The sequence below is a fragment of the Colossoma macropomum genome, unplaced genomic scaffold (assembly GCF_904425465.1).
Source record: "Colossoma macropomum unplaced genomic scaffold, Colossoma_macropomum, whole genome shotgun sequence".
Lineage (NCBI taxonomy): Eukaryota > Metazoa > Chordata > Actinopteri > Characiformes > Serrasalmidae > Colossoma > Colossoma macropomum.
The window spans coordinates 6940645-7007015 of record NW_023494784.1 but is presented as its reverse complement, the minus strand read 5'-3'; the positions used below and the strand labels follow the sequence as shown (position 1 = coordinate 7007015).

Here is a 66371-nt window from a genome sequence, read left to right as displayed (position 1 = left end):
TCCATTTTTGTCGTTTTTCAGTTTTTGGCATAATTTAAAATGCCTGTTGCTCTTTACATTGTGTGTTTTTATAGTGAATGGACCAAAAGAAACGGCCCAAAATGACTTGGAAAAAACTCTGGTTCCATTGACTTACATTAAAAGTAAAGTAGGTTTTTTTCCTTCTGTAAAGTTACATATTTGAAGATATGGGCTTTTCTTCTGACAGCAGCGATATATATATCTGGGACAACTTGCTAAACTTTCGGTGCTGGATTGCAGTGCTAGAAAAGTAAAAATTCCTCATTTAGTGCCAGATTTCTCATTATGAGATCATATCTGGCTCTGTGCAACTAGTATATGACGTACTAGTATCTAGAGTCGTATGCAAAAGTTTGTGCACCCCGGTCAAGTTACGTTGTGTCGATTTTCCAAGTGAAAATAATGCATCCTCTGCAGATTACAGTGAGTGTGTTTACATGCACTTCATTATCCAATAACTGCAGAAAATCAGATTGTCAGTAATCCGATCAACACATTTACATGCACGTGAGTAATCAGATCACAGGGAAACTCTGGGTCTACATGACTCAGTAATCAGATTTATGCTTTGCAACCAGCCAATAAACTTACAGAAGAAGACGTGACTAAACGTCATGTAAAACTCAAACTATATGCTGCAAGTTTTTTTAAAAACATCACGGAAATATGAACGTCCATCATCTAGAAGACGAAGAATCCTTTAAATCCTTCATTTCGTCAAGCATGTATTTGGTTTCAGTGTCGCTCCAAAAGTGCTTTGCTGCTCACTTATTTCCGGTACCGCCATCTGTTTTCACACATGCTCAGACTGAGAATTCTGAAAGAAATCAGAGTAAGAGTTCACATGCACTGAGAAATCTGATTACTGAGCTAAAATCCAGCCTCTTTATCAGATTTCTTAATCAGATTTCTAGACCTTGCTCCAATCTAAGAAGTCAGAGTGTGCTGTTTACATGACTATTTGAATAATCAGATAACTGCAGAAATCTGATTATGATTGGATTATTAACTGCTTGCAAATGATTTTAAACACTATTTATTTGCTAAATTTAACATTCTGGAGAAAAGGTGAAACATAAAATGCAGCCAGTGCAAAAGAATTGGCACATTTGATAATTCATGTTTGATTTTCAGTAAGTTAAATTCTGCAAATAACTGGACACCTTGCAGTAAAATTTACAGAGGTTTATTGTAAACATTTACATACAAGTGTGCCAAAATGGTTAAAAGCATTTCTAATTTTTTTCCATAATTTGGTCCATGTTTATAGACAACAGTGTGACGAAACCACATAAGCAAGTCTATAAGAGATCATTAATGCTAATTGGTGGACATAAGCATCCATTACATGTTAGCTACATTAGCCTTATAACTCTAAAGAAGCAAACCTCAGACATCAGTCATGCCTACATTTGGGATAAAGAGGAAAACTGTACATTTGATTTTTTTAGGTCAAACTATCGCTTTAAGACTCTGCAGACAGGTCTAACATTCCACGTCAGTCTGAAAGTGGCCGGAGGGTCCGAGTTTGAAACCTAAGACCTCCGTGCTCTCTTTTTTCCCTTTTTTGAAGTCTGCCATAGATTTACTATTGCATTCCTGCACAGTGATGCAACTGATCAAGGTAGGGGCAGAAACATGCAGGTAGCATCTGCCCTGTGAGGGTGTGTGTGTGTGTGTGTGTGTGTGTGTGTGTGTTTCTGTTACAGATGCTTTTCCGTGCAATGTGTGTGTGTGTGTGTGTGTGTGTGTGTGTTATAGCTGGAGAGCAGATCAGATGGGGCCGTTTATCTGTTATCTTCAGGCCAGCGTCTCTTTGATTTGGCCCCTTTTGTTTTCCAACTGGCTTCAAAGGGGAGAAAAATATGGAACGGTTTTGACTGAGCCGCAGCTGCAGGTGTGTCGCGCTGGTAATTCTTCAATTTATCATTACATAAAAGGGCAGAGATAACTCTCCTGACCTCACAGGTACTCTAATTACGGAGAAAGCCCTAATCGAATGACCCCGCTCACCTGTGGGGCGAAGAGGAAGCACTTCTCGATCAGATTAGCTTCTGTATTTAAACAATGGTGAAATATTTTCTCTTCCTCCAGAATCAGAATTAGAATCAGAATCAGGCTTTATTGGCTGAGTCTGTTTGCAAATACAAAGAATTTAACTTTGGTTACTCAGTAGCTCGTAACACACAGCAGCTCACGATAGAAAGGTTTTCACATCTTCACAGATACAGTTTTTACTGCACTGCTGTTATTTTTACTAAAAAACTAAAGTACATATTTGTTTCTGTACAGTAAAAAAGAGTGATGCAGTAGACTGAGTGAAGACAGGACTGAGTATATGTGCTGCTGCTACAGTAATCATTTATAATCATTTTATATAGAGTTGTATGCAAAAGTTTGGGCGGCCCTGGACAAGTTATATTTTGTTGATTTTCTAAATGAAAATAAGTGATCACAACCTCTATAGAGCCATGCTTAAATATGGCTTTTCTTTGCAAATTTTAGTGCAGAATTTAAGTGAGTTTAACAAATTGGAAAAAATAAAACTTTTAAAATATTGCCATAAGTTTTTCACTGGCCGCGTTTTCTGCTTTATTTTTTCCAGGTATGTTAAATTTAGCAAATAAACAATAACTGTGCTTTAAAATGTGCAGAAGTATTTTATTTCTCTCTCTCTCTCTCTCTCTCTCTCTTTCTCTGTATATATATATATTTTATTTATTTATTAATTTTTTTTGTTTACATTTCTACATCATTTCAACACACCAAAATTTCATGACGAATGGACCAATAGAAATGCTCGAAAATCGCTTGGAATAAAATATCTTTACATTACCTTACATTGAAAGGTAAGAGGGGTTTTGCCTTCTTCTGTAAAGTCAATAATAAATGCATACACACACACACACACACAGTTGTATGCAAAGTTTGGGTGACCCTGGACAAATTATATTTTGTTGATTTTTTTTTAAATGAAAATAAGTGACCACAACCTCTACAGAGAACATGCATAAATATGGCTTTGCTTTGCAAATTTTAGTGCAGAATTTAAGTGAGTTTAACAAATTGGAAAAAATAAAACTTTAACAAAAAAAAAACATATATATAAGTGTGTGTGTGTGTGTGTGTGTGTATTACATTTCTACATCATTTCAATACACCAGCTGTCCTTTATGCTGTGTGAAAATTTCATGACGAATGGACCAATAGAAATGCTCTAAAATCGCTTGGAATACAATATCTTTACATTACTTTACATTGAAAGATAAGAGGGGTTTTGCCTTCTTCTGTAAAGTCATTATTTTGGAGATAGATCTTTATAAATGCACACACACACACACACACACACACACACACACACACACACACACTTGTATGCAAACGTTTGGGTGTCCTACGAATTTAACGTGGCCTGTGCTCAAGTTTTTTTTGTGTTAAATATGTGAAAATGCCCTATGTAAGCGTTTGTCTCTGAGGATGTGTAAATTTATTTACACTCAGAAAATCGATAAAGCATCTAATTTGACCAGGATGCTCAAACTTTAGCATTAAAATGTTTATCTCCATTTTAGTCATTCTATTTTTTCTAACATTTTAAAATGCTCATTGCCCTTTAAATATGATATATTTTTGTGGTTGACCAATAAAAATACTTCTGAATTACTTGAATTAAGTACCATTTAAGTTTAAGAATGTTTTTTCTTCTCCTGTGAAATCAGAATTCTGGAGACACAAGGTTTTTAGGTTCAGTATGTACTGAAGAGCAGAGAACCTCATACTTCACCACAGTGAACTCAGGATCAGTACAGCAGCTTTAGAGTACATTAGAGTAAATATAAAAATTCTAATTATAAACAGATAACTGGAAGTCCAGTGTTACAGTTACCTTCTAATACTGAGTTTATCTAATTAATCATTCATTAAATTAAATCAGGAGCAAGACGTCAGGAAACAAACGTGTTCTAACTGTGTTCTTCTCTATTCATAACTTTACTGTAAAACAAATTCTGACTATTTTTATTCACATTTATTTTTGTTTATTCTAATATTATAGAGTGTTTATGCTGGCTAAACACACAATATGGTGAATTTATTTCAATGATGTTTATGCACTATTAAAAAAACTGATTTCACACAATTGCATTTGCAATATTAAATCTTCTACAGTACTCAGGGCTCTTTACTCTCTAAAATCCGTTAAACAGATGTGTGTGTTTTGCCAGAAAGAAAAACACTACAAAACACAAAGTGAATTTAAAAAATCACAAATACAGAAAAATATACACACATTCTATAAAGAACACATTTAGGTGCAAAATTTCTATTAAGTTAAAATGTAATTTTAATATATGTGAATATAAAACGTGCCATATCTTTTGCACAGGCCATATCTTATGTTTATTTTTTTTTTGTTATGTTTGATTTTTGTTCAATTCAATTGAACAAACAACAGTAGTTGTGTATTAAAATGTTCAGACGTTTGTCTCTGTAGAGGCTGTGTAACTTACTTTCATTTTGAAAATCAACAAAACATGGAATTTGACCAGGGGGGCCCAAACTCTTTTATAAAATTATATATGTATATGTATGTATGTTTAATTGCTTATTATTTATCCAGTATGTACTGAAGAGTAGAGGAGTATGTATACTTTAGAGGACGTAATACACTCCCTGCTACCAGTTATAGGTAGCTCTGCTACTGCAATCATAAGAAATCAGATTGTTTATGATCTTAGAAGGCTATGAAAATGACTATCATATTCCAGCTAAATTCTGTATCTCTGAGGCTTAATTAGAAACATGAATTTGACAGCGTTGGCTCAGTCCTGCTCCCCCTTCCTCCTGCTCTCTTCATACATGTGAGAGATTGTGTGCGTATGTGTGTGTGTGTGTGTGTGTGTGTGTGTGTGTGAGAGTGAGAGTGTGTGTGAGAGTGTGCACGTGTGTGTTTTGTTTGGGCGGAGCGATTCTTCATACTTGGCTTTAAACTTTATGGACAATAAAGATCCCATTTCAAAGTACAGCAGGGTGTTAAGCCTGGGGTCTTGGCAGAGCCTCTCTGAGAACAGACCTCTAAAGACCAGCACAGACTCCACACACACTGCTCTGTTTTCATACTTTACTGAGCCTTCCAGCCATATGTATGTATATATATATATATATATATATGACAGCTGATGGAACAAAATCTCATATTTCCATTTTTGTCATTTTTCAGTTTTTGACATAATTTGAAAATACCTGTTGTCCTTTACACTGTGTGATTTCATGATGAATGGACCAAAATAAATGGCTCAACATGACTTGAAAAAAAAAATTCTGGTTCCATTGACTTACATTAAAAGTAAAATATGTTTTTTCCTTCTCCTGTAAAGTTACTTTTTCAGTACATACTGGATATGTATATATATATATATATATATATATATATATATATATATATATATATATATATATATATATATCGCTGCCGTCAGGACAAAAATTCATGTCTCCTTTTTTGACATAATTTGAAACAGCCAGTTGCCCATTATGATCAAAATTTCATAATGAATGGACCAACAGAAATGGTCCAAAATTACTTGAAAAAAAAAATTATCCATTTACTTCCATTAAAAGTTAAGATGATTTATCCTCGTCCTGTAAAGTTACCTTTGTGGACATACAAAGTTTTGTTCTGATAGCATATAGCCTTCAAACCATGCACACATATGTTTACACACACACACACACACACACACACACACACACACACACTCACACACATTTTCTAAGCTGCTTATCCTTCTGGGTTGTGGTGGGAGCTGGCACCTGGGCAAAAGGAAGGAAACATCCTGGACTGGTCGCCAGTTTACCGCAGGTCACTATAAATCACTGTATATATATATATATATATATATATATATATATATATATATATATATATATATATATATATATCACTGTTGGTAGAAGAAAATCTTATATCTCCAAAATGGTAACTTTACAGGAGAAGGAAAAAACATTTTACTTTCAATGTAAGTCAATGGAACCAGAACTCCAAGTAATTTTGAGCCATTTCTGTTGGTCAAAAACTGAAAAATGACAAACATGGAGATACAAGGTGCATATTTAAATTAGATTTAAAAACCTTAGCAGTGAGTGGTTATTTGCTTAATATTATAATATTTGCTTAATAAAATTATATTACTAAAAAAATAAATAACATTAATATGATAAATAGTGATTTTATGTGTGTCAGTGTGTTTACTAAAACATTTCCAAGCCTCTCCTCGAGGAAGCCCAATATTTTTGTAGCTATCATTAAATCCTCAGTTTGGCTAATCAATACTTCATTAAGTTCATTCAGGTGTGCTGGTGATGGAATTAAGACGTCCATGTGATGTCCAGAGACGTCCAGGAGAAATCTGGAACCAAGCTTTGTTTTTCAAACTAGCTATATATTTCATTTGTTAACATAATTTGAAAACGGCTGCTGCCAACCAGCAGGCCAACAGAAATGGCCCAAAATGGCATATAATACAATCCTGTTACATCAACTTACAATGAAAGGTAATAATGTTTTTTATGAAAGTTGCTTAATTTCAGAGGTTTTGTTCAGACAGCCATGTGACCAGCTTTCATTTATTTTATTTCTTTGAAGTTATTAATTTTCAGGAGATATTTCTAAGAAGATTAGATATAAGATGATCAATAAATATTGAATAAGTGGACAAAAACAACTTCATCAAGCTGCTTCAGATCTGAAAACATCCACAGGTGTTTCTGTCCATCCTTCCACTGTGAGAAGACGACTCAGCGCTATGGGTCTGAAAGGATGTGTAGCTGTCAAGAAGAACCTCACTGAGAAAAGGAGACGGACACATCAAACAAAGAAGCTGAACGATGGACTGACCACCCCAGAGTCCAGACCTCAACACCACTGAATGTGTTTGATTACTTCAGAAAACGATCAACCAACTTCTAAGACTGAACTCTGGAGGTGAGTCTGCAGATTTCTTTGTGCTTAATGGCTCTTTTGGATGGAAATATAGAGATATAAGTGGTCTCTGACTCTTTGCACAGTACTGTATATTTAATAATAATGATATATCCTTTATGTCCTTCAGTTAAAAAATGAAACATGTTAATAAAGTTAGTCCCACATGCAGAAACTCATTGTTAGGAAATTAATTTAATTTCCAGTCAACACGTACAAACATACCTCCAGATTAAAGTCAGACAATTTGTTCATTTGTTCTGAAAATGTATGAAAACAAGCACCATCTCACACACACAGCTGAACGCTCCGTCCATCCTGCACACTGCGTGTTTCTCTGCGGGGTCCGCGGCGAGCCCACTTCTGCAATGCTCTTTCGTTTTATTCAGTAGAAGTGCAGTCAGTCTAGGAGGGAAAACTGGGACGTCTTTCTCGCCACTTAAAAAATCAAATTCCTCTGTCACTCTGCACTATAAATCAAATTCTCCCTCCATTTTTGTTCCATTGTTAGAGCTCCGAAGGCCGAACGGGGGCGGGGGGAAAAGGGAGGGGAGTGCCCCCACTCCCCCTGCATTATCATCTGATAGGATTAGAAACCCCTGCTGCACATAATGTTTTATATCTCTGGCTTAAAAAATTACGACCAAATCAAAACCACATGGCCGCTTATGTGCCATAACCTTGTTATTTTTTTTTTAAGCGAGCCACAGTCATCTCTGGAATCCCTGCGAGTAGCCGACTTCATGAAATTCCTTCACCACTGGCGATGGAGTTTGAGTTATAAAACATCAATATTGCCACACGCCTCTGGAAGTGGGGTAAACAAGCGTGCTCGTGGCGCAGGGAAGATAGCAGGAGTCAACAGGCGTGAACTTTCTTGGAAAACTCGCAGCAGATGATCAGGATTGGATCCGTACGGAAACATGAGGGATGAGTTAAAACACAGGGTGAATCACCACCGCCAGCAAACTGCATTTCACTCTGAAATCCACAAATTTGACACTGTTTGACGCTATTTATTAGTGTCAAATTCAAAAAAAGAATGTGCTTATTTAGTTTATTCAAATATACACACAATTTCCATATAACTTGTCATAACATAACAGCTTTGTTTTTCAGATTACTGAAGTGGCCAAGCTGTTAGCTTGGGGCTAACATATCCCTGCTGTTGGAACAAAACCTTGTTTCTCCATTTTTGTCATTTTTCATTTTTTTTGCATGATTTGAAAGTGGCTGTTGCTCTTTACATTGTGTGTAAATTTCATGATGAATGGATCAGAAGAAACGACCCAAAATGACCTGGAAAAATTTCTGGTTCCATTGACTTACATTATAAGTAAAGTAAGTCTTTTCCTTCTCCTGTAAAAATACCATTGTCAAGGTTTTGTTCCGACAGCAGCGATTATAGCCCATTGGCTAAGACTTCAGGAGCTGGACTGTAGGCCTTACAGGTTTGATTACCTACCAGCTTAATTGGAAATGACAGATGAATCAGAAGTTAGCATTATTGTGGATAAGTTTAATTCTCTTCTTAATAACAAACTCAGGACCACACTTCACATATACTTAATTTAACGATGCCACACATTTCCATTCAATTAAATTTTCAAATTTGGTCTGATTGGCCTCCCTGTATTGTGCCTCATTCAAAATGCAGTCCTGGCTGAAACACTCTTTATAAGTGAGTCTGCAGAGCTGAGCAGCTGATGGTGGAATATGTAAATGTGTTGGTCACAAAAGCAAAGAATTCAAAACAGAATTGTTTCTAAATATGCACTGTAGGGTCTGCGGGAGTTTTTTTTTCACTTACTACAAGTGGGGAACCCTCAAGGCCTTTTTTATGCCTTCAGAGATAAGGAAGTAACAGAGGAATCAACAAATCAGGCCTTGATTTACATTGAGACCAACGTGATCAGAAAGAAAGGTCATACTAGGCTTTCTGGAATACGAGTCGTGGTCTAAGCAGGTTCCGGTTAGTTGTTAGGAATGGAAAACAGCAGCAGCAGTTCTCTTTACTGAAGGAGTCTCGGTACAACTGATACATACAAGCTCAAATGTGTGTTTGTTAGTTTCAAATAAGCCTTTGATTGTCTTTTGTGAGTTTCAAATGTCTGTGTTTAATCGAGATTATTTATGTGAATTGTTGTTAGCTTAGCGCTAACGTAATGTTAGAATCCCTTAGGGGCTCTAGCAGATCTTAGCTTTATTGTGAAGAAGTTTATTTCTCAGTTTGACATTTGTGGCCTGAACTGAAGGCCAAGCTCTAATATTCTGCACATAATTTTAACATGAATAAAATAACACAATTTTGTCTTTCAGATTACTTACGAGCTTTGGGCTAACATCTTAGCATGTGGCTGAAGCGTTAGACTGGAACACTATAAAGCATGACTTTTGTTTAAAATATCATACTATTATAATGTTAAATGCTTTAATGTGCTGAAAATGAAAACATTAACACAGTTAAAATAAGGCACATTATCAGCCACTCCTTATTTCTGCTTTACTAAAATTTATGTCCAACTGAGACATCACTGTGTCATATTGGATCAAATTATGAATATTGAGAATCATCACATGCCTTTTCATTTATTTAGCGTCTATTACTGCCACTAAGTTATTCATTTTTGGGGGGAGATATTTCTGAGATTAGATTTGAAAAAAAGATAAATAAGTGAAAAACAGGAGTTTCCATCAACCAACTTTTAATCAACCAACTTCTGAGACTGAACTTTGTAGGTGTGGAAAATGTCCCTGCAGATTTTTTGTACTTAATGGTTGTTTTAAATTGAAATTCAATAAATGAAGAAGGGCTCTGACTTTTGTACGGTACAGTATATGTAATAATATAATGTACATCATATACTTAATTACCTGGATGTAATGTTGTGTCTCATATTTATAAATCTACATGTAATAAGAATTTTTAAGCTCAACCTAAAACCTCGCCTCAAAAACCAAAATGAAAACCAAAAACCATTTCCGTTCAATCAAATTTTCAAATTTGGTCTGATTGGCCTCCCTGTATTTTGCCTCATTCGAAAAGCACTCTTATAACTTTAGAGTAAACATTCTGAGCTGAACAGCTGTTGGCCAAATATATAAATGTGTTGGTCACAAAAACAATGAATTCAAAACAGCTAAGTTTCTAGAGATGGACTTTTTTCACATAGAATAAATAGGGAAACCTCAAGGTCTTCTAGGCTTTCAGAGAGGACTTTATGTTTGTGGGAGCAAAAAAAAACTTTTATTTTGCTCAGAAGGATCATGTTGTTCCATCAATAAGTTAGGAACACAGCCTCTGATTGGTCAAGAAGTCAAGAATGAAGCCTCTGATTGGTTGAGAAGTCATGAACACAGCCTCAGATTGGTTGAGAAGTCAGGAACACAGCTTCTGAATGGTCAAGAAGCCAGGAACACAGCCTCTGATTGGTTGAGAAGTCAGGGACACAGCCTCTGATTGGTTGAGAAGTCAGGAACACAGCCTCTGATTGGTTGAGAAGTCAGAAACACAACCTCTGATTGGTTGAGAAGTCATGGACACAGCCTCTGATTGGTTGAGAAGTCATGAACACGGCCTCAGATTGGTTGAGAAGTCAGGAACACAGCTTCTGAATGGTCAAGAAGTCAGGAACACAGCCTCTGATTGGTTGAGAAGTCAGGAACACAACTTCTGATTGGTCAAGAAGCCAGGAACACAGCCTCTGATTGGTTGAGAAGTCAGGAACACAGCCTCTGATTGGTTGAGAAGTCAGGAACACGGCCTCTGATTGGTTGAGAAGTCAAGAACACGGCCTCTGATTGGTTGAGAAGTCAGGAACACGGCCTCTGATTGGTTGAGAAGTCAGGAACACAGCCTCTGATTGGTTGAGAAGTCAGGAACACAGCCTCTGATTGGTTGAGAAGTCAGGAACACGGCCTCTGATTGGTTGAGAAGTCAGGAACACAGCTTCTGATTGGTCAAGAAGCCAGTAACACAGCCTCTGATTGGTTGAGAAGTCAGGAACACAGCCTCTGATTGGTTGAGAAGTCATGGACACAGCCTCTGATTGGTTGAGAAGTCAGGAACACAGCCTCTGATTGGTCAAGAAGTCAAGAACACAGCCTCTGATTGGTCAAGAAGTCAAGAACACAGCCTCTGACTGGTCAAGAAGTCAAGAACACGGCCTCTGACTGGTCTACAAGTCAAGAACACAGCCTCTGATTGGTCTACAAGTCAGGAACACGGCCTCTGATTGGTCTACAAGTCAGGAACACGGCCTCTGATTGGTCACAAAGTCAGGAATGCAGCCTCTAACTAGTCAAGAAGTGACAGAAGAATCAACCGATCACATTGTGATTTACAATGGGACAAATTTCATGAGTAAAACGTCACTCTAGACTTTCTGGAAGTTCTAAATTTGTCACTGACTGTGAATACGGGCTGTGGACTAAGCAGGTTTGGGTTAGTTGTTAGGAATGTTAAACAGCGGCAGCAGCTCTGTGTCAGAACTCTTTACTGAAAGAGTCACTGTAACGCAGATACATACAAGCTCAGATATATGATAATGTCTGTTACAAGCTTCAAATAAAGCATGGAATGACTTTTACAAGCTTCAAATTTCTGTGTTTAATCTGGAAAGGCCAAAATTGTTGATGTGAATCATTGCTAGCTCAGTGCTAAGATACCACTATAATCCTGAGGTGCTAGCAGAAGTTAGCATTATTGTGGAGATATTTATTTCTCTTGATGTGGTCTGAACTGTCTGAGCTCCTTTATGTATCATACCACACTCAAAAAGTGTTGCTTCACAAAAAAGATGGTTCTTTAAGGGCTCTTTATTAAAGGCAATGGTTCTATATTGAACCATGAACATTTTGTATGCTTAAATGGTTCTTTGCATAGTGAAATTGTTCTTCAGATTGACGGAGAACGTGTTGGGTTCTTCTATTGTTACAAGCTTAACATCGTAGCAATACAATGCATTCTCCATCAATCCGAAGAACCAGTTCACCATGCAAAGAACAATTTAAGCATGAAATGGTTCTGTATAGAACCATTCCCTGGAAGAGCCATCATTTTTAAGGCATGTAGAAAGTGAAGTGCCTCATATTACAGAGCAGATTCACTCAAGGTCCCTGATTCAGAGCGCACTCACACTCAGTCCGGCTGCTGAAAGCCACAAGTCAACATCTCCTCCACAGACGTAAACTCAGTGCTCATCTGCTCTCGTACACGCAGCCCAGGATGAAACTCAGAGTGTGAAGTGTTTACTGATTCATTCAGGCAGAATTCAGTCCAGCAGTGTGACTGTAAATACTCCATAAAAACATCAGTCTGAACCTCCCTGCATTAGAGCGTCTTCAGCAGCTTCAGCACTCCACAGCCTTCAGCTCCACGCAGCAGCACCGCAGAGTGAAGACTCAGTACAGCTCACTGTGTCAGAGACCAATAACAGAGTGAACACGAAGGAAAACAACAACAACAAACAAACAATAACTCACATCACTGAGTGTGACTGTGTGGATTTCAGGTTTTGTGTTCTACCTGTCCAGGGTGCTTCGCCAAATGACCGCTGGGATAGGCTCGGGCACCCCCTGAGTGTGTGTGTGTGTGTGTGTTTGATAATATGTACAAAATATACATTTATCCAACAATATGAATTTTCTTAAAGCTTCATTCTGAATGTTAATTTAATCAGAACTTCATTCTGGAAAACATTCCAGAATTAATATCCAGAATGAAAACCTTCATTCTGGATGTTTATTTTATTAGAACTTCATTCTGGATATTAATTTTATTAGAACTTCATTCTGGATGTTAATTTTATTAGAACTTCATTCTGGATATTAATTTTATTAGAACTTCATTCTGGATGTTAATTTGATTAGAACTTCATTCTGGATATTAATTTTATTAGAACTTCATTCTGGATATTAATTTTTATTAGAACTTCATTCTGGATGTTAATTTGATTAGAACTTCATTCTGGATGTTAATTTGATTAGGACTTCATTCTGGATGTGCTACAGCTTCTTAGCTCTGTTCATCATTGTAAATATTCAGGAAATCTGTCAAGTTATATATTGTTTAGACATTTTTATGTGTGTGTGCATGGGTGGGTGTGTGTGTGTGTGTGCATGTTTGTGTGTGTGTGTGTGTGTGTGTGTGTGTGTGTGTGCGTGTGTGTGCACTGTGTGTGTTTTCCTGTTAAATGTACACTCAGAGTCTAGAGTGTTCTGCTGGCCAGCTCACAGTCTGACACCAACACTAGGAACTTCTCAGCTGAGCTGATTCACTCAGGAGAGACAGTGAGGAGCCGTAACACTGTCATCATTAGAATCCCAGCTCTGCTGTCCAGTGTGGGTCAGTCCTCTCTGTGTGATCCTCTCTCTCTCCTCTGCTTCATCTTCCTGTAAGCTCATCCTATCCTCACTGGAACTGCTCATTTATATGTAATGTAACTGCCCTGTCTGCCACCCAGAGGAGGATGGGTTCTCTTCCTGAGTCTCGGAGAGATTTTCTCCTCTGATGTTACTCATTAGTGGTCTGTACCTGCATTTCCAGACACACTGAAGAAGGGACAATATGTATTTAAGGCATTATCAGATATATCTGATAAAAAGTATTTTTTTTAAGTAGATCAGACGAGACAATTTTTACAGTGTACATATATATATATATATATATATATATATATATATATATATATATATATATATATTATGCATATTGTCCCTTCTTCAGTGTGTCTCAACACCTCTGCCTTCGACGCTGTAGACTGGAGTTCAATGCCTGACCTGGATAAGCACCCTACACTATACCAATGATATGAATGAATATATATATACTCATTTTTGGTCACTACTAATAACTATTTAGTGACTACTATGAATTATCCAGTAACTTTTATTAATTATTCAGCTACACTTTGTTTGGATGGTCCACTGTGGATGGTTTGTAGATGCTCAGTATATATTTAAGTAACATTCATCTAAATATTTATTGCTACCTTGAAGTTTAATGAGAAAGACCGAATGAAGTCTATCCCTAACCCTAAACCGAACCCTAACCCTAAACTCAAGGCATAATCTACACCTGCTCCTAAAGCTAACCCTAACCTTAATGTTGTTTGTAATCAACTGAGTATCAGAAAAGTACCAGAAAGTTTTTTCAGAAAGTTTGTTAATAATATACATATCTGTGAATCTATAGAGGACCATCCAAATAAAATAGGAACCTATTATGAATTATTCAGTAACCACTATGAATTACTGAGTATCTGCTGTGATCCATTCATCAAGCCCTTTGAATTATTCAGTAACCCCATGAGTTGTTTAGTAACCACTATGAATCATTCTGTGACTGCCACAAACTATTTCATACCTAATATGAATTATTCAGTAATTGAACAAAAAACTAACTGGTTTCGTTGTGAGAGTGCGGACCAGAGCCCACGTACGGACCCTTACAGTTTAAAAGGTTTAGGTTTAAATAGTGTTTTTATTGTACATGCCAAAAACACATCCACATTTTATCTACTTGAATGGACAATAAAGTGTTCTAAATCTAGAACCTCACTTATATAACTCTCACAGATCAGTTAAAACACACAGAAGGAATGTAAGTACAGTATTTATAGCTGTATCTTCTTTCTGATGGGCAGTAATGCAGCGTTTGCTAGTTGATGGAAAAAAGCATATGACATAAATTAAGATATCTTTATACTAAGATGGGCTGTGATGGAAAAATGATGGAAAAATGATGGAAAAATGTAGCCCCTGACAGTCAGAGGCCGTGCCTTTCCATGAAGCTCTCTCAGAAGCGCACATCACAGGCAGATGAGTGGAGGAGATAAACTTTATACACTCAGGTCACGCTTTACCCATTACAGCCTGACAAACCTCATACGTCCAACACAGGACCACAAGGCTTCATCTTTACATTTATAAACACCACCCTCCTTATTTATACCTCAACTCCGCTGAGCTGGGGCAAATACTCACTCTGAGGGGATTAAACTAAACCAAATAATTATGATAATTAGGTGTTTCCCTTCAGAGATATTCAGGTCTGCTGTAAGTAATGAGGTTATAAGTGCTATGGCTTCGTGTGATGGGACCTGGCTTCCATCAAGCGGTTAAAAAAATCTAAATAAAAATGTCAGAAATCAGAGTTTGTGAGTATTTGGCGCCACCTTGTGGTCAACTGCAAACGTCTCAGTATTTTGTCACACAGGCAAACCACAAAAGGGGATACTACTACCACTAATAATAATAATAATAATAATAATAATAATAATAATAATGAATATTAATATTATTATCATTGTACAAAAGTTAGAGATGCTGTTTTATGATATTTCTGACGTAGGATTTTGGTTTTAAACATATTTTAAAATGCATGCAGGGTAGAGAGGTACACAATATACAGAAGAATAGTTTATAAACTATTTTCATGATGGTTTTTGGTACATAAATCTTTATTGGACCTTAATAAGTAAATAAAATAAAATAAAGTGAAAATGTTAGGATATGGATCTTTTATGGCGTATTATTCAATAAGCAAAAAATTCTACAACAAACATAAATTATTCATAGAAGAGATAAAAAAATAAAAATAAATAAAAATGAGAGAGAGAGAGAGAGAGAGAGAGAGAGAGAGAGAGAGAGAGAGTCTTTAAGTAAGGAGTGAGGTACTTATTTTATCTTCTTTTCCAGTGTAGCAAAAAATTAGGAAACAAAAATTCATTATAAAATTACACAGAAGACTCCAACAGTAAGTATTTAATTTGTCCACTCTTCCAGTTGTGCACCCACTGCCACTTTAGCTCTTCCATCCTTCCAATTTTAAAGGGGAATTTCACGGGTGTGAAATGGTTCAGCTTTCTTTACAGTGGTGGTGATGGGAACCAGGGGTCACCATGATTACAGCACAAATATAGACATTTTATGGCTGTTCATAACGTGTGTTTAGGTTCTGTTCTGCTGTATGAGTCGTACCTCTCCATCCTGTATGCATTTAAAAATAATATTTCCAATAATCAAATATCTTATCTCAAAACTCTCATACAACAATCGCTCAGGCACCAGGACATTTGATGTATTAGCTTTCTGTGACGAAGTTTGCATGTCTGGTTCCTGGACCTGTGTGCACAAATCCAACTCTTAACAAGTGAATTTGAAAATTTGGTGGAATTCTCCTTTAAAGAGCCAGTGTCATGGAAAACTGATTTTTTTCTTTCCTCTTTGAAATAAAAGACTTTGATGTAGTATGTAAACACTAAACTAAACTAAGCTGCAAAAACAACTCATTTTCAATGTGTGATGTCACGAAAACCAACCATACACACACACACACACACACAGATATATATATATATATATATATATATATATATATATATATATATATATATATATGCATGTATGTATGTATGTATCTCAGCCACTAGGCTGTGTGCACCCCCAGTCCTCTCTCAGGGGCCGTGTCCCCTCCCTTGGGACACTGCAGCAGAGAGGCCTAGTGTAGCGTCCTCCTTCTCAAAGCACAGTGGAACTCCTTGGAGGTTGTGGCGTCAATTCTCCCACTACTGGGAGTGGCGACAACAGCAGGTGAAGGTGCTCCTTCGGCCACCCACTGTGCCGTAGACACCAACAAGGGTGCTGCTCCTGTTTACTGAAGCCCCAAATATCAGCCTTGCTCATCCACACTGCTGCCGGCTGCTCAAAGCGTCGCTGGGGCTGCCACGCTACACACGACTCACAGCTTGCAGCCGCCTTGCAGCGCTGTCTCCACTTTCGTGGTCTTTTGCTGTGCTTTGTTTGTAGTGCATTTCCACTCCAGGCTGCAGGGGGCTGCTATCCCACCTCTGACACCACTGTGGCATTGGTATGATTGTGCTGCGAGAAACGCTCTTTTAATAAACACCAGACAGAAGGGCACATACAAAGCACTGAACTTAGAGGGTGAGGTCACCACCACCTGTGGGCTTCCACCCCCCGTTGTGACCAACCCTCGACACAAAAAACCCCACATTAAACCAGGTGTTTGCATTTTATATATATATATATATATATATATATATATATATATATATATATATATATAGTCCTATGCTGCACAATACAGAGCGACAAATCAGAACAGAGATCATTTACATATATCAGTCTTAAAAGCACAGTAACAAAAGTAACAGATGTTGAAAAATGTAAAACTAGTCATGTAAAATGAATCACTGCTGATTAATATTGTATAAAACCACACAAAAGTTACATGAAGTTGTCTTCAGGGAAATAAAAAGATCAGACACAATGGAAATGCAGGATATGGGCCCTTTAATGTGAGAATGCGGCGCCACAGCGCCCTCTGGCGAAACCACAACAATCCACATATAATAGGCTTTACAGTAAGCGATGCAGAAAAGAAGCAGATGGAATGCAGATGGAAACAAAGCGGCACTCTGACAGAGTCCGGGCGATCAGCGGGGTTCAGAGGGGATCCTGAGCGCTGGTATCAGAGCAGAGCTCCTCTTCTCCTGCCCGCCTGCCTGCGTGGTAATGTGGGCGGGCCGTCGGAGCGCCGACGCTGAGAAAGAGGATCCACAGACTGGAGAGCCAGAAGCTCCAGCTGCGCTCCGAAGCTGCGGGACGTCTCTTCATGTTTGCTGCTCGTTTGGGTCGATCTTTCTCTCGCGAGGTGCGGATTAGCCCCGCTCCTGGTTCGCCATGAGGGTCGGGAGATGTCTGGGTCTGGTCAGGCCCGTTGGTCCGGTGGTGGTGGGGATCTCTCTGGGGTTCACTCTGAGCCTGCTGAGCGTGAGCTGGGTAGAAGAACCGTGTGACCTCGACCCAGTGGTCACCCTGCTCCACGATGGCGGTGTGGCTGCTAGAAAACCCAGCTCAATTTCCACTGGACACGAAGAAGAAAACGAGGACTTTCAGCCGCGGATCTTAACGTACGAGCCCGTCCAGCAGGCTCAGCCCAGGAAGATCTTCAGGTTGGTGCTTTTGTTGATGTTCTGGCCATTTTTTGGCCTTCATATGAGAGATGCAGTGGAAAAAGCGAAGCATTGAGTTCAGTTGACTTCAGATACAGTCTGTTTAATTCTAAGAGTTGGTGGGGTTGGTGTGTGTGATGGGGTGGAAAATGATCGTGTACAAATCAATTACTACTCATTTTCCTACATGAAACCACACAAACGTCATCGCTGGACCTCAAGGAAAAATAAAATACCATAATAATTGGGAAATGGACTGTTTTTCAATATCTATCATGAATTATTAAGTAACTGCTGTGAATCATTCAGTAATTATTTGACTCATTCACTAATTCATTAGACAATATTCAGTAAATGATAAATCCAGTAACCACTATAAATCGTTTAAATAAGTCTTAATTAATTCATAGTAGTTATGGAATAATTTATACTGAATACTTCACAGTACATACTAAATAATTTATAGTAGATACTGAATATTTCACAGTACATACTAAATAATTTATAGTAGATACTGAATAATTCACAGTACATACTGAATAATTTATAGTAGATACTAAATAATTCACAGTACATGCTAAAAAATTTACAGTAGATACTAAATACATCACAGTAGATACTAGATAATTCATAGTACATATTAAATAATTCATAGTAGATATTAGTGGTGAACAACATGGTGATATTTTAGTGTTATCCTAAAGAATTATGTCACAATATGCCTTTCTATGCCATATATTTTTGATAGAAACAGTATTTAAAGAACACTGACTAACTATGTTTCATTGGAAAATAAGAATAATTAGGCCTGTTTAACTGGATTTAGTACAGCACAATTTGTAAAACATAGAATAAAAATCATTGTAGTTGCAAGTTTATAATTCTTATTTTAGCATTTTTAGATGTGGCACTAAAGTTTCTGAATAATTCATAGTTGATGCTGAATAATTCAGAGGTGAATTCATAGACAAATACACTGAAGAAGTGATGCATTGGGTTTAGTTCAGACGTTTACATAATTAATTGTCACATGTATTATGTAATATATTATTTTTATGTAATGAATTTTAAACATACTTTGTTGTACAAAGATGAATTAATTGAAGTCAACAGTTTTTTTTCAGTGCAGACAGAAAGACAGATTCAGATATTTCCACACGAATATATTATTGATTATCACAAAAAACAGGTACAAAGACAGAACTGTAATAATGTAATATATTTTATTCATGTAAAAGTGATGTGAACATACAAAATAAAAAAAGTTTCAGTGCATTATTCAGATAGATACAGGAGGTTTAACGACATGCAGAATTCATTGTTTGATTTGATACTGTTCTGTCTCGATTCAGAACGTGTTTCAATACAGCAAAAATAAGAGTGACTGAAAGTGTGCAATACATTAATATGCTGATATTCCAATTCCAAAATATTAGAAAGAAAAGTTGTGCTTCATGGGGTCCCGATCTAATCCTGCAGCTACCTGCTAATATGGTGGCCCCAAGCTAACACACTGGCCACAAGCTAACACACTGGCCACAAGCTAACACACTAGCTGCAAGCTAGCACACTGGCCACAAGCTAACACACTGGCCACAAGCTAACACACTGGCCACAAGCTAAACACTGGCCACAAGCTAACACACTAGCTGCAAGCTAGCACACTGGCCACAAGCTAACACACTAGCTGCAAGCTAGCACACTGGCCACAAGCTAACACACTGGCCACAAGCTAACACACTAGCCGCAAGCTAGCACACTGGCCACAAGCTAACACACTGGCCACAAGCTAACACACTGGCCACAAGCTACCACACTGGCCACAAGCTACCACACTAGCTGCAAGCTAACACACTAGCCACAAGCTAACACACTGGCCACAAGCTAACACACTAGCTGCAAGCTAACACACTGGCCAAAAGCTAACACACTAGCCACAAGCTAACACACTGGCCACAAGCTAACACACTGGCCACAAGCTAACACACTGGCCACAAGCTAACACACTAGCTGCAAGCTAGCACACTGGCCACAAGCTAACACACTAGCCACAAGCTAACACACTGGCCACAAGCTAACACACTGGCCACAAGCTAACACACTGGCCACAAGCTAACACACTAGCTGCAAGCTAGCACACTGGCCACAAGCTAACACACTAGCCACAAGCTAACACACTGGCCACAAGCTAACACACTAGCTGCAAGCTAACACACTGGCCAAAAGCTAACACACTAGCCACAAGCTAACACACTGGCCACAAGCTAACACACTGGCCACAAGCTACCACACTAGCCGCAAGCTAGCACACTGGCCACAAGCTAACACACTAGCCACAAGCTAACACACTGGCCACAAGCTAACACACTAGCCACAAGCTAACACACTGGCCAAAAGCTAACACACTGGCCACAAGCTAACACACTGGCCACAAGCTAACACACTAGCCGCAAGCTAGCACACTGGCCACAAGCTAACACACTGGCCACAAGCTAACACACTGGCCGCAATCTAACACACTGGCCGCAAGCTAACACACTGGCCGCAAGCTAACACAGTAGCCACAGGCTAACATGCTAGCCACAGGCTAACATGCTAGCCACAAGCTAACATGCTAGCCACAAGCTAACACACTGTGCTGGTCTGAGTGGATCAGACACAGCAGTGCTGCTGGAGTTTTTAAACACCTCAGTGTCACGGCTGGACTGAGAATAGTCCACCAACCAAAAATATCCAGCCAGCAGCGTCCTGTGGGCAGCGTCCTGTGACCACTGATGAAGGACTAGAGGATGACCAACACAAACTGTGCAGCAGCAGATGAGCTATCGTCTCTGACTTTACATCTACAAGGTGGACTGACAAGGTAGGAGTGTCTAATAGAGTGGACAGTGAGTGGACACAGTGTTTAAAAACTCCAGCAGCACTGCTGTGTCTGATCCACTCAGACCAGCACAACACACACTAACACACCACCACCACGTCAGTGCTGAGAATGATCCATCACCCAAATAGTACCTGCTCTTTGAGGGTCCATGGGGGTCCTGACCACTGAAGAACAGGGTAAAAGGGGGCTAACAAAGTATCAGAGAAACAGATGGACTACAGTCTGTAACTGTTGAACTACAAAGTGCACCTATATAGTAAGTGGAGCTGATAAAATGGACAATGAGCATAGAAACAAAGTATTGTGTATTGTGATGTTATTTATCACAGTAATGATACAGATTGTCATATTGCTCAGCTCTACAAAGGTCAGTTATCATTTTCATAAAACATCTTAAATGCGTAAGTAATAAATGTAAAGCATTTAGATCTTGCAGCTGTCAAAAAAGTGCTGAAACCTACGGAGCCCTGCTGGTGACATCCTGTATAAATAAAAATAACGTGTGGCCATGCATTAGGATCTTGTTCCCACACATAAATATGGTGTGGCCATGCAAAATTTTATTATACAGGATGTCACCAGCAGGGATCTGTACATTTCAGCACTTCTTTGACTTGGTAAGACTTAGTAAGGCGTGGGAATGAGATCATGCCTTGTTAAGCTTTGGCCAAGTCTTAATTATCTTTTTCCCACACCTTACTGAGTTGTGGCCATGACTTAATTATCTCATTCCCATGCTTTACTATGTTGTGGCCACACATTATTATTATTATTCATATGGTGTGTTACCAGCAGGGCTCCATAGAAACGTAAAGTTTGGGTCTAAAACTCCACACAAGATTTTTCACCGCTCACTTAAGTTAGAAGTCAAAACTTAAGGCCGAAATTCACTTAAGATGTTCTATGCATGTGACCGCAGGCTGTGTCAGTGCACTGCTGTTGTTAGTAGCTAATGTATCTGATGGTTTGGTGCTCAGCAGCGAGTCTCCTGTGGCTTTTCTCTTGCTTTCTTTCCCACCGTCGCCTTGTGGGACATCCCAGTGGAAATTCCCCAAGGGGTCTGAGTCTTGTGCCTGTTAATCTCTCCAAACCTGCTGCAGAAGAGCTGCCCGCTCCTTTCTGTGGAGCGTCTTAGCATAATCCATGTGCAAATTAAATTATTTTTCATTATCATCATTTGAGATGTGAGTATCTGAGTAGCTACATGTCCAGGCAAACGAAATTAAACAGGCTTCATGCTGAACAACACAAGATTTATTTATCAAAATTCGAACCAGAAATTCAGAGGGATGTAGATTTTATAACCGATTTCTCAAAGCGTCACAAATGTAATATCTTCAGATACTGGTGGTCGTCCAGACCCCTTTGCGCTGCACAGACAGCCTTCCTCTTTGAATTTTTTGTGCTGCGTCCAAATCTGCTTTCCAGTTGGTGCATTTTTATTGATTTTTCTCGAAAATGCACACTGCACACTCTTGTTTGACTGTGTTCGAGCATATTCTAACACACATTGGCTATGTTATTAGACGACGAAATGATGTCAGTTTTTTTGGGACACCCTGTATAATCAGAGAAATTGTGGTTATCTAATAATATTTCCGTAATTACGACACTGAAGAACGAAATGCATTGTATTTATTTCGAATTTTTCAGTCAAATCAGTCTTTAAGTACAAGAGATTCATTTTCAGCATAAAGAAAAAAAGCAGAAACACATATTTAACAGAAAACGACACAGAAGCCTCAACAGCTAATTCCAATTTCAGCTGTTTGAGTGTTCAATGAGTCACTCTTTCCCTTTATTCCAGCTTCCATTCTTTTCAGGAGACTCACTTTCAGTTCCTCAAAGAATCTGCAGACACACCTCCAAAGTTCAGTCTCAGAAGCTGGTTGATCATTTTCTGAAGTAATCAAACACATTCAGTGGTGTTGAGGTCTGGACTCTGGGGTGGTCAGTCCATCGTTCAGCTTCTTTGTTTGATGTGTCCGTCTCCTTTTGTCAGTGAGGTTCTTCTTGACAGCTACACATCCTTTCAGACCCACAGCGCTGAGTCGTCTTCTCACAGTGGAAGGATGGACAGAAACACCTGTGGATGTTTTCAGATCTGAAGCAGCTTGATTTTCTCCTCTCTCTCAGAGATGAAAGCTTTCAGTGCTGATGGGGGCAGTTTTGGGGTCGACCAGCTCTTCCAGGTGGTTGTTAGGAACCCCATTTACTCTGTAGCTTGTAGCCATTTTTTGAAGTTTAGTTTTGGAAAGTCACTTATTTTTCTTTGATTTTTCCCTTTATTATTCAGAATGGATTATCTTATATTTAACCTCCTCAGAAACATCACCTGAACAATGACCTTAAATGCCGTTTTGACTGGAAATTAAATCGATGACTGACTTTTCCACAGCATTGAATATATCAATAATTTTGTCTTTACAGTTTACGTGTAGGAATCAAGTGAAATCAGGGCTGCAGTAGTTACTGTGTTACAGTAGTGAAGGTTATTGTTGTCGTGTAATTAATTGTACAGTCATGATATAAACTCTTGCCTTTCTTTGAACCAGTGAAAACACAGTGCGAGTTGGATTTCCAGACTGTATGTGTCACTGATTATCCAGAGAAACCCGAACCTGTTAATCTCATTTGGGGTGAAATGTCACACTTGTGTCTGAGCCAGAGTGTGGTATGTCTGTGAAGTGGAGCATTCAGATAATACCAGTCTGTCCTCATTCAGGCTGACTGCTGGGATGAGTGCAGAGAGCAACATCCCAACATTACTGCTATTCACAAATCTGTGTAGTTACTGTACTCAGAAAGAAGCACGTCACTCTAAGGCTGACCTGAATAGTTTGAATAGTATTCATTTATTATGCTGGTGTTCATTTCTCTCTGTAGGATTCAAAAGCTTCATCTTTTGTTAAGCCACAAAATTCTTCTATTCATTTATTATTACAGTAAATTAGAAAAGCAAAAGCCATTACAGAGAACAGTTATTGTTCCTGTTTAAAATGTTATGAATAAATAAATAAATGATAGCTGGTTTAGTTTATAATACATCATAAATTCATGCCAGTCATCAGGGTCACCTCACCTCAGAGCGCAGCAAACTGCACCACTTTATGCATGACTGCTGAAAGTAGGGCTGCGTTCACCTTGCGGCTGAAAGTGGCCCCAATCTGATAATTTTTATTCATGCGTGACTCAGATTTTTTGGTGATACTGTGAACAGCACTATTGAATGTGATGGTTTCGATTCAAATTTAGGCCCTTTCATATGTGATCCTGAAATTCGGCTACGGTCACTCACAGCAGGTAAAAGTGGCCCAAATCTGATTTTCTCACCAAATATGCTTTTCGTGTTTGGCTGTTTACAGTATCTTTTAAATGTGATCTGTATGTGACATCAGTCTGAACAGATCAGCTCCTAAACTGACCCGTATGCACAAAGGAACATAGCGCGTTTATCCAGAGGTAAACAATCACGACACAAACGCCAGTCGCTCCCGGAGGTTCAGTTTCATCTTCACCAGCATCACAGGAGCCATCGTGAAGCTTCACTGACTGAATAAATAACAAAACGTTCTAGAAATTTGTAAAAGACGTAAAGAAAGAAAAGTTATAAAGAGTAAAATGAAGAAGAAATATTCAGGATTCTGCACTGTTTTTCTCGATTAGGGACGTAATGGTACAGTGGGCCTGTGGTTCAGTATGTGTCATGGTTTTTGGGCCACGGTAATGGTGTGGTTTAGGTATTTTTATATTTAAGAAAAAAAAAAATTACCATTTAAATAATGAACTATTCATTTTGCCTGTAGACAAATAAAACGTTCCATTGAGAAGAACGGCAGCATGACTGATGAGGCCTGGTTTCTGACTCTACTATGTGAAATCAAGGAGAGAAAAACATTAAAAATAAAAGTGATACCGTCTCTATTTTAAATAATTAAAGGTAGCTAGAGAGGCTGTCTTCAATTAGTTTACAGTTTCACTCCATGATGTTTCATCAGTGGTGGACAAAGTACACAAACCATGTACCTGAGTTAAAGTAGAGATACCCAAGGTAAAATATTACTGCAGTAAAAGTAGAAGTTCCTCCCTTCAGACCTCCACTTGAGTAAAAGTACTAAAGGATTTGCCTTCAAATGTACTTAAGTATCGAAAGTGAAAGTACTAAAAGATTAATTATGACTTTAATGTCCTGTTATCATTTTTATAACAAGACTCGCTTCATTAACTCATTTTAGGTGAAAATACTCCAGTGTCTCTCTTGGTAAACCAGTCTTTTAATAGAATGTCATTAATTAGTGACGCTGATGTCTATTAAAATTATCATAAGCACAAAACACTGAAGGCAAACAGTTTCCATCATGTAGAACTGAGTGGCTCTGAAATCACTTTTTACAAACAAGCAAAGTTTCAGTTTAAGATTTATTTGAACTTAGTTTCAAGTTTAAGTTTAATAAAAACTTTAAACTCAGGTTCACAAATGAGTTTCCTTTACTAAACTGCATCTGTAGGTCTCTGTTCATAAACATAAACTAGCCTAAACTAATTTACTATAAAATGAAATAGTGTTTGTATAAATTCAGAATAAAGACACATCAGTCACAACTGCATATGAGTACATATTTCCATATTGTGGTCTGTTTACACAAAGTTAGGTTAGTTCATCATTTATGTTGAATAGACTCTCCCAAAATTTTACGCTGCTGCACTGATGTTGAACCGTGTGCTGCACTGGGTCGGTATGACCAACAGGTCAAAACAAGCTCAAAACAAAGTGACCGCTGTGCCCTGATTGGTGTTCTTGCTTCGCGCTTCTTTCATTTTGACTTGTTACGTTTTAATACACACATAAACCAAAAGGAATGACAGATTTCTCATAATGTAGTGGAGTAAAAAGTGAGATAATTGACTTTGAAATGTAGTGGAGTGAAAGTAAAAAGTCACCCAAAATGGAAATTTAAAGTACAGATATATGAAAAAACTACTTAAGTACAATAACGAATTACATTTACCTAGTTACTGACAGTTGCACCACATGACACTATGCTACGCTTCAATATTAAAACAACAAATATTCTCTCCAGTGTATTAAAAATTTGTAGACACAAAATCTGAGCTGCTTCATGTGTTCCTGGGTGGTGCAGTGGACTAAGCCATCACTCCAACAAGAGGTTGTGAGTTTGAGCCCCAGCGACGCCACAGCCATCCGTAAGTGAGAACCCAAGAGGAAAAATGTCTATTGATTTTTATTTACCTCACTGAGATGCAAACCTAAAAAAATAAGAGATAATTTGTAAACGACTACTTAAAATAGGGTCACACAGAAACTTTTAGAAAATATGGGTAACCTGCACCTACCATGCTAAAAACCATGATCATGTGACCATGACGGTTACACATTTGACCCAACTAAGAAGTTTGAGTTGTGTGAACTCTGGTGTCCTCAAGTTGAGTCAACTCAAGAAAAGCTGTGTAATCAGTTACTATCATTTTGAGTTAAGCTGACCCCTCAGTTTTAACACTGTAGAGGTCAGGAATTACTTTGCTGCTGAAATGTATGCAGAGGGTGGGGGGGATTGGGAGGGGGACACTGTAAAGGCCCACACCACATTGTGTCTCATAGCAGAGAACTGCTGGGCGATAAAACGGTAACGAAAATTATCGCGATATAACTTTTCCTCGATAGAGCGATACGACATGTTCGATAAATGTTCGATATAATACACCATTCTCACACTCCCACGTTCAGTGAAAGCCTTGGTGGCGTTTTCTACTGCAAGGAAAGCGACACTACACTGCTGTCACCAGGAGAGGGCGCACTTCCGAGTTTTCTACATGATTAGAGAGAGGGAGGGGGCCACGAGTAAAATGAGTCTTTAGCAATGGCTGAAACACGGAGTTATACATTCCCTGTTTGAGTGGAGTGACCGGCGATCTGCTCTCCTGTGACCGAGTGTGAGTGACGAGGTCAGTGGTGTAACTGTCCTGTCCTACAGCGAACTCACCTCTTTACTAACATCCTAACCAGCTTTATCGGCGTTAAATCAAAATCCTCACAACTACAGCGCTGTTACAGCGCTCAGTCATATTTAAGTATGAGTGCATTCCCAAGCAACGAAAGTGAAAGAAAGAAGTGGGTTCATCTAAATTACAGCCCTGATTTAAACAACAGTAAACTGAGGAAGCTGTGAGGCATTGGAGAGCGGGAGAGCGCTAGCTTTCCAGGCTAGCTGTTTTTAGCTGCTGGCTAACTTGAAGCAGCTCGGTCACTCGCACGACACGGAGAATTGATGATACTGTGGATCAAACAAGACACAAAAGCACTGCTTTCAGTTTAAACATACCTAAAAGGAGGACTTTTAGGGTTTTGCGGTTCACCCCTTAAACTACTACGATAGTATAGAGAAATCCAGTCGTCTAGCTGGTGTCTGAATACGGTGATGTCATTTGTAGCGGGGTAGCCGAGCGCTCGGCACCAGACAGCTAAAAATAATCAGTTTTCTTTCTTAAATTATGACTATTACAAAATAGCCGTGCTTTTCCAGCTGGTAAAAACAGCTCAGCAGACACTTTCTCCCACTCTCCCATCACAGATCTGTGAAATGTTCCACTGTTTGCCAAGTGTTTGTCATGTTCTGACCATAAAGGATAGTTTAAAACAGCAGTTAACCACCCAGGAGCAAAAATCAGCCTTCAAACTTGAAATAAGTAATGATTTGACATTTATCGCGGTATGTATCGATATCGAACGATATGAATTGTGTTTATCGTGATAACATTTTTGGCCATATCACCCAGCTTTACGAGGGGGGGTTCATTTTTACACTCTACTCATATAAATTGAATGAAAAAAGGTTGAGCATCACTCATCACACTTGGCATCAGTTCACTACCTCTTCACAGACTGGCTGTTTTGGAGCTGAAAGATAGGAGCTGGAAAAGGCTAGGCTGACATTATCTGAGGTAACAGATCATTAGCATTTGTCTGTTAGTAGCCATTACTGCCTTACACACTTAAACACCACGCTGGGAGAACAGTCCTGATGTTTGGTGTGTTCTCACAGGCTGTAGTTCAGGGTGAAGGAGTGTTTGAGTGTTTGGTCATTTAGCTGAATGTTTATATTACTCATCATCCACGTGGGAGAGCAGGTTCAATCCCAGTGCAGAGAAGCACATTAGCCTTCTAACAGTTTGTGTCAGTGATGTAATGACGTCTCTCCGGTACTGCGTGTGTATGATTATACTATATCATAGTGGTTCAGATGTAACAGCAGCATTTAAATACAGCACTAGTCCTCTTACCTGCCTCCTGTTATTAACCTCATAGAACTGCAACACAAATCAGGCCAAATAAATGCTGTAAACTGACCGATTATCAATCTCGTTTGGAGCGAAAATTCCAATCTTGGTTGTTTTATGTTTCCGGTGTGTATCTGTAGTTTTTTACTTTAAACAGTAAATAAAATGGAAAAGAAACTGTGATAAAACAAGTTTTGTATTCAGTTTTTGTTGGATGTGCAGCTTGTTTGGCCAGATCTCATTGCACTTTTATTTATTGTGAACTGGCAGAATGTGCAGTGATTCTCACTGAGACTTTACAGCCTCCGTCACTCTCAGCAGCGCAATAAAAAGAGAAAAGAGAAGAAAAATGTAGAGTGTAGAGGTTTTTCCTCTGCAGGCATCTCTGCGTGAGTTTATAGAGTTTAAAACCCAGCTGTTTTGTTTCTCCACTTCAGCCTTGGCAAAGTTTTTAAAGCTGCATTACTGTCCTCTCAGCAAACACCATTAACACTACTGAAAGAATAGTTCAGCAAAAAAAACCTGTTTACCTGATGTTCCACTTCCAGATGTGGTCGATCAGCCGAGACACGTTTGGTGTCCAAATGCTGCTAAAAACGCTAATCGCTCAAATCTCTGCTATAAACGCGTCAACAGAACTTCTCACTCACAGCACTTTCAGGTCTTTATTAGCCCTTTTAGGCATGGTGTCCCGTACATGGACAGTTCCATTACATTTTATTATACACTCTCAGAATTAAACGTACTAAACTGTCACTGGAGTGGTTCCCTCAAGGGTAGTCAGGGAACATAACTGAACCATAATCCACTGAAATGATATGTTCTAAGCTGTACTGACTCCACACACCCCGTCTCGTCTCCAGGCTTTTATTTTACTGTTCTGTTTAAAACATTCGGTTATGAAAAGGTACAAATACGAACTTTTCACCTGGACAAACTTATTTAAGGTTCACAATCAGACCTTAAAACCACTGTTGGACCTTTGAGGGAACATTGATTTTGATGGTACCTTGATGAATGAAAAATGTTCCTGAACAGAACCTTTATTTCTAACAGTGTTGGTGAGACAGTTTTCAGAAAAAATCTTTTAAAATGTGGATGTTTCTTCAAAAATTCTGAAATTTGTATGGAATTAAGGTCTTGCAGACTAAAGCCCTGTTGGAGCTGGATTAGTTTTATCTGGGAGAAGCTGAAATTTAAGTGACTACTGATGAAATCTGTGATTTTAATCCAGTATGAATCTGTAATGTCTGTAATTTTTACAGTCTGCTAAGTAATAATTTACTTAAGTAATATAATTTACTGAACCGGGAGCTCCCTCAGAAATCAATATAATAACAAAACTGGGTAAAACTGCACCTCCATTATTTCATTATTTTTTCTTTGTCTGCAACCTGAAGATGAGGCTAACGGCTAAATGGAACTTTATTTGACACAATTCCTTAATTCTCAAGTAACTACTGAAATGAAATCAGCGTTTGATGTGAAGTTTCCTCCTGTCTGTCCTGTTTTGCATTTAGGGTTTATTTATTTATTGACATATTTAACATTTAGATCGTTTAAAATGGTAGTAATGTGTTGGTGATGTTAACAGGTAGCCAATTAGGTTCAATTCAATTCGACTTTATTGTTATTATACATGTAGAGTTCGGGCTACTTCTCCGGTGCATGACCATTAACACAAGGACATAAGTGCACATTTATAAGTGGGATAACAATATAACATAAATACACACAATAAGAACAAAAATATACAGACAGTACAAACAACAGACGATAAATACAGAATAAACTAAGGACACGGATGTTTACTGGTGCATAGACAGTGTGTACAAAATGTGGCATTGTCAGAGATCCAGAGATCCGGTCCAGTGTGTGAATTATACTGTGTTCAGTGAAGATTGTTTGCTCAAGGCTTTAGTCCAAGTGTATAAGAAGGCAGTCAGCAGTAACATGGAGACAGTTCAGAATTAGATTCGAGTGTGATCTGCATGTAGTTCAAGTAGTGTTTGTAAAAATGTCATTGGTCCATTGTGATTTGCCATTGTTATGCCAAGTTGACCTTTTACCTGTCGCCCTATTTTTGCCCAAAACAGTGTACCCAAACTAAAAGGAGAGCTGTTCCCACATGCTTTGGGCTACAGTCATGATCATGGTCTCATTCGAAAGGAAACACTCTCAAGATGTTTTGCAGCGATCAGAATAACTGTATGAATCACTGTCACAGAGTAACAGAGTCTAGAATGGAGGAGTTTATTTCCTCCTGACTCATAGATCTCTAGACTGATCTCTGACTCTTGCCGTGTTATCAGACCACATGTTTTAGATCATGGTGTCTTTGTGGAGAGCGGCGAGGCTCTAAAGGTGAGGACACACCGATTTTAGCATTGGTGCAAATGAGATGATCGTTACTGCTGTGAATAACGGATCATAAAATAGATTGTGGGAATCGAATCAATAATTTGATAACTGCAGAGAATCAGATTTTGTCAGTAATCTGATCAACATGTTTGCATGGGTAGTCAGATAATGGGGAAACTCCAGGTCTACATGAATCAGACAGTAATCAGATTTATGCTTTGCAACCAGCCAGTAAACTCACAGAAGAAGACGTGATGTAAACGAATGTAAAATTCAAACTTCATGCTGCAGCTTTTTAAAAAAAAAAAAAACATTGCACCACTTTATATGAAAATATGAACATACATCATCTAAAAGATGGAGAATATTTAAATCGTTCATTTCGTCAAGCATGTATTTGGGTTTAGCGTCGCTACAGAAATGTTTTGCTGCATCTCATGTCAACACTCCTTGCTCATTTCCAGTACCGCGGTCTGTTTTCACACATGCGCAAACTGAGGAATCTGAAAGAAATCAGAGTAAGAGTTTACATGCACAGAAATCTGATCACTGAGCTAAAATCCAGCCTCTTTATCAGATTTCTTAATAGGATTTCTAGGCCTTACTCTGACCTAAGAAACTGAAGTGTGCTGTTTACATGACCATTTGAATAATCAGATAACTGCAGAAAACCTGATCAGATTATTGAGTACAAGTAAACATGCTCACTGTATTTCCAGACAATTTGCCTAAAAATTATGTTATAATATTTAAAAGAACGCAAGTATACACTTCAGTGGAAGTGTGCTGGTACCTGTACAGTGATCTAGATAAGATTGACAGTGTTTGTGAGCCAATGTTGAGACGTATAATTGCTCTCAGGTTTCTCTATATGAGTACTGACATCACTCTTCTGATTTTCAGTAGTAGTAATTTTAGTGGAACTGTGGAAGAATACTTGAGTGTGCATCCCTATTGATCAGTCATGTGATTACAGCACATTAGGAGCATCAACACTAACATGCTCATTAGTGCGAATGATGTTTTCCATTCTTTCCTGCAGGGCTAAATACATTAGCACAGAGTTGGGGATCCGCGAGCGTCTGTTTGTTGGGATTCTGACGTCGAAGGGGACCCTCAGCTCCCTGGCTGTGGCCGTGAACCGCACCATCAGCCACCATCTGGACAACGTGGTGTTCTTTACCGGCGCCCGAGATCGCAAGGTCCCACACGGGATGTTTGTGGTTGCCCACGGCGACGAGCGGCACATCTGGAACATGTACCAGACCATCAGATACATCCTGAATCACTTCATATCCGAGTACGACTATTTCTACCTGGCCCAGGACGACACGTACACGCAGGCCGACCGAATCAAAGCACTGGTGGGACATCTCAGCATGGACCGGCTACTCTACATGGGCAGTCCAGAGGAGTTTGTTGGAGGTCAGTGTTTAAGGGTGGGCAATATGACAGCGATGATGAATTATGCCACAGTGGTTGAGAGTCAGTCAGAGTGGTTTGGTGTGAAATGGTTCAGATGTCTTTACAGTGGTGGTGATAGGAACCAGGGGTCGCCATGGCTACAACACAAATATAGACATTTTATTTACTATCCAGAACCGCCAGTGAACCTACACGAGTCTTCTGAGTTTATATGGAATGTTGATGATGGTAAAATGGTGGAAAATCTGAAATAATAAGTTTTCTTTGGGGGCTGTTTTGCCTGAGCATGTATCCCTCCACCATGACTGGAGTTTAAAAAGACAAAAAATCTTCTCAAAACTATCATAAAACAGTGTCTCAGTCATCAGACAGTGAATTCATAACCAGTTCATGTAGTAACTTTCTGTGAGGGAGCTTTTAGAGGTGCACATCCTATTACCAACTATATACATTTAACATGATATACATTTAACAGTTGTATTATTTTGAAATATTGTTGGAATTCTCCTTTCAGTATCCCTCCACCTGTGTAGCCTATAGGCTTTAAGACAAAATTATAATAATTGTGTTTTTTAATGTATATTATTATTTTAACAGCAAAATTACTCAAAATGCAACTTTTTTAGGTTAAGACAGTTATTTTTTACAGAGTGGCTTGAGTTTTTGATGATGATAAAACATAAAAAGTGACATTGGAACTATTTGATAATATGTAGTTTTTAATTACCAATTTATTATTAGCTTTTGAGACAGTCACAATACGGAAATTGATTAACAAGAAGACGACGTATAACATAGCTAGTCTACCCTTAGCATTAAAATATTACTTTTTTTTATTTGTAAGGGCTGGCAGCTGCTGCGAGGGTATAGGTGATTAAGTTGAAGTGAGAAAGAGATTTAAACATGTGGTTAAAGTTAATGGCAGTCATAGAGTCACTCATTTTCTGCTTTTGCATTGTATCTGGTCCAACTCTGTAAACACTGATGTAAAACTGTGTATGGTGAAAATGCCTTTGGGTAATGTAATACTGTATTTTTGGGATATTGCCCCTCTTAGGTCAGACTCAGGGGCGGTACTGTTACGGAGGGTTTGGGTACCTGCTGTCCCGCGGCCTCCTGCTCACTCTGCAGCCCTTTCTGGAGAACTGCAGGAATGACATCCTCAGTGCCAGGCCGGACGAGTGGCTCGGACGCTGCATCGTCGAGTACACCAACACGCAGTGTGTGGAACAGTTCGAGGTAGGAGCTTAGTGTTTTAGGAGTGTGAGTGTGTGATTGAGCATGGCTGCGTTCTTGGGAATTACAAATGTGTGTAAATCAAGTATTTTAAAAACGGCTATGACCGTGGCTCGGCCAGTCAGACTGTAACGTGCCAGAAGTATTCGGACGCTCGCGGTTAAAATGAGAAAAGGAGGCTTTACTGTTAGAAGCACAAGCCAGGATCGTGGTCAATAAACAGGCGTAGGTCAAATCCAAAAAAGACATCCAACACATAAAGACAAACATAACAGAAGGCAGAAAGTCCAAATAAAGTCAGGCAAAAGTCGATGAACAGGCAGAAAACAGTCAAACACAGGAATGATAGCAAACCCAGGAGAACACAGTGTATCAATGATGCAATACCTCGCAACTAGTCTAGGCTAAAGCCCGGGTTTATATATTAAACTATATTGGTCATATGACAACAAGACAGGTGAACAGAGTTAGTATTCTGGTGACTGGGAGCGCTGATTGGAGTGCAAGGGAAGGTCAGGGGTCACAAGAGGATTCTGGGAGATGGATGCATGACACAGATTTTATGTGTTTTATAATTAGCAATTAAGACCTTGTGAAGAAATGATAAAATGTACCTACCACAGTTTTCATTAGCCAGTAAATATTGTTTTTTACTAGGAAAAAAATCTACAACACCAGAACACATTTTTTTTTAAATGTCCAGTAAAAATAAGGATTGCACCAAAAATTTCTAGATATGTAATAATACTGTGGCCCAGTATTCAGTCGCACATGAATTCTTCTGATATGAATGGACTGTAAATGAACTCTTAGTCAATCACAGTTTCTTGAAAATAAATGTATAGAAAGTGTAAAAGTTAGTGTGTGTTCATACGCACAGTGTACTCCCCCTGTTCACGCTAGAGTACGTTCAAAAGCTGACCGAGACTGACCTCCTCAGGGGGTTTCGGCCCACTAATTTGGCTGCACTGAGTTCAAATGGCAGCGCTCTCACATGTTCTAACGAAGCACCCTCACAGAGTTCTCTCACCAGTGTTCAGTTCAGTCAGACTAAACCTGACAAATGTAAACATGTCCTCAGTGTGGGGTCGTGCTGTGTCCGTGCCCTTTGCACTCAGTGCTAATGAATGGACCTTCTGATCTCTGCCAGGGATTCACTCTGGGCGAGGATATATCTTATCCAGCTTAAGCGTGAGCCTGTCCACTACTGAGTTTAACTCAGTACTCCTGACTCATGCAAGTCTCTCACTCATTCAGACAACTGACCTCTCACAATATATCACAATACCTACATTTAGAGTTGGTTATTCATTCAGCCTAATGAGAAACTGTAGAACAGACTCGGTTTATATCACAATACCTACATTTAGAGTCAGTTATTCATTCAGCCTAATGAGAAACTGTAGAACAGACTCAGTTTATATCACAATACCTACATTTAGAGTCAGTTATTCATTCAGCCTAATGAGAAACTGTAGAACAGACTCAGTTTATATCACAATACCTACATTTAGAGTCGGTTATTCATTCAGCCTAATGAGAAACTGTAGAACAGACTCGGTTTATATCACAATACCTACATTTAGAGTCAGTTATTCATTCAGCCTAATGAGAAACTGTAGAACAGACTCAGTTTATATCACAATACCTACATTTAGAGTCGGTTATTCATTCAGCCTAATGAGAAACTGTAGAACAGACTCAGTTTATATCACAATACCTGCATTTAGAGTCGGTTATTCATTCAGCCTAATGAGAAACTGTAGAACAGACTCAGTTTATATCACAATACCTGCATTTAGAGTCGGTTATTCATTCAGCCTAATGAGAAACTGTAGAACAGATTTAGTTTATATCGCAATACCTGCATTTAGAGTCAGTTAACCCTACACTGTACCTACCAATATAGGATTTGTGATATAAACTGAGTTGTTCTCTTTAATTAGTATGCAGCGGCTCTGGTACCATTTCCTATGAATTCTGTATTCATAATGCATTATGATGGCATTCTTAAGGTGGTATATAGCACACATACCGCCTTATAATACTGGGCATAAGCATGTATAATTGATCTAAAGCAGTTATATTTACATGCAGTAGTCTTTTTAAAGCAAGAGCATATGACTTTATAAGGTCCAGTTCTATGTCTCCCATGTCTGTTGGGGGTGGAAGTGATTATACCCAACAAATGTTTACCTGGATTACAGTCCAATGTGATGCAATATATAACACAACACAAACTGTGCAGCAGCAGATGAGCTATCGTCTCTGACTTTACATCTACAAGGTGGACTGACAAGGTAGGAGTGTCTAATAATGTGGACAGTGGGTGGACACAGTGTATATATATATACCTGTTATTGTGTGTTATATAAGAAGCATTTATGTTCACAGTGTTTGTATGAATGAAGATTATTGCGTGTTATGAAACCTGACTTTATAAAGTGATGTGCACTCTTGTTTTATGTATGTCATGCATGTAATTATAACTACATATATGCAGTTATTCAAGTGTGTTCTAGGCATTATAAGGTATTTGTATTGCATATAACACCATATACATTTATTTACAAAGCAGACGTGTTATCGCAGTTCTTTATCAGGTTTTAAAATCATGTTTTAAACAGCTTGCAGCCCTTAGATCTTGTAGTTCTTGCCAAAAAATCAGAAGTGCAGACTCAAACCTGTCAATACTGAATGTGAATTCAAAGTAAATCATAATGTATTGATGCAAGTAATCAAGAAACAACAGTCCTCCAGGACCAACACAGGAACACAGGTGCAAAAAAATACAATAAACACAGTGCAGACAATACAGTACAGTAAATAAATACGACTTACAATAAATACAAAACAGAACACAGGCAGCACACGGTACTGAGAGTGTGTGGAGTTGTGCAAAGGAGGATGTAACATACTGTGACATATGACAGATAGCCTTGCATATTTAAGCATAGCAGTCACTGAGGTAGCAACCAGAACAACAACAACGGGATACAGTATTTGGTTGATACGGTAATTCTAGCAGCCGATATTGTTAAAGAAATAAAATGTGCAAAAATGCAAGTAGTCAGATATATGAACTATGCCAAGTGAAGTATTTCAGTGTGAAATGTAATAATTATATTTAAATACAGTGTCTCAGACATAATGAGACATATGTAACTACATTGTAATAATATGTAACAAAACAACAGTAGGAACTCTGGACTTCTCATGCGCTTCTCATGATTGGCTTCATTTCCCACTAAAACCCATTCAGGTTCATGTACTCTACATACAGATGGCCTGTCTTGCACTGCTGTGACTGACCGAGGTTTCAGATGTGTCTGTGATGTCTCAGGTCCTGGCTAACAGTGGGCTCCTGCTGCTTTACTGCTGTGGTGTAATTCCTTGTTCTTTTAATAGCTTAAAGAGATTGGATTCACTTTTTCCAGCCCCACCTTAATCGGCTCAGGTGCTTCCCGTCTGCAGTCTGTTTACTGCGTTAACGCGTGACGTAACCAGAGGCAGGGTCTGCCTGTCAAGCATTCCGGGACATACGAGGAAATCAGGAATGTTAAATAGAAACTGTTGAAGCACTTTATTTGCAAAAATAAAGTGTCTCTGGTCATATTAAGCATGATTCATGATACACTCTCAGAAATAAAGGTACTAAACTGTCACTGGGGCAGGACCCCTCTTGTCACTGGGGTGGGACCCTCAAGGGTCCATCTCAGTACCTTTAGTCAGGGAACATAACTGAACCATAATCCACTGAAATGATATGTTCTAAGCTGTACTGACTCCACACACCCCGTCTCGCCTCCAGGCTTTTATTTTACTGTTCTGTTTTAAAACATTCGGTTATGAAAAGGTACAAATACGAACTTTTCACCTGGAAAAACTTATTTAAGGTTCACAATCAGACCTTAAAACCACTGTTGTACCCTTAAGGGAACATTTACACTGTTTGTACATTGAGGAAGAAAAAAGGACCTGAACAGAACCAGACTAAATTCTTTCTTCCTGTAATCGTATATCTTTAATGTAATGCGCTGTAAGGCAGCCTGGTTACATACTTTTGAAAATAAAACACTAAATTATTTTTAAGTGTGTGACGTCACTGCGATGGGTTTGTCTTTGCTCTTTTCATAAACATCGCTCACAAAGTAGCCCAAACAACACTTAAAATTTATGCTGCAGATGCTCCCTAAAAGTAAACATTGGCAGTAAATGCTGGGGAAGTTATAGTCATAATTAAATAGGACATTTCAAACAGGAGACGAATATGTAAGTACGTTTTTTCTGCTTTGACTTTTGCCTTGTCCTTTTGTCCGTTTTGAATCTCTGTTTTTTTTTTAACTTATCCTTCTGGTTTATGAGGGTCTTTTTGGATTGCCCCTTTGTTAATAAAACTCTTAAAACTAGCCTCGACTGCAATCATCTGATTCTGTCTGCAACCGTAACGTTGTCAAGCTAACATAATATTGCTAATTGCACAAAGCTGTAATGCCAGTATTGTGAGAGCAGGCATGACCAGCAATTTCAACATATCAAATATAATGAAGCATTTAAAGATGAACCATGCCAACCTGTACCTGCCATTCTTTCAAGTAAGGTATGTTTTATTTATCACAGAGCCGCCTTTAGGCTGGATGACTTTGACAGTGTGTGTTTATTTTGGAAGCAGTTCCTCATGTATACAGCTTTCTAAATTGACTCTGAGGCGTTGTCTGTTTCTCTGTCTAAACATTTTATTGCTCTGCTGTATCTCCTACAACACATTATTTATACTAGCCACATGGAAATCATTGCATTTATACCACATCACTACAGCCTGAGGAAAGGGAAGGTTTATTTAATAGTTAATGTGTTATTTTCTTGTGTTAATACACAAACTAGAGCTGTTGCTGTGTCGCTGTATTAGTAATATAGTGACCTACTGGGTATTTTGATACCTATTGCATTCAGCCACAAGAACATTAGTGAGGTCAGGTACTGATGTTGGATGGTCAGTTCTGGATCACTCCAACTCATCCCAAAGGTCTTGGATGGAGCTCCATCACTCCAGACAATGCAGCTCCATTGCTGCTCCACAGCACAATGCTGGGGGGTTTTATAGGTCCAAAAGTATGTGTACCCCCCCCATATAAAATCAGGCATGTAGCCATGCAATCTCTATAGACAGTTAGTACAATATTTATGAAAATCTAGAGCAGTGGAACCGTGTTCTCTGGAGTGATGAATCAGCTTCTCTATCTGTCAGTCCGATGGAGGAATCTGGGTTTGGTGGATGTCAGGCAAACGTTACCTACCGAAATGCATAGTGCCAACAGTAAAGCTTGGTGGAGGAGGGATGATGGGCTGGGCTGTTTTTCAGGGTTTGGGCCCCTCAGTTCCACTGAAGGGTGATGTTGATGCTGCAGCACAAAGACATTTTAGACAACTATATCTACTTCCAGCTTTGTGTCAGCAGTTTGGGGAAGAGCCTTTCCAGTTCCAGCATGACTGAGCCCCTGTGCACAAAGCAGCTCCATAAAGACATGATGTGACCAGTTTGTTGTGGAGGAACTCCAGTGGCCTGCACAGAGCCCTGACCTCAACCCCACGGAAGACTTTTGGGATGTATGGGAACTGCGAGCCAGGCGTTCTCGTCCAACATCAGCGTCTGAAATCACAAATGCTCTTTTAACTGAATGAGCACAAACTCCAAAACCTTGTGGAAAGCCTTCCCAAATGAGTGGAGGCTGTTAAAGCCTCAAACACCATATTAATGCCCATGGCTTTGGAATGGGATGTCCAACAAGCTCATATAAGTGGTCGGTCCACATACTTTTGGCCATATAGTTCTAGGTCCATTCACGATGTGTCATTCTTCTTCAGCCAGAATCACAGCTCTAAATTGAATCTCACCTTCCCAGACTGACCCATATGTCACTCTCCTTTGTTTTGAGAGGTTCCACCGGTCCTGTTGTTAATACGTTCTTCACACAGACCCCAAGAGCTCTGTTAACTGAAGTTTTAGGTGTGATTTATCAGGGAAGCATTGGGTGTGTCAATGTGACTGGAGTGAGAGAGAGAGAGAGAGAGAGAGAGAGACGGAATGAGTCAGACGGCTGGAGATGAAGCAGTGTCTGCCTCCAAGCGTTTCGGGCCGTTATTAATGGCACCCTGCGCTCCACTGCTGTCAGAACTGCTCCCAACTCTCCACTGACCACAGCAGGGTCCTTCACATTAACTCCACTAAAACTTGACACTATATGTGCACTGACAGTGACCAATGGAGTGTATCAGAGAAGGGAGGGCACAGGTCCAATACTCTGTATATGTTTTAGCCTGATACCAGCAGAAAATGGTGAATCGAATATAGACAGACAAATCTGATCTGATTCTCTAATAAAACTAGCCTGAAATATGGGAGCATAATGTGGTAAATCATTTTCCATGCTGAGGAGAGAGACAGGAGACTGAGATGCAGTGAAGAAGTCTTTATGTAAGAGTTCAACAGCCTGCAGTACTCCAGTCTGACAACAGACTATATATATATACATATACATACACTGCTCAGGCATAACATTATGACATTATGACAACATTATTATCTCCTTGTTTCTACAGTCATTGTCCATTTTATCAGCTCCACTTACTATATAGGTGCACTTTGTAGTTCTACAGTTACAGACTGTAGTTCATCTGTTTCTCTGCATACTTCGTTAGTCCCCTTTTACCCTGTTCTTCAGTGGTCAGGACCCCCATGGACCCTCACAGAGCAGGTACTATTTGGGTGGTGGATCATTCTCAGCACTGCAGTAACACTGACGTGGTGGTGGTGTGTTAGTGTGTGTTGCGCTGGTCTGAGTGGATCAGACACAGCAGTGCTGCTGGAGTTTTTAAACACCTCAGTGTCACTGCTGGACTGAGAATAGTCCACCAACCAAAAACATCCAGCCAACAGCGTCCTGTGGGCAGCGTCCTGTGACCACTGATGAAGGACTAGAGGATGACCAACACAAACTGTGCAGCAGCAGATGAGCTATCGTCTCTGACTTTATATATATATATATATATATATATATATATATATATATATATACACCCTGCCATTGTTGGTGTATCTGATAAGAATAAACAATAGACATTTTTTGTAAACACATACAAGCAGCTACCTCTGAAGTCAGGAAACACATACAAGAGACATTCTGTTGTACGCCAGGAAACACCTGACCAGCCAATTCAGGAAAAATGTTAAGTAAAAAACTAAAACTAAATAAACAAAATAAAATAATTTCTAGTATAACATAACGCACAGTAAATTAAGCCATGTTAGAACAACAGTAGCCACCTATAGCCTAAGACTATAATGAGAAGAACGAATAGCTAAAATGAATTCTTTTTTTGATTCATTTAAACACCGTACCTGATTTTTTGTTTTTTGAATAATCAAAAAATTGTGATTTTGTTGGAGTCATGTTGTTGGTTATATTGGATAGTACAGTACGTAAGTAGTTTGAGCATAATACTTTAAGATAGCCATCTTAAGGGAAGTGCTTAAACTGAAAATGTTCGAAGCTGTTTTAAAAATATCCATACCTATCATATTGTGTCAGTATCAGCAAATACTTAGTTTCGTTATTTGAAAAATAATAAGTGGCATCATGCCATTTGTATATCTGAGAGATCTGGTCAACACCAGGTGTAGTCAAAAGTTTGGACCCACCTGATTAAGTTAATATTTTATTTTAGTCTAATCTTAAAGTGTTATGCTTTAGTTCTTTTAAAACATTTTGAAAACATAAAAATGTATATATATATTTATATATATATAAACATATATATATATATAAAGCTCTTAAAATGTTTCCAAATGTCTTTGCAATATTGTATATCATCGCTGTCTAAAGAAAAACAAGTATCTCCAAAACAGTAACTTTACAGGAGTGGGCAAAAACACTCTTACTTTCAATATAAGTTAATGTAAAGAGATTTTATTCCAAGTAATTTTAGAGCATTTCTATTGGTGCATTCATCATCACACACACAATCTAAAGGACAGCTGGTGTGTTGAAATGAAGTAGAAAAATAAAAAATCAACAAAAATGTAATAATATTTCATTTCATTATTTCAAACAAAAAAATATTATATTTAGTTCTTATGTGTCATTTTTTATTAAATATATGTTTTCTGGGGGTTTTGTGTGTGTGTGTGTGTGTGTGTGTGTGTGTGTGGTTTTGGAGGTCTCTGACATTTACACAGTCCTGTAGATTTTAAAAAACTCAACCTAAAACCTGCCTGTCTTCTTTATTTGTGTACTGTTTTGTGTTGTTTGCCTTTTCAGAAAACCGTTTTGCAGGTAGGTGTGTCCAAAGTGTGTAGGTGTTAGTTCAGTACTTTCCTTATCTGAGAGAAATTAGTGAAAATAAACACACTGTTTGTTTTTGTCCAGGATCTGCAGTATTACCACTTTGAGATGGGGAAGAACTCTGACCCCAGTAAGGAGGACAGCGTCCAGTTCAGAAATGCTGTCACAGTTCACCCGGTGTCTGATCCAGAGCAGATGTACAGACTGCACAAACACTTCACCCAGATAGAGCTGCAGAAAACATATGAGGAAATCAAGAAGCTGCAGGTGAGTCACGTTCACCTGTCCTCATGAGGTGTAATAGCACTGTTATGGTGAGAAACCTCTCACTTTTTGAGGTTATGTGGGGGTTTAGTTGCAGTTGTCATGGTCATGTGCTTTCGGATCAATATACTGTAAGTAAGCCATTCATTTAGTCACACTGCAAACAAATATCTTGTCAAGTAAAATTATCTTAAATATAGTCAAAAAAATCTAATATTTCTTCCATTGAGGTTGTTATAAACTTAATTTAAGATTATTTTCCTTATTTATAGACATTTTTCCTTTTTTTAAGTAATTTTAAGTAAAATTATCTCACTATATTGGCAGAGAGCTTTGTTTGTTTTAAGAAATGTGCTTGAAACCAGCAAAATGATCTGCCAGTGTACTGAGATCATTTTATTGATAAAATTATATAAAGTAAGTAAATAATGTCTAAAAATAATTTCACAGGTAAATAATCTTATAATAAGTATACAACCATCTCAACATGGAAAAATATTAGATATATGGATTAGATTTAAGATCACTTTTCTTGACAAGATACCACTTTTTTGCAGTGCAGGTACGATGACACCAGGATCTATAATGTGTGACGTATGTAGTATGAGATGGCCTGAGTGGTTCAAGCTAGTGAGAGAACAAACAGATTGGATAGTGTTTCCAACATGTTTACTATACACAAACGTGCACCCACAAGGTAAACAAAGATGAATCTAGAGGGAGAAAACACCCCAGAGACTATTTATATGTATGAAGAACATTCTAGGTATGGGCACAAATAAATAACTAACCCTTTGCATCACCCAGTGAAGCAGTAGAATGCTATTTGAAATTTTCAAATGTATTTTGCATCACCTGAGATCAAATAGGAAAAAATTCCAAAATAAAGAGAATCCGGTAGGTTTTGTCACTCAATGTGGCCAAGAACCACCTAGTTTGATAGCAAGGGGTTCATTTGACTCATGTGGAAACTATTGGAGACCACTGGTTTTGTGTGACGGGTAGCAGCACATGGTTGTCAAAACAGTGCTACAACAAAAACACACCTGCGTGAAACAAAGTGGTTTACAATGATAAAAAGGATCTAAGATCTAAGCTGCCCTAAACTTGGCATAGGGTCACAACACATTGATTTTATTAACCCCTTAAAAGGCCTTAAAAGTTTTATTACACACTTCTATAACCTAAGAATAGCTCAACCAGTTTGCAAGTCCCTGTAGTTATTGAATAATGAGCCTTAGTATGTAAACAGCTTGGGATTTTAGGGGGTTAATCAATTATGATCAGTTGTTGTGGCCTGTGGTTGTGTGCTCCTAATTCGATAAAATTAACAAATTCTTGGCTATCTTTATATACAAATCAGACCCAGACTTGGTGACACTACTCTTGCTCTTTCTTTCATACAGGCAGAAATAAAGAATGTGAGTGTTCTGGCTTTCGATGGCAATCGCAGTGCCACGTGGCCGATTGGGATCAATCCACCATTTGAGCCAAAGACTCGTTTTGAGGTGCTGCAGTGGGACTATTTCTCCGAGGACCACATTTATTCCTGCATGGACGGATCGGCCAAGTGCGAATTGCGGGGGATCGACAAGCTGGATGTGGCCGACGTTATTGAGGTGGCCATGGTGGAGCTGAACAGGAAATACAAGCCTGTGCTTCATCTCAAGAAGCAGCAGCTTCTGAATGGGTACAGAAGGTTTGACCCAACCAGAGGGATGGAGTACATTCTGGACCTGCAGCTGGAAGCCGTTAACCAGAAAGGACGAAGCGGGTTCATTACCAAACGTGTGCATCTGCTCAGGCCCCTCAGCCGCATTGAAATCATCCCAATGCCCTACGTAACCGAGGCCACCAGAGTCCACATTATCTTGCCCGTTACGTTCCAAGATCGAGAGCAAGTCCGACAGTTCTTGGAGATTTACGCCTCTAACGCCTTCACGACCGGCGAGAACGCTGTCTTGACCTTCCTCTTCATTTACGAACCGTACGAAGCTCAGCAGGCCAACAGGGATGACATTTTTGCTGGTGTCAAGGCTCAGATTAGTAGCTACGAACGCAAGTACCCCATGGTCAAGATCCCCTGGATCAGTGTCAAAACAGAAAGCCCATCCCAGATCAAGTTCATGGACATCATTTCCAAAAAGCACCAGGTGGACACTCTGTTCTTCATCGCCACAGTAAAAACCAACATCAAATCCGAATTCCTGAACCGCTGCCGGATGAACTCCATCACCAACTGGCAGGTGTTCTTTCCCATCCACTTCCAAGACTATAACCCGGACATTGCTTATCACGGTGAACCACTGCCTAAAACCATAGATTTGGTCAAAGAGGCAGGTCTTTTTGACCTCAGCTCCTTCGATGAGGCGTGTTTTTACAACTCCGACTACATGGCGGCTCGGACACGCATGGCCACAGACGTGCAGGAGAACGAGGAGCTCCTGGAGAGCCTGGATCTATATGATATGTTCGTGAGGTACTCCAGCCTTCACGTTTTCCGAGCGGTGGAACCGTCCCTTCACCGCCGCTACAGCTACCAGCAGTGCAACCCACGACTTAGCGAAGAAGGCTACCACAGGTGCATACAAGGCATGCTGCAGGGCCTGGGGCCTCGCTCCAAACTCGCCATGCTTCTCTTCGATCTAGAACAGGGGAACAGCACATAGGGCTGCCAGATGTGGACAGAATGTACACCCTATTGCAATTCTACTGTTCCATATGACAATTGCGATGCGTCTCGCAATAATTTAAAAGCACACTGGTTACACGATTGAAGATCGACCTGACCAGGCTTAATTATGAAGTCATGAATCATTTGGATGCCTTGATTAATCTAAAAAGAAACTCATAGAAATGGGATCATCTGACCATGGTAAAAAGCACTGTGGTCACAATTGCACAGGGCTATATTGGGATAACAATAAACAAACAATATTATGCAGCCCTAAAAGTACATCAACCTGCACTTCCCGTTCACAAGTGTAAGATTTCACCTTGAAATATGATTTGTAAGCTCAGCCCTTCACTGAGAAATTAATTGACTGCCCAAAGTGTTGGAATTCCTGCCTGCTATGTGAATGTTGATTATGCTCTCACCGGCTAAATTACACAAATAAGTGGCAAACAATTAGAGCTAATCTTTGGTTTGGGCCATAAATGTCAAAACTTGGTTTAAAAAACCTATATGATAATGCTCGTTTCTGCTAGCATCCCTATGGGATTTCTAGTGGTATGTTAGCACTATGTTAACTGTAAGATTTCCGTGGTTCTAGATTATACAAGAAAAGTTGAAGCTTGTAAAAGACAGTCTGTATGTTTTATTTAAAATGTGCAACAGACATTAATTTGCCATTATACATTGTATGACCTGGTTGGACTAGAGCTCGTATTCAGGCCAGTGACGTCTCTAGAACTTCCAGAAAGACTAGAATGACCTTCTTTCTTAGGAAATTGGTTCTACCCATTGGAAATAAAAAAAGATTGGTTGATTCTTATGTCAGTTCTAAATGATATTAGTGGTGAGTCTAATGTGTAAGGCCTTCAGGTTAGCTCCTAGAGTCTTAACCAATGGGAGAGCTCACTTGGCTGACTGTGATACCACAGAGAAAAACATCCTGATTGGACAGTTTTCCATTGGATGGTTCAAGATTTGAACCCTTCTGTTTCCACTACTTGAAGAGTTTACATACAGTAAGCATCATGTCTGTATTATGAGGAAGGCCCTAAGGAAATATGACAAATATGAAGCTTTTAAAGCATTTTATGTGATTTTATTTAGTCATATAGTGAGACGATAAATGATTCTAGCATTCAGATGAAAGATCAGACAGTGCTAGAAACTTTTGGAGTGGTGATTCATCAGTAAACTGTGCAATAGACTGCATGTGTTTTTTCCACTGCCAGGTTTGAGAACGTGTCCACTGTGTAGCCTCATCTCTGTCCACTGCACATTATGTACACTTAGCAGCATCAATCATAATCATGCGCTACTGTGAAAATCTTACCGTGAGCTCATCTCTCAGAGTGCCACAAGGGCACCTGGGTAAAAGACTGAACCTCAAACTATGTGACCCGAGCATGAGGCTCATGAACGTAAGGACATATTGTGTTTCTAATTTTGTTGCAGGCTTCCACCTCATCGTCCAGCTCAGTGGTCCAGATTATTTTGGCTAATTTAAAGTACTGAGAGTGCATCGGGCCATTAATCCTGGAAGTGTTTCTGCCGTTATTATTGTTGTTTTTCTGTACTATTTAATTGTCTTTTAATGAAGTGCATACAGCGTGTCTCTCGTAATGAATTACATCCACAATCTTTTTAGGTTTGAGACTTATTTCTGTGTTTTTTGAAGAAAACAGACAAAAACATGGCAAAAATGTAGTGTTATGCAGACGTCCAGAGGCCACCCTTCATTTATTTAATTTCCAGCAGAAGCAGAAAATTCAACCAGCTTCTATGACTGAACTTTGGAGGTGTGTCTGCAGATTCTTTGAGGAACTGAGAGTGAGTCTCCTGAAAAGAATGGAAGCTGGAATAAAGGTAAAGAGTGGATACAATAAATACTGAAAAAGTGATATTTGTGTATTTAATGGCTGTTTTGACTGGAAATAAAAGAGTGAAGTGTGGTTTCTGACTTTTGCGCAGTAAAGGATGTTTTTTTCTCTCTGCAAAACAAGACTGTGCACACAACAACAACCTTTTATACAATAAAAATCATAACAAAACACAAATGTGGTTTGGATTGAAAGTTTAGAATCTGCACTTTCCACATAATTTCTCCACTTGTTTCAATGAGGTACGAGTCAGAAATAATTCATATAAGATTACACACTGCTTTTGTGATCACAGGTGACCTCTAAGGGTTTAAAAAAAGAGTGTCTGCTGTAAAAGAGAACTGAAAAATTAAGGTTTAGTGGCGAGAACTGAAGATAGCCAGTGTTAATCACTGTATAACTTGGCTTTAGTGATGATATACCAGATCATGTTGCTCTCTGTTTGGACTGCAGGAGCTCCATGAGCTTTAATGCTCGTTCAGGACAGGCGCCTTGTAATAATTCGGTGTTGGGCAATGTTTAGTGTGGTGTTAGGATTTGTTTCCTTTGTGCTGAGCCAGTTTATGCAGTGAGCCGGCAGCTTATCACTACTAAAGCACATTTTTACATTTACATTTACAGCATTTAGCAGACGATCTTATCCAGAGCGACTTACAAAAAGTGCTTTGTCTATCCAGAGAAAGTATCTTCGCTAGTTACCAATAGGTTAGAGAGAAAGCCGGTCCTGAGCTCAGATACTGCTAGAATCAGAGGGTCATTGACACCTAGAGAAAAGGGACGGAGTTAAACACAGAGCAGTGCAATACAATACAATACAATACAATACAATACATAAGTGCTGTACAATACATTACAATCAATACTTAACTCAGTGCTCATTTAAGTGCTGTATAAACAGACGGTCTTCAGTCTGCGTTTGAAGACAGCGAGAGACTCTGCTGTACGGACAGCCAGTGAGAGTTCGTTCCACCACCTGGGCGCCAGCACAGAGAACAGTCTTGATGCTTGCCTTCCGCGCGCCTTGAAGGATGGCAGGTCGAGCCGAGCTGTACTCGAAGCTCGAAGGGCTTCGTGGTACAGTTCGAGATTTGACCATTGCCATCAAGTAGGGAGGGGCTGGTCCATTTTTGGCTTTGTAGGCAAGCATTAGGGTTTTAAATCTGATGGAACAGCTACAGGAAGCCAGTGAAGGGAGCGCAGCAGTGGGGTGATGTGGCTGAACTTAGGGAGATTGAAGACGAGTCGTGCTGCTGCATTCTGGATGAGTTGCAGAGGCCTGATGGCACAGCTGAACACTCGTGCCTTCTAATGTACTGCATCCTCTCTCACACTCTGTTATCTAGATCTTACACTTTCATGTTAAATACTGTTTACGAAGTCGGGATGTTGGCTAGTCTCTTACACCACTGTTTAAAGTGAGGAAGGTTTAACCTCTTAAACTGCAGGCTTATTACTCAGCAACACTCTTAAAAATAAAGGTTCTTCACTTGGACGTATGGAAAAAAGAACATAGTATCCTTTACATTATGTGGAGTTTCTTTAAGCTTCTTTAAAGTACCTTCAGTTGAAAGTGGTTCTTCTATAGCATCACTCTAAAGAAACTTGAGTGCGCTATAAACCTAATGTGTACACCACCATTCATACATTTGGAGTCGGTAATAATAGTAATAATTATTTTATTCATTGTAACTCATACTAAGTAGATTAAAATAATCTAAGCCACAGTGTAAACATGATTCAGTGTTTGATCAGAAATACCTTAGTAACCTGCTTGTGTTAAAACTTTGAACTTTATTGAAGTTCTATTATTGGGTTAACAGAACAATCATTTTGTTAGCTTACTGTTAAAAGTTTAAGGCAAAAAGGTTAAAACTTTTGAAGTTTGTGAACATTGAATCATTTTTCATAGTGCAGTTTTTTTAAGATGTTATATTCAATATTTCTCTTTTTTGAGAACACCAGGAAGTAGAATCATTTAAATTACATTTTAATTTTTAAGCTTTTGTTTAATATTGTACAGTTCTAGTTGTGTTTTTTCTATAGATTTTATTTTGTTACTATTGTTGTATTCTGTGCTTTTGCTTTTAATTTCAAACATTATTATTATTATTATTATTATTATTATTATTATTATTATTATTATTATAATGAATAATATAACTTCTTGGATGTTAATTTTATTAGAACTTTATTCTTGATATTAATTTATTAGAATATTATTCTGGATGTTAATTTTATTAGAACTTTATTCTTGATATTAATTTATTAGAACATTATTCTGGATGTTAATTTTATTAGAGCTTTATTCCTGATATTCATTTATTAGAACATTATTCTGGGTGTTAATTTTATTAGAACTTCATTCTGGATGTTAATTTTATTAGAGCTTTTTCCTGGATGTTCTACAGCTTCTCAATCATGGTGGAATCTTCTACAGCTCTGTTCATCATTCAGGACACAAATGAAAAACGATCCTCACTCAAACGACTTTTAGTTCTTTCATTAAACATCCAAACAGCTCCCCTCTGATTTATCATGCACTGCAGTGATGATAATGCTTAAGAGGAAACGCTTTACTGTATGTTCTTCTTCGATTAGATAAGAGTGGAGCTGGAACGTGACGCATATTTAATTGATTTGTTCCTCAAAACTAACGTCTGAAGATCAAATCGATGGCATAGCGTAAAGTTGCAGTTGGTATTGTTTTGTCATTAGCTCTATACTGTTATGCAACAAACAGATAGCACGGCATACAGTCAGCATAAAAACACACTAAAGTTAGCCTGTTTAGCGGAATGGCTAACATGTTAACATTAGCGGAATGGAGTCAGGCAAGTTGCAACCACATTTCAGTGAAAACGGAAAAGAAAACGCAGACGTCCTGCACCAGTTTGTTGTCGAGGGAGCGGATAGTAGACGATGCCAGTCTCCGAGCTTCATCCTCACAACAGGCTGAAAATCTGTAGGTTAAAAGCTGCTACTGAGAGTGACTGACTAATATTTACCAAATTCCAGCAGTGTTCACACCTATGAGACGAATGACTTGAGAAGGGTGTAGTTTTATCTAGGCCAATATGTGATCTTCGACTGTGTTTTTACTGTTTTGCACAATAAAAGTATTTACTTTAAGTAAGTACTTTATTTGTTATTATTAGATATTGGTCTTATTAAAATAAACAGATATACCAGAATAATAAGCCAACATTTTGTTTGGAAAAGGAAAAAATAAGTATAAGTAATTAATTTTTTGAGTAGATGTTTCTGATTAGATATAAGACAATCCACTTACATAACGAAGGAGAAAGTCAAAGGAAAAATTCCAAAACTAGAAAATGGGGCTCCTAACAACCACCTGGAAGACCAGGTAGACACCAAAACTGCCCCCATCAGATAAACAGCACTTAAAGCTTTCATCTCTGAGAGAGAGGAGAAAATCAAGCTGCTTCAGATCTGAAAACATCCACAGGTGTTTCTGTCCATCCTTCCACTGTGAGAAGACGACTCAGCGCTGTGGGTCTGAAAGGATGTGTAGCTGTCAAGAAGAACCTCACTGAGAAAAGGAGACGGACACATCAAACAAAGAAGCTGAACGATGGACTGACCACCCCAGAGTCCAGACCTCAACACCACTGAACGTGTTTGATTACTTCAGAAAATGATCAACCAGCTTCTAAGACTGAACTTTGGAGGTGTGTCTGCAGATTCTTTGAGGAACTGAAAGTGAGTCTCCTGAAAAGAATGGAAGCTGGAGTAAAGGTAGAGAGTGGACAATAAATACAGAAAAAAGAATAATTTTAAAAATAGTTTTCTATTTCTGTTGATCCATTCACCATGAAATTTAACACAATGCAATTAAGAGTTTTCAAATTATGCAAAAACAGAAAGAAATTACAAAATGAATGTCATCAAATATTTTTGGACTGTTAAAATACATTTTTGTTGATTACACACATAAGATACACATTCACTGTGTGTGACACCAACTGCATCTCATACTCCCCTTTTATTGCACACGTGTGTAAATGTTGGTCTAGTTGTCTGTGGGTCGCTGACTAATGATGGTCAAAAGTGATCCACTGTGTTCAGATTAATGAAATCTTGTATTTATGTTGGTTTCATGTTTCAGAATACATTTTTTGTACCACTTTTACAAAATCATTGATTTAACAGGTCTTAAAATGATTCGCTTATATAGAAGAGGTTTCACAGTTAAATCCAATTACATGCCCTGACATTTCTGTTACAATTCATATTTGACAGGCATATTTTAATATTGAGATTCAAAACTTTTTCAGATTAAATCACAGTTATTATGGATATAATGAATTTTCAGACTTTACATCATCCGATACAGAAACCTGAACAAACCTCACTGTTATGAGGGTCTTCGGGGGTCTGTTTGTGATATAATTTACCATTGCATGGTTTTCTTGTTACAAGACAAAAAATCAGTGTTTTAACAAAGTTTCAAAATATTCAGAATTTAGATTTTTTTTTTCAGTAATATTAATTTACAAATGCCAAACCTAGTTCATATATATATATTTTTTTTTTTCCAAAATGTCAGTCTTTAATGACTTTTGTTTTTGTTTCAATATTTGGCTGGTTACAGCACTTAGACACTTGGACATTTCTGGTTTTAAATCTCTCAGAATATACTTATTTTAGACATTTTTAAAAGTGTCATTCACAGAAGACATACATTCAGCCGAAGTGTTATATAACCATATATCACTGCTGTCAGAATAACAACCTCATATCTCCAAAATGGTAACATTACAGGAGAAGGAAAAAACATGCTTTGCTTTTAATGTAAGTCAATGGAACCAGACTTCTTTCAAGTGATTTGGGTCGTTTCTTTTGGTCCATTCATCATGAAATGTACACACCTTGTAAAGAGCAACAGGCATTTTCAAATTATGTCAAAAGCTGAAAAACAACAGAAACGGAGATAGGAGGTTTTGTTCTCGCAGCCGCGATACGATTTTGTAAATTTGACTGTTCCACAACAGAAGTATTTAACAGAGAGAGAGAGTTTAAGTTACAAATGTTTTTTGCCATATTTTTTTCCACATCCTTTATTAACTTCATGTAGTTGTTATGTTGTTGAACATGTCTTACTTAAATGCGCATAAAAGCTGAGGGCCTAACCGACCATCATCCAACTTGGCAATAACAGACTGTACTAAGAGCTGTGAACTGAACATTTGTGATATTCCTGTGTTTGTCCATGAAGATGAAGAGTTTCTCAGAACTGAGAAGTGAACTGTGGTCATAAAGCAGCCTGTAGGGGTCAGCAGAGGTACATGGACTACTTCCCACTCTCAGCACCGTGTCTGTGGTTTTTCTGCTGATTTATTTGTAAAACTGTTGTAAAATGTCTCATAAAGACTGTTTAGTGTATTCTTTCTTTCTTTCTTTCTTTCTTTCTTTCTTTCTTTAACTACTCAGTCTCAACCAGCGCCTCAAATTCAGTTAACTCAGTGTTCATGGTAGCAGCACAGATTCCAGGGATTTTCAGGAAGGCAGCTGGTTGGCATCTGTTTAAATTGGAAGGCTTTAAAAGTCCTTAACCACACACACTGCCTCTGACCATGGAGGGCAGCCCAAAGCTGGGGGCAGCTGGAGTTAACAGTCTGTAATCACACTCTGCTCTTCTTCACAGATCTAGACGTCTTCCTCACAGTGAATAGCTCAGGAAACCCCTCAGCTACCGCACAGCAAACTGCCCACAATACTCACAGTGTTCATTTAAACACTGTGAGAGTGAACTGGACACTGACTTTCTGTGTGCTTAGACATCAACCTAATACTCCAGGGACAGATTTACTCGTTTTGTGTACAGTCGCAAACTGTATTTTGGCATAAAAAGTGGTTGTCGAGATTTACTAAGCAGGTCTAGGGGTCCAGATCAAAGAGGTGGTCACTGATTTTTGCACTTTTTCCTCATTACATATGAACACCTACACCCATTTATCAAGACAGCAACTAAATACTGACCATGGACTGTTTAAAGCCTGACAAAACATCAGCTTATGTTTGGTTGGAATGAGATAATTAAGTCGTGGCACAGGAACGAAATCCTAATACGCGGCCATGGCTTAGTAAGGCGTGAGAACAAGACCATGCCTTATTAAGCTGAGGTCAAGGCTTAATTAACTTAGTCTTAGTCTTACTAAGTCGTGTCCATGCATTAGGATCTCATTCCCACACCTTATTAAGTTGTGGCCATGCATTAGGATTTCATTCCCACACGTTACTAAGTCGTGTCCATGCATTAGGATCTCATTCCCACACGTTACTAAGTCGTGTCCATGCATTAGGATCTCATTCCCACATGTTAGTAAGTCGTGTCCATGCATTAGGATTTCATTCCCACACCTTACTAAGTTGTGGCCATGCATTAGGATCTCATTCCCACACCTTACTAAGTCGTGTCCATGTATTAGGATCTTATTACCACATCTTACTAAGTCGTGGCCATACATTAGGATCTCGTTCCCATACCATACTAAGTCATGTCCATCCATTAGGATCTCATTCCCACACGTTACTAAGTCATGTCCATCCATTAGGATCTCATTCCCACACCTTACCAAGTTGTGTCCATGCATTAGGATCTCGTTCCCACACCTTACTAAGTCATGTAGATGCATTAGGATCTCGTTCCCACACCTTACTAAGTCGTGTCCATGCATTAGGATCTCATTCCCACACATTACTAAGTCGTGTCCATGCATTAGGATCTCATTCCCACACGTTAGTAAGTTGTGTCCATGCATTAGGATTTCATTCCCACACCTTACTAAGTCGTGTCCATGTATTAGGATCTTATTACCACATCTTACTAAGTCGTGGCCATACATTAGGATCTCGTTCCCATACCATACTAAGTCATGTCCATCCATTAGGATCTCATTCCCACACCTTACTAAGTCATGTCCATCCATTAGGATCTCATTCCCACACCTTACCAAGTTGTGTCCATGCATTAGGATCTCGTTCCCACACCTTACTAAGTCATGTAGATGCATTAGGATCTCGTTCCCACAACTTACTAAGTCATGTCCATGCATTAGGATCTTGTTCCCACACCTTACTAAGTCGTGTCCACACCTTACTAAGTCGTGTCCACGCATTAGGATCTCGTTCCCACACCTTACTAAGTCATGTAGACACATTAGGATCTTGTTCTCACACCTTACTAAGTCGTGTAGATGCATTAGGATCTTGTTCTCACACCTCACTAAGTCGTGGCCATGCATTAGGATCTCGTTCCCACACGTTACTAAGTCGTGTTCATGCATTAGGATCTCATTCCCACATCTTACTAAGTCATGGCCATACATTAGGATCTCGTTCCCACACCTTACTAAGTCATGGCCACATATTATTTTTATTTGTCACCAGCAGGGCTCCACTATTTTAAAACACCTGTCACAAATATCTAAGCAAGTGAAAACATCTTGAATGTAATCAATATATGTTGTTTTTCTCACTACAAAATATTGCAAGAATATAATAATAATAATAATAATAATAATAATAATAATTATTATTATTATTATTATTTTTATTATTATTATTATTATTATTATTATTATTTTAATTATCAAAATTTTACTTGCTGTATGTGGAGAAAGTGGCAGATCAATTTACTTGTTTTGAGAAATAAAGATCATTTCTCAAAACCAAAGAAATGAGACAAGTTCATGAGATAAAATTACTTAGGCCAGTAAAATAAGTTAAATAATCTTGTAGTAGTCTTTCAGAGAAATGAGAAATATTAGTTTTATTGAGTACATTTAAGATGCTTTCACATGCTAAAATATTTTTTGCAGTGTATGTCTCATCATTTGTAACCTTTAGAAAGAAACTGAACACAACAGTAGAACAATCCTTTAAAATCTTCATTTCTTGGTATTTGGGTCAATTTTACAACCCTATCAAAAAGCAGGTTTTAAATTATGATCTGACAGTTTTCTTTTCCAAATGATTCTTAAAAGCACATATTGAAACCATTTAGTCTGTGCAGTCCCCGCTTTACTCCTCACTCTGTTATGTCAGAGCACTGTGCTTTATTTGTGGCAGAAATGTCACAGTCATTCTTTGATGTTCTGTGTGTTGCTAAGAGGGTACGCTCAAAATCATCTAATTCCCAGACGACCTGAGTGCGCTCAGTGAGATTAAACAGAGATTTTACAATTTCACACAGTTTCCAAAAGCACTCTGTAGAGAAAGTTCTGCTCATCCCTCCAGACGACAAGACGCGTGTTTCAGCACTGAAATCAAAATAATCACTGATTTTCTCCAATTTGGAGATCCAGAACTGATCATACAACATCAGCACCTGACCTCACTAATGCTCAATCAAATCTTCACAGCAATGTTCCAACATCTAGTGTAAAGCCTTCTTGGAAGAGTGGAGGCTGTTACTGTAGCACAGGAGGAGAAACAATTGACTCATTGGTAGTTCAGCTCATGCTCATTCATTCATTCATCTTCTAAGCTGCTTATCCTTACAGGGGGTCCTGGAACCTATCCCAGCGGTCACTGGGTGGAAGGCAGGAAAAACACCCTGGACAGGTCGCCAGTACAGTTCAGACAGACAGACATACACATTCACACACCCACACATCCACACACACACCTAGGGGCAATTTAATATCTCCAGTTGGACTGTGGGATAAAACCTGTGGAGGAAACTCATGAAAACACAGGGAAAACTTGTGAACTCCACACAGAAAGGACCCTGGTCTTCTTGCACCTGGCAGAAACAGGTGTTTATACCACTGAACTCTGGAGCAACAGAAACATGGTCTCCTGATGATACTGCTGCATTTTTTAATGTTGCTACTCCTCCTTTTCCCTCTTTCCTGTATGTTATAATAAAGATCAAATCTTATTCTCTGTTGTTACTGTTTACTATCCGGTGTCGACCACAGGAGGATGGGTTCCCTTTTTGAGTCTTGGTGTTTCTCAAGGTTTCTTCCTCCTGCTCTTAGGGAGTTTTTCTTTGCCACTGTTGCCATTGGCGATGCTCATGAGGGCCTGCAGATTTTTCTGTAATGCTGCTTTGTGACAACACCTGTTTAAAAAGTGTTATATAAATAAACTTTGGCTTTATTTGACATTTTCTTAGGTGATGAATCATAACGGGCCATCTTCCAGGTGACAATCTGGGTTTGGCAGCTGATAGAAAAAAACCTACCTGCCTGAAAGCAGCATGTCAGCTTGTCCGTTTGGTGGAGGGGGGATAATGGACTGGGGCTGGTTTTTTGGCCCTGAGGCATACGCCTGTCCCCTGGGCCCCGAAGACGGTCGTCAGAGCTGACAGGAAGATGGGGCCCGAACTCCGAGCTCAGATGAAAGCGGGGAGAGGATGAAATCCACGAGGGAATGGAGGACAGCATGCGAGTCCTGAGCACTGACTCCTGGACACTGCCTCCAGTCCTGCGGCAAGGCCTCTTTAATTTGTCTCACATTCAATCCCGGCCGAGCCGGAGAGTGGGGGCAGTGATGGAGGCGGAGCAATGAGGTCTCTTGCCCTCTCAGCTGGCTCTCATTAAGAGCAACGTGAGCACCTTTAAAAAGAGCAGAGAGGGAACAGAGAGAGAAGGACAACCAGCAGCAGCAGCGACAGACTGAGGAGCTGAAAAGTTCAAGCTTTGATTTGGTGAGATTTTGTGTTTGTTTGAAGTAAAACAAAAAAAGGGCAGTTGTGACCTTAAACCCTGCCTCCAGTGTCCTTCCTGTGCCCAGGGTAGCAGAGGCCGGCCTACAGGCCCATTTGTTCCAGGGAAAGGAAATGTAAATGCTACTGCATACAGTCATATTCTAGAGAACTGAGAGCTTCCAACTTTGTGTTCACAGTTTGGACCCTGTCCTGCCTCAGCATGGCTACACCGCCCAAACACAAAGCCAGCTCCATAAACAAACAGTATGCTGAGTTTAGTGTGGAAGAACTTGAGTGTCCTGCTCTGATCCCTGACCTCAACCCCATCCAGCACGTTTAGAGTGAACTGGAAACAAGGCCTTATTCCCCAACATCAGTACTGACCTCATTTATGCTGTGAGCTACAGGCTGTAATTGTACGCCAAAACACTGAAGGTAAAGGGCAGGTGTTTCTGATAAAGTGGCTGCTCAGTGTGAAATATTTCTCAGCCAGCTACAGGCAGAATCACACTGTTGGATGATGAATAAAATTATACTGACCTGTCATACATTATTTATTTACACCAGAGTGTGCAGATTTGACCCAATCTGCTTGTCCAGCCAAAACTCATTTGTTCTGCATATGATTAAAAAACACTTCTGTTCTCGCTCTTTTTAAGCACATCAAACACAGCCAAAATACTTCAGGCCAAAACATGCACTACCAGCACTTCTTTCAGCATCAGAGCATCACGAGGCAGAGACAGAACCCATTCTACATGCTAATACATTACAGCTCAGAAGTTTGGAATCACAGATTTCAACAAAATAAACACTAAATTGTTACTAACTCCTGTTTGAAAGATCCTAATATGACACTGCTACTTTACAACCTTACACATTTCAAATAATTAGCAGAGGCTGTAAAATATAAAAAAGTTAGATGTGTCCAGAATGAATAGAACTTCAAAAAAATTGAGAAGCTGTAGAGCATCAAGAATAAAAGTCCAGAATGAAGTTCTAATAAAATTAACATTCAGAATGAAGTTCTAATAAATTTACTATCTAGAATAAAGTTCTAATAAAATTAATATCTAGAATGAAGTTCTAATAAAATTACTATCTATAATAAAGTTATAATAAAATGAACATCCAGAATGCCTTTCAGGAGTTCTTGAGTCATTTAAATCTTGAGTCAGATGTCTTGATAAGAATATTGTACTTTAAGATTTACAGTAGATGATCTACTCGCTCTGCACATGAGCCTAAGGTTATCATGCCTAATGCCAGCACTGAACTGTGGAGCAGTGGAACTGCATTCTCTGGAGTGATGGAGCTCCATCCAATACTGTTGTGATGAGTTGGAGATCCAGAACTGACCATCCAACATCAGTACCTGACCTCACTAATCAGCCTGGAGATCAAAATGTCTTTAACATCATAAAAAGTGCGCAATCAACAGGTGGGTCCAAACTTTTAACTGCTACTGCATCTATATTTATATTTATGCCACAGACACATTCATAAACAGCTGTAGCGTTGGTATTTTGATGCATATGGACTGTGAGTGATTTGTTTCTGCTCCGTGGTCTTATCTGCTCTGATGTGTCGGCCTCCTGATTATCAGCGGAGAGAGAGATGATTATTTATGACAGAGAAACATGTTATTATGCACGGCCGGTATAGGACATCATCAAGCCTCTGATTGGAAACCTTTGAAAATGTCATAGTGATACATTTTTATGAATATTAAAAACCCATGCGTTGCCCATGATTACTTTGATCTGGAAGTATTATATTCCAGTGCTGTTAAACACAAAACAGGCGGAATGCAGCTCAATGGGGCGACAAGCTCAGAAATAAATCTTTAAAAAGCTGCAGAAACGCTGAAGGATCTCTGCCGTAATCGCGCCTTTTAAGAATTGCAGCCAAACAGCTGAAGAATGAGTTGAGAAATGCGGGGCGAGCGAAGCCACAGTGACTTATCAGCAGAGCTAATTCAGAATTAAAGCAGTATGAATACAGACGATGGGAAACACAGTGAGATTCAGCTACAGTCCTTCACTCAACACAGCAGGGAGTAGATGAACTTTACTCCTGGCATTATTTCCAATTTAGTACTGGGCTTTCATGTTTACTCTACACGCTTGTGATTAAAAGTCTGGGGACTTTTAGCTTTTCAAAATGTTTTTAATATGAATGATGTTTACTTTGGTTTTTGCAAAAACTTTAAATATTCATGACTAAACACTGCAAAAATAATATTTCAGCAAGGGACGTCTTAAATCTAATCAAAATATCTAATATTTGTAATTTTTGAGATTCATCATTTTAGTCATTTTTATTGTTTTAAATAATTTTATCTAGAGAAACTGTTCTATTTCATTGCCAGACAATTTGGTTTACGTCTAACCCTACATGCTTAAAAAAAATGGATCTTCAAGGGTTCTTGAATAATTAAGAATGTGCTATAGATGGCTCTATATAGAACCTTTTTGAAAAGTGTCCCTATAGCGAAAAAGGGGCTAATATGTCAGGCTTGTACCAATAGAAGAATACTTTTTGGTGCTGTATAGAACCTTTTTCAAAAAAATAGAACCATCTACAGCACATTGTCCATCAATCAGAAGAACCTTTCATGAAGCAAGGAACCCTTTAATCATGCAAATGGTTCTTTGTGTGTTCATGGTTCTATATGGAACCATTGTCTTTACTAAAGAACCCTTGAAGATCCATTTTTTTTTTTAAGAGTGTAGATGTAAACAGAGTGATTCAGAGTGGTTTGGTGTGAAATGGTTCAGATTTCATTACAGTGGTGGTGATAGGAACCAGGGGTCGCCATGACTACAACACAAATATAGACATTTTATTTACTATCCAGAACCACCAGTGAACCTACACGAGTCTTCTGAGTTTATATGAAATTTTGATGATGGTAAAATATTGTTTATTCCAACAAAATCTTCTCAAAACTATAGTAAACAGTGTCTCAGACATCAGGCAGTGAATTCATAACCAGTTCATGTAGTAACTTTCTGTGAGGGAGCTTTTAGAGGTGGACGTCTGGTTCCTATCACCACCACTGTGAACAGTTCTGACTCTGTAAGTTTCTCTAGAACTGAGCGTTTCACACCAAACCACTCTGAATGACTCTGTTTACATCTTAACTGGTCAATTATGCAGAAATCAGTGGGAAAGTTTGTGAAAGCTCTGAGCACTAGCTGAAAAAATGTAAAGGTAGAGTAGAGATCAATCTATAGAAAAGAAAAGTTTCTGAGGTAGTGCATGATAGCTGACAATATCTTTAATATTATTTATTTCTCACTAAAACCTCTCACACCTATCAAATCAATATCCAATCTTAAATTCAATACACTAACACTTCCTGAATCTGCAGAGTCGCCCTTTCCATTCCATCTTATCATACGAGACTCACATCCGGGGTTATGAGCCTATGAAGAGGGGCTGAGACACATGTCATCTGCCTCTCACCATGTGGAACTGGTGGATTCGTGTGTCCATCTACATTCTGTGTGAAACTGACCAATGGACACTCGGGAAATCACTAAGGACTGACCATCACGCTGGAAACCCTTCATTCTTCATTCAGTCCACATCAGAGACTCATGTGAAATGGCGCTCAGAGAGTTTACAGCTGCTGAAGCTGCTGCAGCAGTTTTGGAAAGTAGTGATGAAGATAACGGAGCATTTAGATATGAAACATATGAGGATCATGTTATATGAAGAGCCTTTAAAGGAGAGTTTAAGAAGATATGCAACAATTGAGAAAACAGCCTCAGACTTCAGAGGGTTAACTAAACATGGTTAAGCATACTTTTATCTTTTTATCATTGTTATTGAAATTATTCACAGTTACAATCCTGAAATCTGTGGCTGCTTCAGACCTCTAGTACCCCTACACTCTGAGTCCCTGATGTAATGTATTCTCTGCTGACAGATTGTAAAACACTACAGGAAGTGTAGGGGGCGATATGGCTTCTACTGTTTCATTTAAAAAGCCTCTATAACGTTCATATGATCCACACAGTCATTCTGACAGACTGTAATACACTACAGGAAGTGTAGGGGGCGATATGGCTTCTACTGTTTCATTTAAGAAGCTCTATAATGTTCATATGATCCACACAGTCACTCTGACAGACTGTAATACTCTACAGGAAGTGTAGGGGGCGATATGGCTTCTACTGTTTCATTTAAAAAGTGCTCTATAATTTACAGTCATATATATCAAGATGACAGTCATAACTTATGGGTTAAGTTAATCTACATGACTAGTTGGAGTTTTTTCAGGACGTTTTTAGCCATGCTAACTTATGTTACACTCAACAACAGGCTTATAATCTGTTGGACAGTGTTGACAAGTGAACCATCGCCCCCTTCTGCCTTCATATAATGATGGATTGGTTTCATAATTAGACTTAATAAGTCTACATTCCCACCCACAATTTCTCCTGACTGTCCTCAGACGTTCTCATTACAGGATCACACCTGGCTCTGCGAGAGCTCTGCTGGACCTGCCTGCTTTTACATCTTCTCCTTTAATAAAACATGAGGACCAGTAAAACAGCCCGCCTCTCATTGCAAAACATGAGCACCAGTCAAAGCCTGCGGTGAACCACTAATAAACCTGCTCACGTTCTGCTTCAGTGCCACTGAGTTCTTGCAGAAACAAGACCAGCCATCCTTCATTTCACTGACTGCACAACAGGCTACATTTGAGGCAACAACTAATTTACACAGTTTTTATCTTACCTCAAGTTAAGTCAGAGAAGATCCGAGAAGATGACCTGCTGGAGCCTGTTTAACTACATAACACCCTGTGTTAGATGGTGAGCTGCTTTCTATCATTAGCTTCCATTGCTTGTTAGCTACATTAGCCTTGCAGCTCCACAACAAGCAAACTTCAGACACCTAATGTCCCGGCTGATTACATTTGGGGTAAAGGGGAAAGCTACTGCTTTAAGGGACTGAGCAAAGTTGTATTTACTGTAATGCACTTTGTCCAGTTTCAAAACCTGAGAGGTTCTCACTCTCCCTCTTCTGCTCGGTCAGTCATGATGATCTGTGTTGGACAGGTTCGCTCTGGCAGGATCAGCAGGGTGGACTGGCGTCTCCTCTCTGAGGAGCTGCTCCGTCCTCCGCTGTTTCTCTGTGATGTGCTGGTTTGTTTTATTAACTGCTCTGGGGAGATCTGCTAGACTGAATCCATCAAGTGATAAAGTGAAAGTGGAAACGAGGCTTTTTCGCTGTGAAATTACCTCCAATGTCGTCCGTCGGCCTGCTGGACTAACTGGACCGTCGTCTATAGCTGTCCGATGGGAGCCACTTCACAAAAGACAACTGCCCTCACACACATACACGACCACTCAGAGGTTTAGAATCACTGCGGTCAGTAATATAAAACAGATTTGGATACAGTGCATGTATAAAATTATTCTAATATGATTAAAATACAACTTAATAGTAAAATATGAAGAAATGTTAGATGAGTCCAGAATGACGGACAGAGCTCTAGAAGATTCTGCAATGACTGAGAAGCTGTAGAATAAATAAATTTATTCTGATAAAATTAATATCCAGAAAGAAGTTCTAATAAAATAAACATTCAGAATGAAGCACTAAAAAAAATTATATCCAGAATGAAGTTCTAATAAAAGTAATATCCAGAAAGAAGTTCTAATAAAATTAATATCTGGAATGAAGTTCTAATAAAATGAATATCTAGAATGAAGTTCTAATAAAATTATTAGCTAGAATTATGTCCTAATAAAATTAACATTCAGAATGAAGTTCTAAAAAAAATAATATCTAGAATGAAGTTCTAATGAAACAATCTAGAATGAAGTTCTAATAAAATTAACATCCAAAAAGTAGTTCTAATAAATTATTATCTAGAATTAAGTTCTAATTAAATTTAACAACCAGAATGAAGTTCTAATAAAATTAACATCCAAAATGAAGTTATAATAATATTATTAGCTAAAATTAAGTTCTAATAAAATTATTATCTAGAATGAATTTCTAAAAAAATAACATCCAGAATGAGATTCAAATCAAATTAATATTCAGAAAGAACTTTTAATAAAATGTACTAGTCAGAAGAATTTGTAATAACGTTCGGCGATTAAACCTCAATTTGTCGATAACAAACAAAATTGAAATAATTACAGTATATTATAATTTATTAGCTTCATGTTATTCCCTTTTATTAAGTTTGAAATATTGATGAAGTGTGTCAGAAAACATTATTTGTGTTTCATTTATCGAATTTGATAATCTAAATCTAAAGATTTGATCATATTTGATTAAAAAAATGAGAAGTGATTCTAAACGTCTGAACGTCAGCGCATCTCCATCCCATCACCACTCTCTCACATATCAACTCTCCACATAAACAACATTACAAAATTAGTGGGATTTTTAATATATACTTTAAGCAATTAATCATAAACCATTTAATATAAAGAAAACATTTATCATATGTATCCTATAGAGGTGGATACGTTCTACTTTGTCCGATACACGCACACACGATTCTACAGCCTCCATCGAGATTACGCTCAGCACTTTTAGTCTCTGGAGTCTAAGGGTCGATAATAAATTACTCAAATACATCATTTACAGTTGTATGTGTATCTCAGTGACGTTATTTTACAGATGATTCGTACTCAAACGAGTAAAACTTTCCGCAGACTGAGGTCCAGAGCGAAAGACTTGGTGCTTAAACCTGATCAGGAGCACAGACTGGGCCTGCTGAAGTCCACTGCATTCGTTTCATATAGAGGCCCCAATAAAACAGTCAGTGTAGAAACGGTGGAGTGACCAGGGAGAAGTGGAGCAGGAGGAGTAAGAGGAGAATGAGGAGGTCAAGAGGCTCCTTCTGGACAGGGAACGCGGCGTCCAGCCCATGCCTGAACACACGCGCACATAAACAGTCTGTCTCAAGCACAGATTTAGGAGTTCTTTGGCTGTAGCTTTCACTGGTGGCAGCGAGAGGGGAGATAGCACTGAGATCTGAGTTTCTGCTGAGAGAGAGAAAGAGAGAGAGAGGAAACAGGGTCCACTCTGGTCCAGATGTGGCCATTGGCGGAACCCTAGCAGGCGAAGTCCTCGAAGGGCGTGTGGCGGCTGTGGTGCAGATGGAGATGGTGGTGATGGTTTGGTAGGATGGTGTTAGCGTAGGCTCCCTCGCTGTGTCCCCGTTCACTGCCATCCTGCAAAACAGCATCAAAACGAAGACAAATTACACCGGAAGTATATAACTTTAACCGTAAGAAGCTGGAATTATCACCACAAAAGCAGTAGAGCTACAACAATTAGTCAAAGCATGCCATATGGTCATTCTGACAGACTGTAATACACTACAGGAAGTGTAGGGGGCGATATGACTTCTACTGTTTCATTTAAAAAGTTCTGTAATGTTCATATGATCCACACAGTCATTCTGACAGACTGTAATACACTACAGGAAGTGTAGGGGGCGATATGGCTTCTACTGTTTCATTTAAAAAGCCGCTATAATGTTCATATGATCCACACAGCCACTCTGACAGACTGTAATACACTACAGGAAGTGTAGGGGGCGATATGGCTTCTACTGTTTCATTTAAAAAGCCTCTATAACGTTCATATGATCCACACAGTCATTCTGACAGACTGTAATACACTACAGGAAGTGTAGGGGGCGATATGGCTTCTACTGTTTCATTTAAAAAGTGCTCTATAATGTTCATATGATCCACACAGTCACTCTGACAGACTGTAATACACTACAGGGAGTGTAGGGGGCGATATAGCTTCTACTGTTTCATTTAAAAAGTTCTAAAATGTTCATATGATCCACACAGTCACTCTGACAGAGTGTAATACACTACAGGAAGTGTAGGGGGCGATATGGCTTCTACTGTTTTATTTAAAAAGCCTCTATAATGTTCATATGATCCACACAGTCACTCTGACAGACTGTAATACACTACAGGAAGTGTAGGGGGCGATATGGCTTCTACTATTTTATTTAAAAAGCCTCTATAATGTTCATATGATCCACACAGCCACTCTGACAGACTGTAATATACTACAGGAAGTGTAGGGGGCGATATGGCTTCTACTGTTTCATTTAAAAAGTGCTCTATAATGTTCATATGATCCACACAGTCACTCTGACAGACTGTAATACACTACAGGAAGTGTAGGGGGCGATATGGCTTCTACTGTTTCATTTATAAAGCCTCTATAATGTTCATATGATCCACACAGTCACTCTGACAGACTGTAATACACTACAGGAAGTGTAGGGGGCGATATGGCTTCTACTGTTTCATTTAAAAAGCCTCTATAACGTTCATATGATCCACACAGTCATTCTGACAGACTGTAATACACTACACGAAGTGTAGGGGGCGATATGACTACCACTGTTTCATTTAAAAAGCGCTCTGTAATTTACAGCCATGTACATCAAGATGACAGTAATAACGTAAGGGTTAAGTTGATAAGTTAATGAGGGTTAACTGTCAGCTGTGATAGTGATAACTGCATGTCTAAAATGATACTTTCTCTCATTAAATAGCTGATCAGAGTGATTTACTGCGTGATTTAGAGCTTCAGAAAGATCTCTCACTCAGCGAAATGTCAGCATGATCTGATAAAGCAAATATCAAGGGCCAAATGCCAGAACACTGAACCATATTTTATATTCATGCATCCAATAGTGGTCAAAAGTTTGGACAAAGCTACTCAAAAAAGGATTTCCATGGTTACGTCCACAGGACACTAGAAGAAATCCTTATATTAAAGCTTAAATTTGTTGACCTTATTTTGTTACATGAACAAAAAATTTTTAATGTATTGTTTTTTTTATCTTTCTTTTTTCTTCCTTCTTCCACAACACAGTGCAATAAGTTGACATGTAACTTAAAGTTGAGATGTCTTAACATTTTTACAGCACGTTTCTCCATCTGTCTCATATCAGTGATGGATCTGATTGGACTGTGCTGAAGTATGCAGAAAGGATACAGAGGATACCGCTTTTGATTGGCTGTGCTGCAGCCAGAAAACGTATTTCTATTCCTTTCGGTTTTTGGATCAGTTTGGGAGTTTTTCAGTTAGATTATTTGTTTTCCTGAACTATCCCAGTGCATTTAAGAGGGAATCCTAGTTTGACTGAAGTTTTTTTGTTTGTTGTTTTTGGCCACTGAAACATGTTGGCCAAAAACAGTCAAAAGTGGCACCTTTGGTTTTCAGCCAACAGGGAAAACAGGCCAACAAAAAAAAGATTAAAGAGTTCTATAGCAAAGTGATATCAAAATCTAAGACAAACAGTTTGAATACAAATGATACAGTAAATGTCTTTCGCTCTCCTGCGCTGGACAGTGCGGACATATTCAAAGAGTTTGAGCAGCAGCAGATCAGCAGTGGAAAAAATGTCGGTTGTGTGAAATTATTTCACGATTTCACATTTCCGCAAAGGACATTATGATCTGTAGTCACTTTAAATTTTCATTATCAAATAGATGTACGATGCTCAAAAACTGCTCCACTACAGGTTTGATACCATTTGAATAAGCAACCGGTCCTGAATTTCAGTTTCAGTGAGGAATATTCATTTTGGTGTCGCTAGTTTGTTATTTTGCTGTTAGCCCACCTTGATGTCTTTCCTGTGTTGACTTATTGAGCTTGATGTTGTTCATAACATCAACCAAAAGTTCTGCTTGAGACCTGGCTCTTTGTCTCTTATTCTTTTTGTATGTTGTGACCTCATTAGAACCCATAGACAAGGAGCTTACAGGTCGTAGCACCACTGTTGTTGTTTGTGATTAACTTTTTATAGCATTTTTCATTACATTTTACAACAAGAGTAGGGAAAGGTAAGGGGTAGGGGAAGGCAGGATGGTGACATACATTTTTAGGTATACACACAAATCAGAAATAAAACAAAGACAATACATAAACAACTAGACAACTGAACAACATTACATAATTTAAAAAAACTAAAATTCTTGAATAGTCTCTAAAATTCTCCCGTTTTCTTATTGTTGACTGTTTTGCCTTGTTAAACTTTGCTGTATGATATTCCATCCAAACTATATTTTGAAAACTAGATATCCAGAATTTCATAGCTGAAAGCTGTGGGATGATCCAAAGTTTCAGGACAGTTTTCTTAGTAGCTGTAAAACCTGCCATCACCATCCTTCGCCGAATCGAAGAGAACTGAAGGGCTTAGTTATCGTTTAAAAGACATAAATGTGGTGACAGTGAATCACTGAGATCAAGAACTTTTGATAATATATCTACTGTAGAGGTCCATACATCTGGTACTTTAGAACATTCCCTGTCAGAACATATCGCTGTTGTC

General features: G+C 38.8%; 2 protein-coding genes across 2 annotated transcripts in view; one reads left to right on the top strand and one right to left on the bottom strand.

Annotated features, from left to right (window-relative positions):
* Positions 1-17401: 17401 nt before the first annotated feature.
* On the top strand, positions 17402-46295 carry chpfa (chondroitin polymerizing factor a). Its single transcript, XM_036576874.1, has 5 exons — positions 17402-17979; positions 31563-31945; positions 33003-33184; positions 41608-41790; positions 43194-46295. The coding sequence occupies exons 1-5, from the start codon at positions 17708-17710 to the stop codon at positions 44454-44456; spliced, it is 2283 nt and encodes a 760-aa protein (XP_036432767.1). The 5' UTR covers positions 17402-17707; the 3' UTR covers positions 44457-46295.
* A 16122-nt stretch (positions 46296-62417) lies between these two features.
* Positions 62418-66371, bottom strand: part of asic4a (acid-sensing (proton-gated) ion channel family member 4a) — a 180213-nt gene continuing 176259 nt past the window's right edge. The window contains exon 10 of the mRNA XM_036576869.1: positions 62418-63231. Within this exon, the coding sequence (XP_036432762.1) occupies positions 63112-63231 (120 nt within the window). The 3' untranslated portion in view covers positions 62418-63111. The remainder of the gene's footprint in view (positions 63232-66371) is intronic.

Excerpts from the sequence above, each read along its gene's own strand:
- chpfa (XM_036576874.1), top strand. The coding sequence starts at position 17,708 with ATGAGGGTCGGGAGATGTCTGGGTCTGGTCAGGCCCGTTGGTCCGGTG. Across the intron at positions 31,946-33,002 it reads TCCAGAGGAGTTTGTTGGAG|GTCAGACTCAGGGGCGGTAC; the intron begins GTCAGTGTTTAA and ends TGCCCCTCTTAG. Across the intron at positions 33,185-41,607 it reads AGTGTGTGGAACAGTTCGAG|GATCTGCAGTATTACCACTT; the intron begins GTAGGAGCTTAG and ends GTTTTTGTCCAG.